Source organism: Ahaetulla prasina, chromosome 1 (genome assembly GCF_028640845.1).
Source record: "Ahaetulla prasina isolate Xishuangbanna chromosome 1, ASM2864084v1, whole genome shotgun sequence".
NCBI lineage: Eukaryota > Metazoa > Chordata > Lepidosauria > Squamata > Colubridae > Ahaetulla > Ahaetulla prasina.
The window spans coordinates 288287787-288359875 of NC_080539.1; positions in this window are offsets into that span (position 1 = coordinate 288287787).

The following is a 72089-nucleotide window of genomic DNA, read 5'->3' on the forward strand; positions in this document are numbered from 1 at the left end:
TTTTATAGCTTAGAGCAAGATATACAAAGGCACAAGTAGAATTTTCTTTCTTCTTTTTAAAAAAAAAAATCAATTATGTTAAGATTTAAAAAGGGCAAAATTAATCAAAGAGAGGAATGAATGAATGAATGAAGGAAGGAAGGAAGGAAGGAAGGAAGGAAGGAAGGAAGGAAATTACATTAATCACCCGTGGGCCATGAACTCTAGCTGCAAACTCTGAGGAGGAGAATTAAGAGGGTAACAATCTCAAAAATTAGAGAAAAGATTCAGGAGAAAAGATATAATAAATATAAAAAGAAAAAGAAAAAAAAAGAAAATAAGAGAATGGGAGAAAGGGAGAAAAATATTAAGAATAATTAAGAACTGGAATTTTGGAGAGACCAAAAGAAAATGGTTAAAAGGGAAGAATAATGGAGAGAAGGAAGGGAAATAAAGCACATACTGTATAAATTGATTTAAGGGAACTGTGTTAATAGTAGAAATTCTATGCAAGAAGCAAACAAGAAGAAACATATTATTTATTATGTATGTAAGAAGCAAAAAAGAAGAAGTATATTGTTTATTGTGAAATGGATCAGCAGATGTAATATGAAATGTAGATTGGTTTAAATGTCAAAATAACTGAAATTTAAATATAAAATTGAAATGCTAGTAAATGAGGAAAATAATTGTTGGAATAAGAAATTAGGAACTAAGGAAAGCAAGAGGTGGAAGGTTAACTTAGTTAAAAGGTTTCAATGTAAAAATGGAATAAGTTGAAATACATTGTTAATAATCAAAAAATGGGATGGGGATTTCAAGAAATATATTTAATAAAAAATCAGAGTTGCCTGGATACCATTGTGGAAAACATTGAATTGAAAATGAATACAACAATGGAGAGAGAATAGAAGGAGGAGTAGAGGGATAGAAGGAGGGGAGAAGGGAGGAAGGAGAGAGAGGAATAGAAGAAAGGGAAAAGAAGAGGAAGAAAGGGAGGGGAAACAAGAGTAGGAGAGAAGGTTAGAAGGGAGGAAGGAAGGAGGAGGGGGAAAGGAAGTGGAAGTAGAGAAGGAATAGGAGAGGAGGAAAGAAGAAAGTAGAAAAGATAGAAGAAGGGAAGGAAGAGAAAGAGAGGAGAAGGAGAAGAATTGTTGTAAAACAAGAGAGAAAGGCAACCTTAAGCATGCTTAAATTTATTAGGATGAACAATGAATTAATATGAAAGTTAAAAGAGAATATATATGATTAACAATGGATAAGATAAAATAACTAATTGAAATAATGTTAAGAAATTAGGATTTGAGGGCAGGTGGTGACACTGTTTATATAATAAGTATAGAAGTATTAAGATAAGATAAAGTAGGGAAAAAGAACATTTTGGCAGAAATTGTAACTATGTAAAGTATATTTGGATATGATAAGTTGTATGATATGGTCAATACTCTGTTCATAAAATATGTGGGTGTGTGTAAAAGAAAAAAATCAATAAAACTTGATTAAAAAAAAAAGAAAAAAGAAATCTAGTTGCAAACTATTGGCAGTAAAAAAAAGAGATGATGTTAATGTTTTAAAGAGATTTAAATTTTCCAGAACATTTAGTTTCAGGAGAATCTCTATTTTTAAACTCTCTTCCAAGATTTAACAGGGAAGTCAGAGAAATTTATTAATCTAACAGAATGAAATATTTACCGTACATCCCTGCACAAACACCCACATTTACTTCATCTCGTGGTGTTCGTTTCATATTAGATTGATATACCTAATTCCTGCACAAAGAGATATAAAAATAAGCTTGACATATAAAAAAAGCCAATGTAAATAGTGGGAAGTGTCAAGATTCCATTTCATCAATTTATCCTGGTTTTAATATAAAGGGAAAGCAATAGATCAGTGAGTGCTTCTGTTTTGCCTGAATAATACAGGAAAAAAATAAAAATAAAATTCCTTCCTGGATATGTTTATGCAGTGTCTTGCCAATAATACAGAAGTGGCTTGCCATTAATTACAGCCTAGGTAATGTTCTTCTTTCAAGTATTTGAGATCAGATTAATTTCTGGTATAGATTTGAATCAGTATAAATTTGAGTAAACTTCATTGAAATAGGTATATTCAATTAGAATTTAAAAAATTGAGCCAGCCAATTAAAATAATGTTATAATAGAAATAGAAGATAAGCTGATTTTATTATTTTATTGTCAAACTTCGAGAAGTTACATAACAGTTGAAGGAAACTAATTTTTTTTTGGTCCCAGTAATTTAATACATTTTAACAATTTGACTTTAGAAAAATCTGTGATTATTCTAAATAGTATATAAAATCGAGATGATTCATATTTTTTTGTTTTTTTCACTCGATTTTGAAAGGTCATTTTTATAATTTTATAATTTCGAAATCGTTTGAATCAGGTAGTGGCAGAACCATGTCTCATTGCCTGACACTTATTTCAGAACAAGTAAGCCACCATACAAAGCTAATTCTGTTAAACATTAGATAGAGCCATATAATAAGAACATAGAAATCATCTTCAAAAGATTTCAGAGTATAAGATTTCATCGTATTCATAAACCCAGATTTTTAGCATTTCTTAAAAACAGACAACATGGTATTAGTAAACAGATTTACATTGTTTCTATAATGAAGGCATTACAATCTTGTGCCAAACACCTCAGCTGATTTTACAAAAATAAACAAGGGGTGGAAACAGATACCAACAACAAAAGCAACTTTGCAGAAGGAAAAAAAATAATTTCAGAAGTAATACAATGCCATTCCAGCCATGGCACTTACAATAAACCATCAGCTTAATTTAATTCCACAAACTTCATTGCTACAACTAAATGTTGTTTAAATCAATTCATTCTTTCATTACGCTGCTTAGGAGCACCATGGAGTGATGAGAAATTACTGAGATGACTTCCATGTATCAAAATCCTTTCAGTTTCACTTCATTTTCTATCCTGACATAGAATTAATGAACTGCATTTACATGAAAAAACACTATATTTAATTGTAAAAGTGATGTTGTTAAATTACCTTCCAATGGGTTTATTGTAAATGGTTCATTAAAATTTTTGAAATTGCACAGTGTACAATTGTCTTTCTGCACTGTCTTACATGAACCACGGTTAGCTTGGAGATAGGAGCTATTTGAGAGGCTAGTTTATTTATTCATCTGGTTTTTCTTTTTAAGGAGCCACCACAGTTTCCTTTTATTAAGAGATAATTTGAAAAGGTTTGCACACATTTTCTTAAACTGAAGCAAATAAAACAAAATAGGGACTGTAAAGCTAGATAGATTCGCAATAATGGCAAAAACAGTCAACAGCAAAAATACATTAAGATGCAAGCAACAGAGCTAATCTAACTAAATAAAATGCATTATTGGCTGGAGACGACTTCCGGTATCCAGCGGCAACGGACGTCTGGAAGGCTTCTCCTGCCTCCAGCGCCCGAATCCGGCCGCCGCCGAGGCCCTCAGGGGCCAGGTGTTCCGAAAAGGACACCTGCCGCACGGACGGCTCGCCAGGGGTCTCCCAGCCGACATACAGGACTGTGGGGACCGATGCTGGCGCGTCCTAGGCTCGGCGGGGTTCGGAGGCCACAGGCCGCGGCCATTATTTTGGTCGTCGCCTGGGCCGCTGTGCCCGGTGACACCGGGGCATTGGATTTATAACTGCAGCAGCCTGGTGGTGAACAGGGCACGGAGAAGAATTGAGGAGGAGGAGGAAGGAATATCGTAAACGTGAGTGGAGTGCCCGAGTGCGGGGGTTTTTCTCCCCTGCGGTTGGAAGGAGCACGAGTTATTCTGGAGAGAGGAGAACTTAAAATAAGAAGATTACCGGTTTTGTGGAGCTCTGGAGAGAAGAGGTGATGGAGAAATTTAGGAGGGAAGGTTTGAGGCCCCCCCTCCTTCTGGGGAACAGTGGTGGCGTCCAGCTTCCGCCTTCACTATGAGAATTTTGATGACATCACTTCCCTTGACTTCCTGGTTGACTAACTGTACTCTGGACTCGTTGCTCCTGTGAGTGCCCCTGGTGGATCCGGAGGAAATTACAAGGATACCGTGCCTGCCTGAGGATTTTGTATTTTTTTCCTTAATGGCAAAGGTCAGAGACCAACTGCTGGAGAGATGGAGAGAATTTTGGAAAAGTTATCTAATATGGACAAGAAATTGGATGAAATAAGAGCAGAAATTGTGACTATCCAAAAGGATTTAAAGGATACTCAACAAGTTTCAGCAGAAAACAAGCAGAAAGTGGAAGGTTTGGAGGGTGAGATGCGGGCAGTGCAGAAAAGAGAGGAGACGACAGGCAATGCTGTGCTTGGACTACAGATGGATAAAATGTCTTATTTCCTTAGGTTTCAAAATTTGGAAGAAGTGGACCAAGAAGACTTGAGAGATGTTGTGACTAAATTGTTGGGAGAATTTCTTGGGAGAGGTGTTGATTTCATGAATTGGGATGTGGATCGAGTTTATAGAGTTAATTCGCAATATGCACGCACGCATGCAGTTCCCAGAGAGGTTCATGTCAAATTTGTGAGAAGAGAGACGAGAGATGAAATTCTTAGAAAACATAGGAGTGGGGCACTGATTTACAGGGGCAGGGAGATAGCCATTCTGAGGCAGATTCCCAGACAGGTACGTGAAAAAAGAAAGAAATATTATTTTTTGTCAAGCAAATTGTACCAGAAGGGAGTGGGCTTCAGATGGCTGATGCCAGAGGGATTGATGATTTTCCGGGAGGGCATTACGAAAAAAATCAGTACAATTGCGGAAGCTAGATAGATTCGCAATAATGGCAAAAACAGTCAACAGCAAAAATACATTAAGATGCAAGCAACAGAGCTAATCTAACTAAATAAAATGCATTATTGGCTGGAGGAGTTTTATGCAGGGAGCCATCAGGAGGATGGTAGTAATTTTTCTGAGGTTTTTTCCAACCTTCTAGCCAGAAAACATACTACTGGACTTTTGATTTTTGGCTGGAAAGAATGATGTGCATCTTTTTCTATCAGTATAAATAACTTTTTGCTAGTTCAAAATACAGAGAAAGAACAAGTTGTGATACTTACTGCACAAATCCATTTTGGCCAGGAATACATTGACAGAAAGTTATAGCAAGGGGATGTCAATACTTCTAATTTCCAACACAATGAATTCATGTGAGCTTCATAAACAAATGTTTTCATCCCTCCCACTCATTTACACTCATCCTAGAATAATTGCCGCCCCTATTTATATTGACTAAGGAAATGAGACAGCAAAAACTGCCCTGAACTTATGCTTTATGGCACAAGAACTTATCTTGAAGAGCTATGGTGGTACAGTGGTTAGAATGCAATACTGCAGGCTAACTCACTGTTTAGTCAGGAGTTTGATTGAGCGGCTCAAGCTTGACTCGGCCTTCCATCCTTCTGAAGTTGGTAAAACAAGGACCCATATTGTTGGGGGCCATATGCTGACTCTGTAAACCGCTTAGAGAGGGCTGTAAAACACAGTAAAGCAGTATATAAGTCTAAGTGTTAAGAGCTATTGCTATTCAAAAGTAAGGCCTATTAAATTCAGTGGATTTTCTCCTGATGCTAGAGATTACACCATATCTCCAGGATTATAGCATTTATGTATTTAGATAATTTATATAGCCACCCTCTCAAATAACTCCAGGGTGGCATATAGATAAAATAACTAATAAAATATAATTACTATAAAATGCAATAAAATTATCTAACACTCACATTAGATAGGAACCCAAATCCTCCTCACCCAAAAGTCTGGTCATTAAAGCCTCACAGAAGACAATCAGGGTGGGCCAACTGGGTCATGGAGGAAACACTAATCCAGAGCAGGGGCAATGACAGAGAAGACACATTGTTTAAGATGGCAATTTGTTTAAAAAAAATAAAAATAAAAATAAAAAAGTATTCTCAGAAAAGATATTAACTACAAGTGGATGGATAATTCCTGAAGTTATACAATTAATGCTCAGTATAACAATAATGAAATAAACCAAACAGAGGCATTGGGTCATCTTTGTGACATAGAAAAGAACTATGATTTAGTTAATCTAGTAGTTTTGCCATTTTTCAAGTTTAAGTTCCTAGTCAGATGTTGTGGTACTATGATTCCTTTCCAGCATAGCGCAACATTTATCCACACAGCTGTAAGCAAATAATTTGAGATTTTATCTTACTTTCATTGAGGTGCTTTGGAATTATGCCTAGTAAAAATAGGTTTCATTTCAGGTTTGAAAGATGGCATTATTTAAATAATGGGACCCAGAACATTCTAAATCTGTTGGATCTTATTAGACAGGCAGAGCTGATTGGTGACAGGAACTTTTGCAAATAAACCAGCCCTGAAAATCCATAGGGAATCTAATCTTCTGGGGTAAAGATTCAGTGCAACAGCAAAGAAAGGGGAGAATATCAGCCTTGCTTTAATCCTTTGCCGACTTGGATCCAGTCTGTTTCACCAGATTGAGGATGATTAAATGTTCTGGGATGGCCATTATTCTGAGCAAATCCCACAGTTTCACATGATTGAGACAAAGCCCTTTAAACTGATTAAGCACATGGTGACTCCTTGAAATATTCTTTGGCTTTCTCAATTATGCAGCACACATCAGGAGTAATGTCTCATGTCCTGGCTTTTAATAAAGCCAGCTGAAACATCTTTTCATTTTTTTCCATGTAGAGCTCATTGGTTTTTATAAAAAGGCTTTAGTTAAAATTTTAGATGCTATATCGTGGCATGCTGAACTTTTTATCGTTAATGTAATCTATGTTAAATTGGGCCATTTCTTCTTTGTACAGATAGGTTCTTAGTCACATTCCTTTGTACCTAAGGTTATCAAAAGCAGTGAAAGCTTTTGTAGCTTTTGTAGTTTATGTAGCTTTGCCATGTTTGCCTGTAAGTATTAGCTTGGCATTCATTCACACATTGTCAAGAATCCTTAACAGGCTAAATCAGAGTTTAAAAGTAAGGTTAGACCCCAGTCTATGGACAGGGGTAGTAAACCTTGTGCTGATACTCAGAGGCCTGAATGGTCAGTTATGTGAGAAAAACCATCACAGAAGTGTTACATCCCATTATCACAAAAGGAAGCAATGGTAAAGCTTGTATTTGTTCAAGACACTGAGAGCTGAAAAGGAAAATGAAGGCTGAAAGTAATGTTAGCCTTAGAACTCTAAAAGGAGCTCTTAAAGATAGAGCTTAATGAAGTGATAAGTCTTATTGGCCAGTTACTCCTGTTGGTGTCACTGCGATTATACCACTCAATCCGTTTCAAGGTTCTTTATACATGGAAGTGAAGTTGTGACATGGATTTTTGCTTCTAACAATTCCAGGAACAGAAGCAAGGCAACAAATCAGAAAAATGCTCTAAATCCACCCCTATCTGATTCGTAAGTGCACAGCTTTGAAATAAGTCAAACAGCTTCAAACAGCTAATCTACTTTGATGAGGTGATTTGATCAAAGCCTTTTCGTTGGAAGTCTTTCTTCAACATTTTGCGCAGCCCTAATTTTTCCCCCTGTTGTTTCAGGATGTGGTAGAACCTAATGAATCTTGGCTGATCTCAAAAAAACTAAGCAGGGATGGTCTTGGTTTATACTTGGAGATGAGAGACCACTAGGAAATCCCAGGGCTGTAGGCTAGACTAAGAATAAAAAAAAAGAACAATATCCATGAATAAGGTATGACATCTGTAGTGTTTCCAAGAACACAGCATGGATCAGTTCTTTCAGTTTTCAGTATGCAAGCTAACCACAAGGGATATTTTACTTTATGCTAATTTGGGTTCATTTTTGAAATGAAAATATCTGTAAAAGATTGAGTGTACAATATACATTTGCAGTACAGGGGCCTCCAATTAGGAATTCATCCACTCGTCAATATATTTCATTTCATTCTTCCTCCCATCTCCTTCTTTGTTTTTTCCTCTCTCATCGCCACAGCTAGGTTTCTATGATAGCGAAACTGACTGAAAATTCTTTCCCTGAAAACTTTTGATTCTAAGATTTTCTTTTTGTGCTGCTGCAAATCTTGGGATTTTACTTGCCTTATGGGGTTTTGTGCAGGTTTGGCATGACAAAGCTCTTCTCTGATCACTGGAAATTGAGGGATTGAAAAAATATATATATTGCAATTTCATACTGCGTTGGCACTAAAGTTATTTGTTGGCATTTCTTGAATCTTCATTTTCAAATCACTACAGTGAACCTCTACAATTATTTGTGAAAAGAGATCATGTTGAAAGTATTTTTGTAGTGTGAGACTATATCAACAATGGGTAACCGCATTAGTTAATGAAGTGTGCATTGGTGTATATTAATGCCAGCATATCCAGCCAAAAAACTGCTCCAGAAAACATGTATTCTGTTTATTCAATATATGGAGAATTATGATGTCAACACCCAATAAGAGATAAAGGAAATGGTTTTCACTACAAAAGATGGTTCTTCTAAAATGCAGATAGTTCCTATATTAACTGAAATAGTAGTATTCTACTGAAAAGCCATCAGAAGTGAGAAACGTGTAGAATGAGACTCAACAAACTTTAATGGTTAAAACTTGTTAGAAAATATAGCAAACTAAGGGAACTAAAGTCTTTTTGAGCCATCACAAAGAACATGATGTGGTGCATATTGGATATTCCCTTTTCATTCTTCTGGAACTCAACCTCTCTGGACACTTAAATGTTGACTTGACAAGGCACGCACAAATGTATGAATGCATCAAAAGAAGAAGATGTAAACCTACACGGCTGAATTTAATATTGGAGGTTCTTCTTGGTCTTCAATGTGATACTTGTTCTGTTCTCCTGATGTTCACATACATTCTTCCAATAAATGAAAATATAACTATGAGCTTAGCTTGATTTCTGAAGACTACATGGACATTGCCATGCAATTTTCTTGACGGAAGTACTTTGCCACGACCGCCAGTATTTATTTTCGTGGTAGTCTACATATCTGGTTTTTCCAAGTGGTTCCCCATCCAAAGGCTCAGTCCTGCTCTGCTTAGTTTTCAAATTCAGGCCAATTTTCTGAACTGATACTTATTAGGGCTTTGAAGGGCTGCTTTGCTTCAGGGATGCTTTGAGAGAAGCGCCTCTTCAAAGTTAATTCCAAACCACTGCAGTTCTCCTGCTGTTAAGCAGCAACAGAGATTGCTGTGCTGTTATACTTCATAGTGCTCTGGCACCCATCTCTGGCATGTTGAATGACGAGAAGAAACTTTTGTGCATATTGAATGTGACATAGAAGGAAGAGGGATGTGAAATGCCTCAGTGATACAAAAGATTGTCACCTTTGTGCCTCACTGGAGTGAACAACATGACAGCAAGAAGCACCTTATTAAGGCATATAGTAGCTTCCTCATATGAACTTAATATTTTTCCATTTATCGAATATTGAAAGACAATGTTTTTTCCCATTTAAAATGCATTAAAAGAGCTAAGTTTCAGATTCTAAGTTCAATTTGGATGAAAGACAAAAAAAAATTATGCTTGGGCATGTGTTTGTGTATGCGTGTTTGTGTATATGGAGAGAGAGATCAATAATCAAAGTGTGAAATTATACAGAGATATGGTCAATCAATGACTGCAGTATGAAATAATGACTTGTATGTGTAAATAGCCATCACATATCTGTAGATCACTGGAATTTTAATGTCCCTTCACTAACAGATATATGTTTTTCCAATGAAAATAACAGTATTTCATCCATCCATGAACCACTGAATGCACTATGGCATGATGTGTATGTATGAATCAGATGTAGGCTTCTTGCTCGTATTTTACTGCTTTTTTTATTGCCTTCTAAAAACACCATCAGCAAATTTTCTTGGCTGATTCATATACTATGGGGAAATAGGAAAAGAATGCTGTTTAATGACTTCAGCATCTTCTGTTCCCCTGCCTGTGGTAATCTGTAAAGTGAGGATGAAACCCAGAAGGTCCACTTCAAATTTTATAGATGATGTGACATAAGGAAGTGTGATTTATCTATGCATCTTTCCCAGGCAAATCCACCTGAATAATATCATTACATCATACAGTCAGAAAGATGAATGAAACCAACTCTCTGCTCGATGTAGGAATTCAAGTATTAAAGTAGCCCTAGCAAATGGCTCTTTGAATACTCTCATCAAAGTTGAGCTCAGTATTCTAGAGAAAAGGTCCTGGATCTTCTTTAGTTATCTTTTCTCAGAATTATATATATCCAGTTTGTTTAGACTCTTATCTTTCCTGTAAGACTTAATTTATCCTAGTTGTCCTTATTTGTACCTGTTATGTATACTTTTTCCTGAATCTTTAAGTTAAGATGCCCAAAACTGGCCATAGTACTAAAAGTGGGCTTAACCAATGGAGAATAAAAAGACTATTACTTAGGAGTGAAATAATTTTATATAACCCAGTTGCTTTTATGAAAACCATATCACATTCTTGATGCATACTTATGATTATCTACAGGTCCAAGCTCCTTTTAATAACTATAATATAAACCAAGTCAATGTCTCATATTTTATATCTTTTTCTTATTTGTCTCTATTTTTTATTCTGCCTGTATTTCTAACAGATGAACACCATCGTTATTTTATATCTGTCTTTGGGAATTTAATGCAATTGTCAAATTTGGTAAGCATTCATTCCAGCTGTCTTCTAAGCCATTAATGAAAAAATGTTGAAGACTATATATATATAGCCCAAAACCTGAGACACTTCATTTGATACTTCAAATGGTCTGATGATGAATTGTTGATTAGAATTATTGCAGTATGATTTGAAATCCAATGGGGTTAGTCCTTCATGTTAGCTCAGTTTAAGAAACAGACAATACAAGGACTTTACTTTCCTGTTGTAGAGTATGATAATAGAATTTGGAAAGCCTGTCAGATTACAGATTAACAGAGTTGGAAGGGACCTTGTAGGTCATCTAGTCCAACCCCCTGCTCAAGCAGGAGACTCTACACCATTTCTGACAAATGGCAGTCCAATCTCTTCCTTAAAGTCTCAAGAGATGAGGTTCTCGCTGCCTCCTCATACGACATGTGGAATTAAGGCAAAGTTATTTTGAGTCGCTTTCTCATGTTTTCTCCTTTCCCAGGGTTAAATTGTCATTTATATTCTCTTGCATTGTTTACTAACAGTTGTGTTAGCAGTTTTTGCATATCTTCATCAACTGTATCTACAACTGAGGATGCTACTTATGCCATTTTACTTATTCAACTAGGTTGCTATTCAGAATGTATATTCATTATTCATTATTTGATAGTTGTTGAATTCAAGATATATTATGCTTACTGTATTCCCACCCTAAGGCTATGCAGAACTTCAAATCTGAAAGAAAATAAACTTCATGAGGGCATTCAGATAGTATCCTTTGATAACTTGTCCATGTAGCTATATTTTTTTCCTGGATTCACAAAGCTTTTCATTTCAGTGTTCTTACTAGAAAAGGTGTGTATTTGGCTTAAGGAATACAATCAATCAATTTTAGTTTTGTCATAGACCAGCATAGGACTAATGATATAACTATTATGCTAAAATAGAAATAAAAATATAAAGTTATATTGACAGAATAAGGCAAAACTATTAATATAAAATTATTTACAAGCACTAAAGCACAAAAGAATCCTATAAAATTACAATTCAGTGCTGCACATCCCCATTCCATAATCTTTAAAATATGGTATCACTCAAAAAAATTGAAAACAGATTAATAAATCTATGCAGCCATCTGGCAATCATCATATTATTTTCAAAATGATAACAAAATGATCACGAATATTGCAAAATATTCCCAGGTATGGAGCTGTGAAAGATATTAGTCTATTCTTTTTTTTTGTTTGCTTTACTTCTGTTTATATATAGGGAAATTTATTTATTTCTCCATTTTCCTTGGTGATCTGTCCTTCTTCTTCCCACCTGCTTTATGTGCTTGTTTTGATTTTCAGATTTTCAGAAAAAAATCTTAGAGGCACATGTTTTTATCTACCTTGTTACCCAATGGTATTTTTATTTCTGATTCTGTATCTTTTTCTTTAGGAATTCCCTCCTTCCAAGATTTCATTTTCTTAGTAATTGATCTAGCTACAATACATAACATAACATAACATAACATAACATAACATAACATAACATAACATAACATAACATAACATAACATAACATAACATAACATAACATAACAACAGAGTTGGAAGGGACCTTGGAGGCCTTCTAGTCCAACCCCCTGCCTAGGCAGGAACCCTACACCATCTCAGTCAGATGGTTATCCAACATTTTCTTAAAAATTTAAAAATTAAACTTAAAAATTAAAAGTAATTTAAAAATTACTTCTTAAGATGCTGAATTTATTAACATCTTATTGAAATCTATAGTATGAATTTGACTTGATTAGTTTCAGTTTCCCTTAAAATCAAGGATTTTGGAATTAAATCGATAGTTTCCCTCAAAATTTCCAGAATGTCTACCTTATCTGATAAATCCTTGGTACTTGTTATGGTCAAGTCAAGAAAAGATTATCCCTTGGGTCTATCTCCATCTTTTGAAGGATGTCTACCAGTCTTTTTGTAAGACTGGTAAAGATTTACCTGGAAAGACTATGCTGGGCAAAATTGAAAAAATGCTTAGGATAATTCAAATTCCCATCACTACTACATGCCTCTTTGAAAAAAAATTACATCTTGCTTTTGAAAAACTTCCCTGAAGTTTTGGTTTAGTGGTTGAATACTCAATTATACACCCTAACATTAGAAGTTTCTTTAGCTTTTCTTCCTATTATTTTCAACCAACAGCATTGATTTCTCTTCCAATGAACATTTTTAAAAATATGCAAACAGAACTTTTCCTCCCTGTTGGGTTGCTTCTGTTTCTTTTGAATAAATTGTAGCTTTCAATTGCCATATTTCAATGATGAAACTCATTGCACCAGGTCTGAATTATTCCAGTGAAATTGAGTTTGTCATCCTGTAATAAGAGTTCAAAGTTGTTTTATTTATTTACCATACTCACATTACATCAACATTTGATATGATTTATTCAAAACTGTATAAGTCATTGGTGATAATAAAATAATTTTGTAGTTTGTTTGTATTCAAGCTGAACTATACACACGGCCATCTGTCAGTCGGCTCATAGTCAAAGGCATGAGAACTGGATAACTGGTTTCTCCATTTCTTTCATGTCCATTTGATTGCTATCTCAATAGTAAATATTTAACTGCTGGAAGTAGGATGACCTCTTCTGCATGGCCAGAAAGAGAGAAGAAATGCCAATGCATCTCACACACACACAAAAAAAGCGGGGGGGAAGGAGATGCTACATATCATATGTGCATATGATTATTTGTAAATGCAAAAGTAGAAATAATTACTGTCATTTAAATGGAAATGCTATATATATGGGCAACCAACTCAAGTCATGATGTAGGAATAGAAACAAGAAGACAAGTCATTACACAGGAAGAAACCCTCAATACTGAATACTGGTGCTGTGTTCTGATCCTACAAGCTCATGTCCAGTCCCTGGATCAATTAGGTTTCAGGCCCAGTTATGGGACAGATATGGCATTGGTCACTCCTGTAGATGAGCTCTGGGAGTAATGCATCCTTTCTTGCTTTTTTGATCTCCCGGCAGCTTTTAATAATATCAGCTATTGTAATCTTTTAGGCTGGCTGCAGCAGCTGGAGCTGGGTAGTATAGTCCTTTACTCCTTTCTTTAAGATCGGTTCCAATCAGTTTCAATAATGAGTGAGAGGTTGAGTTCACAGCCACTCCATTGTTGCTTGGTGCTCTCTCCACTCCTTTTTAATAAGTACATGAAATTGCTGTGTGAGATCATCCAACACCATGGGATGAAGTATCATCAATACATTGATAATAGCCAACTTTGCAACTTCATCCCAAGTGATGCTGTACTTGCCTTCTCACAGTGCCTGGAGGTTACAGAGGTTTGGATGGGGACAATAGGCTTCTGATGAACCTTGGTAAGAAAGAGTGGCTGTGGGTTCAAGGGGCCTTAGCACCTGGGGGTTCATTATCCTTAGTTCTGGATGGTGCACTACCTTAGACAGACCTGGTGCAAAGTCTGGGGTTCTCCTAATCAAAGAGCAGGTGGCAGTTGTGGTTAGGAGAACCTTTGTGCAATTTATATTGTACACCAGTTGCACCATTCCTGGATTTTGAGGCCCTTTGCAAAGTCATCAATGTCCCTGGTTATCTCCCAGTTAGTGTGATGCATTCCACATGGGGCTACTCTTCAAGAGGATTTGGAAGCTACAACTGGTACAGAACTCAGTGGCAGAGACCTTTCTGAGGCTCTTGGGTGGCATATGTGACTTTGATGTCATACAAGCTGCATTGGTTGGCATTTTGTTTCTGGATCCAATTAAATGTGATGGGCATTATCTTTAAAGCCCTATTGGTCCAGGATATCTTAGGTACTGCCTTATTCCAATAGGATTAATCCACCCCACTCCTTCCAGTGGAAAAGTCCTATTTCAGATCCCATTTGCTAAAGAATTTTGACTGGCAGGGGGCGTGGCCAATTTCGCGAACGAGATGGTTGCACACCCCAGTATCTCCGGGGTGTACGCCGAAATCCCCCCTGCTATGGGGGTCCGTCTCGGAGGGGCAGCAAAGAATGGGGGAGCCACCAGAATGAACGGGAGATTGCAAACTGCCTGCAGCTCCGGATTTACTTTCCCCCAACCCAGCGGGGAGAAATGCAGCCACCATCAGCTGCAACAAAGTTGGGACGGCCACAAGTTCGGGCAGGAGGATGAAGCACAAAAGAAACAGATTATTGAAGTGGGGTGAGTTGTCACCAACCCACAAAGAAATCTAATTTTAAAATTGGCACAAGCTTTGAAAAAACTTTAAATTAGCGGCTAAACGTACTGGAAAATGAAAGTGGAAGGAATCAATTTAAAGAATACACAAATTCTGGAAAGTGAGGGCTTGGAATGGAAGTTAAGAGCCCTGATTAAATAAGAAAAGAAAGTAAATACTTTTTAATTAAGCAATTGTTTTGAGATCCCTGGAAGTTTCAATGGACTATTTAGGATATAAAAGAAATAAGAGAAAAGAGCCAAAGGGAATACTGTACTGACTTTAATGGAATATCACAAATCCCTCTATCCTCTAATTTGGGACTAGAAGAAATTTAAAGAAATATTTAAGGGGATAAGATTTTGAATAAAGTCAAACAAGCTGAGACAAAGGGAAGGCGTGGTTTATCACTACAGAAATAAAATGGACAGAGTGTCAACTGAGATTGTAATTTAAAAAAAGATACTTAAAGAAAGAGGAAAATGAAAAAAAGAAATTGTTTCTCCAAGTTTAAGATACCTATAATGTGATTTTATGATGCATTCAAGAAAAGATTTTGGAAAATTGACCTTCACGATCTAAAACATCTAAGAATAAGAAGAAAACTAATTGTCACCTAAAATGGCTACTTGTTACTTGTGGTTTGCAATTGTATCAAAGAGTGACATCTAGAGGCAGAGGAAGAATGTAGGAGTCGAATAGCTTTCATTTTATGACTATTCCCATGAAGATGAATGTTGGTGTGATTACACAACAGCTTTAAGAAAGGATCCTGGATGGCTGCCTTTGGATTATAGAATTAAGAGAAAATTTTGTTATCTAAGCAAGAATACAAGTGACAAATATAGAACAAAAAAAAAACATTTAAAACAAGAAGAAACTTAATTGTGATTTAAAATGTCTAACTTGTTATTTGTGATTTGTAATTGTATTAAAGAATGATTTCTAGAGGCAGAGGAAGAATGTAAGAATGGAATAGTGGACCATTCCCACGAAGATGGTTATGTTGGTGTGATCGCACAACATTTTCAAGAAAGGATCTTAAATGGCTGTTCTCAGATTTATATTAAGGAATTAAGTAGAGAATTTTAACATTTATGTAAGAATACAAGTGACAATTATAGAATAATTATTAATGATGTTTTGGGGAATGGAGGGAACGATTGCAGAATAAATTGCGGTAAGAGGGAAATGACTGTTATTATGTAGAGGAAAAAGATTATTTCTTTTGCTTTTAAGAATATGTAAGGTAACAAAAATGATTAGTGATAAAAACTTCCAAGGGAACAGTTGAATACAATGAAGGAATTATTGGGGGAAATAAGCAGCAATTACCCTTTTTAATTTTAAGGTTTTTTTTTATTGAGAATTGATTAGATGGAAAAAAAATTAAATATATGTTATTTAGAGGCAGAGGAAGATGATAAGAGGGAATAGTCTTTATGAGTTCAGGACTATTCCTAAGTAAGATGGAAATTGTCTATGTGATCGCTGGGCAGTTTTAAGAAGAGTTGTTAGATGGTCTGACCTCTGATTAAGTAATACAGAAATATGTTTAGATTTGTGAAATTCAAGAGTTAACAGAAGATTTATTAAAGATGTTTTGGTAAATTAAATATGGGGACTAGACTTCATTTAAATATTTTTCAGAATGGGATGGAATAGAATTTTTTTATTAGATATGTGCAAATAACAATTAATTTCAAAAAGGAGAAGAAAATATATTGTATTAGACCATAATGGGGGGTAAAATTTGAAATATGTTTAAGGATGTACCTGACTGATAATCTGTTCACAATGATTTTTTTTATTATTATGTTTATAAAAAATATTTTTCAAAAAAAAAGAATTTTGACTGGCAGACGAGGAAAAAAGGCTTTTCTGCTGTGGCTCCCACCCTCTCGAATATTCTCCCATTGGAGATGAGGTCTATTCCCAAACTCCTGGACTTCCTGGAGAGCTTAAAAACCTGCTGCTTGGCTGGAGCCTCAACAGAAGTCTGGAACATTGGGGCAGTAGTAGAATTCAATGTTTTTTACTATCGGTTCTGTGGGTGTAGCTTGGTGGCATGGCAGGGGAAGGATACTACAAAATCCCCATTCCCTCCCCACTCCTGGGGGAAGGATATTACAAAATCTCCATTCCCACGCCACTCTGGGGCCAGCCAGAGGTGGTATTTGCCAGTTCTCTGACCTATTCAAAATTTCTGCTACCAGTTCTCCAAACTACTCAAAATTTCTGCTACCAGTTCTCCAGAATCTGTCAGAACCTGCTGAATTTCACCCCTGCATTAGAGGTGGCTGATGGGGTAAAGAAGATTTTCCTCCCAAGCCACACTTCATCATGGTTTTTAACAGGGGTGAAATGCTCCCGGTTCGGACCGGTTCGGCCGATTAGGTAGCGATGGCAGCTGCTGGTTCGGAGGACCGGTAGCAAAAATCCCTGACCCCGCCCCCTGCCTCTGCTGAGCCCCACCATCAGCAGAGGTTTTTTTTTTACTTTTAAAAGAAGGTTTTGCTTCAGCCGAAACATGCCTTTAAAAGTAAAAAAAAGCCTTTGAGGATCCCGCCCCTCAGCTGAGATTGGCAGAAACTTTAAACTTAAATATTTTTTTTTAAAGGCTACTCTGGGGATCTCACTTGAGTTCCTCATCAGCAGAACCTTAAAAAACATGTTTTCTGTAGAAAACATGTAGAAAACCTCCCTTTAAGAGATTCTAAGGCACTTACCTGATTACTGATCAAACGCATGGCTTTTTTTTCAGCCGGAAAGCCCCAGTTTCACTTTCAGCACCAGACAGAACTAATCTAAACTTAGCTAATCTATTCCATTGCTGAGTGATTAATACTGTCAGGCTCTGCTTGCTGAGGAACTCTGGGAATTGAACTCCACAATAAAATAAAATAAATAAAATAAATAAAATAAAATAAAATAAAATAAAATAAAATAAAATAAAATAAAATAAAATAAAATAAAATAAAATAATAAAATAAAATAAAATAAAAAAATAAAATAAAATAAAATAAAATAAATAAAAAAATAAAATAAAATAAAATAAAATAAAATAAAATATTTGTGCAGCTTTCTGAGATTTGGTGTGTTTCTGTAGTGTTTCACTCTAACTACACAAACACACAAAATCTCAGAAAGCTGTATGTGGTATTTTGTGTGTGTGTGTGTCTGTTGTGTTGTGTGTGTGTAAAGTGTGAAAGTTGGTTTTTGAGCTTTTTGTGGCTGTGTGAAGTGTGAAGTGCAGCTGCTTTTACATTGTGTGTGAGTCAGTTGTGTTGTGTTGTGTTGTGTTGTGTGTGTGTGTAAAGTGTGAAAGTTGGTTTTTGAGCTTTTTGTGGCTGTGTGAAGTGTGAAGTACAGCTGCTTTTACACTGTGTGTGAGTCAGTTGTGTTGTGTGTGTGTAAAGTGTGAAAGTTGGTTTTTGGTACCTCTTATTGTTTTTTATACTTTGTTTATTATTTTTATTATTTATTGTTATTGGCCATGCCCACCCAGCCATCTGACCACCAAACCACGCCCACCAATTAAGCCACGCCCACAGAACTGGTAGGGAAAATTTTTAGATTTCACCCCTGTTTTTTAACTTTTCTATTCAATTTTTAACTTTTTATTATATTGTAATCAACTAGAATCATTGTATCAGTGAGATGAGTGGCAGAGCAATTTAATAAATAAATAAGAATAAATAAATTATATCTAATTACAGCAGACTGTCATGGACCCAATATTAAAAGAAAAATATTGTTTTTATCTTCCTTTTTTGAGGTTTTTAAGTTTCACCAATACTGGATTTAAAGTAGATAGGAGCTTTTCAAAGAGAGATCACCTTAAAATAGAGGTGTCCTTGGATTGTTCTACAAGTAAATGCCTGTCTTTTATAAAGTAAGATACATGTTGATACCTGATTACAGAACCAAAAGACTAGAGTCAGCAGATGATGGTAATGATAAAGACAAATTGAACCTGTATGCCATCTGACTCTGAATATCTCTGGGCATCTCACAACAATCATAGAAAAGTGCCTTAATGCTGAAACCTCATGAGATATTGGCATTTTTTCATTAGATCTCACCACAGAATGATGAAATATTTTGTAATCTGCTGAACTCATTTAATCAAAGTGGTCATTTCACCATTTTACCACACATGACCAAAACATACCCATTGTATTCTTACCTATTTATCTATCTATCTATCTATCTATCTATCTATCTATCTATCTATCTATCTATCTATCTATCTATCTATCATCTATCTATCTAATCTAATCTACCTTTTATCTATCATCTGTCTGTCTATCATCTATCATTACAGTATATCTACTGTATATATCATCTCCCTCCGTCGCCCTTTCTCTTTCCTCTCTCTCCCCCATCTCTCTTTCCACAACATGTATCTAATTTTGGAGGTCTCTAAGAGTACCATGGTCACTCTTCTTTTACCAACCCCAAGGTTAAACTTTCAATGTTTTTAATTTCAAAACTTATCTGATAAGAGGCAACAGCAATAGCAACAGCACATAGACTTATATACTGCTTCATAGTACTTTACAGCCCTCTCTAAGCGGTTTACAGAGTCAGCATATTGCCCCCAACAATCTGGGTCCTCATTTTACTGACCTTAGAAGGATGGAAGCAGGGGTGAAATTAAAAAATTTCCCCTACTAGTTCTGTGGGTGTGGCTTATCATGTGACTGGGTGGGCGTGCCCAACTTGACATCACTCACATCGAGGGGCTCCTCACCAGCCCCTCCCCTCCTGGCCACTTCTTGTTGCGAATGGCAGTAAAATAGGGAGGGGAATATTCCTGCCTACCATCTTTCCCTAAATCTGTGCTGAGGTTGAGCAATGGATGACAGGCAGGAAAATCCCCTTCCCCATTTTCCTGCCTTTCACAAAAATGGCTCCATTCTAGCTGCTCTTCCAATCCCCCTCCCTCCTGAGGACTACCTTAAAAGGGACAGGCTGTAGCAGCTCCATTGTGGCTGCAGCAGCTCCTGTTCTGCCCCCCTCCTCAGTCTGGGAGACATGAGCGATGACTTAATTAGCCAGCAAATCAGTCCACGGCAACTATCAGCTCTGGCAGCAAATTAGTGAGCGTCTGCCAAGTATCTCTGTTATCTCTCTTGATGCCGATGAGTCAACCAGGAAACCAGGAACAAACAGTACTTCAGCTCAAGTTCTCTCCCTCTAAGCAGTTGATTTGCTCGCCACGAAGTGGTAGAGCAGCCCTTGCTGCTTTTATACCCTGTGGGGTGTGGCTCCGTGACTCAGCACTTCCTAGGCCTGCCCCACCCCTGCTTCTGTTGTTCCCGCCCCTCCTGCCTACAAAACCTAGGGTCCAGCCAGGCTTGATTGCCATCAGCCGGGTCTGGAGGCGTGGCCTGGGGGGGGAAGAGTCAGGGGACGGAGGCCTCATTATCTCCTCCACCTGGCCTGCCTCTGGCTCCTGGAGCTGAGCCAGGGAAGCCAGTCCTCCAGAGGTAAGTCCTGATGGCCCTTCCCCCTCACTTTCCAAGTCACTTTCTGGCAGGGGGCCCGGCTCAGGGGGCGCAGACACAACAGCTCTGTTCTGAATGGAGTGAGAAAAGTTAGCATTCTCTCTGCTGCATTTCACGTTGAATTCTGTGGAATATCAAGCAGCCAGAAGAGATGAGCAGTGACTAACCAGGCATGGGTGGGACCAAAGAGGGGTAATTACTACCAGTTCGGCAAACTGATGCCCATAATCCCTAGTGGTTCACCTGAACTGGTCCAAACCAGTAGGATTTCACCCCTCGATGGAAGGCTGAGTCAACCTTAAGCCTGGTGAGAGTCGATCTGCCAAACTGCTGGCAGCTGGTGATCAGCAGAAGTAGCCTGCAGTACTGCACTCTAACTACTGTGCCACTGTGCCTGCTATTATATGTACCAGATGACAGGAGATAAGAATGAACTGTCTCTTAAAATGTTCTTTTTAAACTGTGGCTAGTTTTTGGCATTCACCTGAACCACTGCTTCAATGCAGTTATTTTTGATGACACTTAGTCACCTTTTCCTATGTGGCTATTATTTATCTTTCCTAGCTGAGATGGCACAGTGGTTAGAGTGCATTACTACAGGCTACTTCAGATGACTGCTAACTGCAGTTCAGCACATCTAATCTCATGGGCTCAAGGTTGGCTCAGCCTTCCATCCTTCCGAGGTTGGTAAAATGAGGACCCAGATTGTTGGAGGCAATATGCTAACTCTGTAAACCGCTTAGAGAGGGCTGTAAAAGCACTATGAAGTGGTACATAAGTCTAAGTGCTATTGCTATTTTCCACTGGCACTCCTTGGCTCTTTAGCTTACAAATCAACTTTTGAATTTGTTAATAGGCAAATTGCCTATTACATGCATTTTATATTGTCTCAAGCACTTTGGCAGGCACTGAATGTACTCAACTCATGCAGTACATATAGATGTGCTGAGACCATTGCACATTTGATTGAATGGAAGCAAGAAAGCAACAGTGGAGGAGTATTGAAGAAGAGAGCTGTACTGTGCTGTGCAAACTCCCTGTTTAGCTCTCATCTACCTATAAAAGATGCTCCTAGTTAATAGTCTTGAAATAAACATTAATCTGATTAGTTTCTGAACATGAAATAGGAAAGGATTTTTCCCCCTCAGGCAGTAAAATATATTGGATTGACATCCTGCAATGAAATATAGGATCCATTCCTTTCCATTCCAATTTATTTAGTAATACATTTTTGTGATACCTCAATCCCAAAGGAAATTCTAGGGAGTTTATATATTAGGATTAAAACACACACATACATAATGTGATAATAACATCTAAAGTCTGTATGGTCTCAACCATGCTGAACTTTCATAAATCCTTAAAGATGTGATTGTTCCCATAGGCCCTGCCTGGAACAAGAAGAGTTGTAATGCTTTCCTTGATACTGGATAGATATTAGACTGATACTCTGCCAGTCCTCTGTAGAGGATTTTTATAAACTTTTGTCTTATAATTTAGTTGTTTTTAGACTTGCAAGTTTGTTTCCTTGAGATAGGAAAGAGCTTGAATAAGATATTTGGAGGGAAAAAAAACAGTTCTTCCTGCACTATTTAAAAAAAATACAAATGCATTCTGCATGTAGTGTAAAATGATCTGAAAGATAAAATTAAAAAAAATAAGTTTGTTTTTAAATTTCAGTTATTATTTATTATTTTATTAGAAATATACTCAGTTTCCTAAAAAAACCCCAAAAAACAACAACAACCCCCCCCCTAAAGCAAGTGGGAAAAATAGAGATGGTGAAACTGTGCAACCAAAATAATTATATAGAGCTGAAATAATATTTATGAAGATATCAATTTAGATCATTTTAACCTCTTGAATCAATGGATTTAACAAGATTCTAATTTCTGATTTATGGCCCCTGAAAACAAAATTAGCAGAAATTATTGAGAATCAAAAATACTGCAATGTTTATCTCAAAGAAAGCTCCAGTGATGTACCTGAGGAAAATATCAAACAATTCTTGCTTCAATAAAGGCACTTTCAGAGGAATATTATGAATGATCCTGAAAACAGCTCCAGGTCACTATGTTTCCATGAAGTGAGTGGTATAGAAGATTTGAACTGATTTATTTCCAGTGTGTATGCTGTGTAGCTGAAGCATGCAAGAGGCAATAGTTTTGTTTGGCTTTCTTTTAGCCCCTCTAGGAAAGCTTTGTCTTTTAAAAAGCACAAGCAAGTAGTTTACCACATAACTAAGTAGATTTTGTGTTGCTTTTTAATTTCCTCTGGAAATAAGGAGAACTTTATGTCTGTCACAGGGGTCAGCCAGTAAGTACTGTGCACATTATTCTTCAGATGTAAATGAAAAGACTTTAGAGGGAGTTCATAACTGAACTAATTGTATGTTAATCCATTTTTGATTCAACCCCTGCAAATTCAGTTCCTCACCAAAACTAATCATTGAAATTATGTCCTTCAGCATTCTTCAACCTATTGTTCAGATGATGGCTTCAATATATTCTGTGTTTGCAAAAGATTGTGGAATTGACATTCAACATTTGGAAGTCACCAAGAAGGAGAAAGCTGGTTAATATGCACTCTTTATTCATTGTCTATAGTTTGGGGCAAGAAAGTTAGAATCCTAACATAAGCCAAAACATTTCCGCTGTGTGTGTTGTCTATCAAGTGGATTCTTTTACTCCAAATATAAAAAAAAGGTTCACTTTTTTATATCACTATCAATATTTGATAAGTGCATTTCAGCAGGATTGTCAGTAATTGATGGTAATGTGAAACAGAACTACTATTTGTATGGATTTGTTGATTTGACGAGTAGTTGCAATAACTATACCCGGATGTCACCTCTGGAATGCAAACTGAATGAAAATACAGAGTGGCATCATTGTTCTGACGTAGGTTTCCTGAGTCAGTAAAACACACGAGTAGTCCCAAAAACCTGTTTTATTTTAACAGCTGTGAATTCTGTTCATTCACAGATGAGTCCCAAATAGTTGTAAAGAGTCCTTTGGGATAAGGCTGATAACCACCCATCTTTATCTCCCTTGAAACGCTGCCAAAAACCTAACTGGCAAAGCCATACAGACTTCAGAATCAAACAGATTTCAAACTGCACAGAATTAACAACGTTGCTTCCTGCAAAGGCCCATGTGCCTTTGCTCCTCTTTTAAGCCTTATGGGAGGGGCCAATCATCTCCAAGCCCTACTCCCAAGTCATCCCTTTTGTTTTAACTGTTCTTGCCTTCTGGCAGCTCTGCGCATGTGCGCACTGGGAACAGGTTCCCCCTGTTCCTCTGCCTCACTGAGGTCCGACTCTGGAGGCTCCAGAGGCAGCATATACCTCCCAGATGGCCCTTTCTCTGCTTCCAATGCAGAGCCTTCGTCTGAGCCTTTCCCAGACTCCAGGACTGGCCCTTATTCCTCCCTAGCCTCCTCACTGTCTGACTCCGACGGACTACAACAATCATTTCATATTCAGTCTTGTCTCTTTTGTGAAGACCTCACCAGCAAAAGAATAGTTGTTCCTTCTACGTCCATGTAATGTTCTCTTTACCCTTTATGCTAATTCCATCTTGGTTTAGCATGAATAAATGGATTATAAAACTACACAGTTCCAGTAGTAGCTGGATTCTAGTTGCAGACACCTTCTCAGATCTTATGCACCTTCTTTGCCAGTTTATGATACTTAATGGATTCTAAAATTCTGTAAGTGAATAATGGAGCTAATTGTCTCAGCTGGGATGGAGGACAGCTAATTTTAAAAGTGCCATTGCACCAAGACCCCGCCAAGAAATTCAGAAATCTCTTGGGTAAATTAAGTTTACATGTGGTAAAGTCTGTGTGCTTTGTTTCAAGTTAAGTGAAACAAAGCACAGAAACGTTACCATATGTAATATGCCGATCACAGCATGTTAGACAGATTTTCTGGAATAAGTGGTGCTGGCATGGGAAGATATGACAAAACTCATACAAATTTAAGTTCTTGTCTATGAACAATTGTGTCACAAAAGTCACAATGCAAGCAGATGGTAGCATTGTTTAATTTTGTGCCTGCCATGGCTGACTGTATCCTATAAAGTACCATCACAGAGTGGAGAGATCAGGATCTCACATGATGCAGCACCAATATCAATCATAGACAGTGAGGTCATTGGCAGTGATGCTGTATTTATTTCTAATTTGCTAATAAGCCTGAGTCTGTGAATATCATGGCAGTTCTTGTCCAACTTCCAAAAACAAAACAAAGCAAAAATTTTTTTTTCAAGCATTCAAAAGAAAGCTTAAAATTCTTCACTTTATTCATGGAAGGCTATTTAATGAAATTTCCAAAAGGAGAAATTTAGAAATGCAGTGGAAGAAGTACAACTGTTTTATTTTCTCCTAATCCTTTTTTCCCATTGTAAGTACCAATAGCAACAATTGTGCCAGAAGTCTAAATAGCAATTTGCATTTAATTAATTAATTAATTTATTTATTTTATTCAGAGTATTTGTATGCTGCCCACTCCCTGAACAACTTAGGACAACTTAGAGAAACTTTATAAAGACAATACAAATACTATTAAAATTATAAAGCAGAATAATAAAAAGGGGTATTTTAAAGCAATTAAAATATTAAAATTGTTGCAACAAATGGACTGGGTAAAGAAGTATATTTTGAGCCTCTTCCTAAATTGTGATATACCAATAGCACTTAGACTTTACAGTGCTTCACAGCTCTCTCTAAGCAGTTTACAGAGTCAGTGTATTGCCCCCAACAATTTGGGTCCTCATTTTATCCATCTCTGAAGGATAGAAGGATGAGTCAGCCTTGAGCCTGGTTAGATTTGAACTGCCAAATTGCAGAAAGCCAGCAGTCAGCAGAAATAGCCTGCAGTACTACACTCTAAACCACTGCACCACCACAGCTCATATGGGTGGTGGCATGTGGTAGTGCCTTGCTTCAATTTCAGAGAGTTTGTTCACCAATACATGCCCTGTCATGGAGAAAACAAAACTAAATACAGATATCAAATGTTTCTGTGGTGAGATGTGTAAAAAGGACCAAGGTTTAAGGGTGCATGTTAAATTCTTAGGACTAAGCAGTTTTATAAAGGCATGATGATAAGCCATGTAAGTCTTTTTACACAATTGGGAGACTATGTAAATGGACAAAGAAAGTAACTGGAACCAATGAAGCTAAACCAGTAAAGAATGATATGGGAGTTAAAAAGCACTGCTCCCTCTTATGGGCCACCTAGAGCTTCTGGACCATCTTCAATGGCTATCATCAAGAGCCCATTAACCTTGGATAGTGAGATGGATGCCATATACATTTAATACACAAATGAATGAATAAATGAATGAATAAATAGTACTTTGAGTTTCTGAGCTCAAACATTTTTCTCCTAGAACTTTCTTCTTCTGATAGGAACAGTATTTCATCCAAAATGCATTAAAAATCCTCTTTGCATACCTGTTACACAGATGTCCAGTTTTCTGGTTTCGTGAGGGTGTACCTGATCTTTAAGGAAGTGTGTAATCCCAACCACAAAATTCATTTCTTCTGAACTCTGAAGTCCAATCCCTAGAATCTGTAACGAGACCATCTTTTTGTTGTGGTTCAGCTTGTTTACCCACATCCAATCACTTACTGACTAGAGATGTTGAATTCTGGGTTCCCAGAAAAGGAGAGATATATCCGAAGATTATCATCATTTTATAAATGATGACAACGTTCTTATAAATCATCCTTCTAGTTTGTTTCCTAGAAGAAACAAGATGTTAAATAACAGTGGAGAAGACTGATAGCCACCATTTTGATGTCCATAGGACAGAAGATTGTAGTCCACAAGATAAATCCCAGAGGTAGTTTCACAGTACTATTTTTTGATAGTACCGGGAAAAGTACGGTAGGAATGGATAGTACTGGAAAACTGCACAATGGAACTTCAACCCCCAATTCCCTTAAGCACAAGACTAAATTTGGTGTTGCAGTAGAACACTATCCGAAAAAAGCTAAAACCATCACAAGAAGAAAAAAAAACCTTGAAAAAATGCCTTTTTCAAAAGAGGCAAAGCCTGAAAGTGAGGCAAAATGCTTGCATTGAAAATCTGAAGCAAATGAAGCTCAGATTTATTTTTTGCAAAGTGAAGAGGAAACTCCCCAACCTTCACCAAAAGGAAGACAGATGTGATCTGTCCTGTGACAAAAATATAATTGTTCGCTTCTCCCAAAAATCTTGAATAGCCCAAATGTCAACTTTTATGCCTGTTCTTGCCTTTTGTTTAACTAAAAGTAATTACGTTTGTATCCGATTAAGCATTGAATTTTATTCTTTTGCGGCAGGGTGAAACTTTTCCCTATCTCTCCTTTAAGTACCATTTGTATCACTTGTATTATGTAGTGTGCTCAGTCGGATTTCTTTTAAATATACAGTTTAAATTAGTGAAAGTTAAAAATTCCAGTTAGATAGCCTGACAATGACACCTATTTTTACCCCTAATTAAAATAAATGCTAGCCATCAACAAGACATTTGGCTTGTTTGAAAATGCTCTCATATTGTTCTTTTCATTTTTCTTATTATTTTCTTTAATCCAATTATAAAGTCTCTTTCCCTAGGTAGCCTACAAAGTAGAACACTTTTAAAAATCTTATTAAATGTTTGCAATTTCAAATAAAAGCTATTGTATCCAATATTATAACATTAAGTTAAAAGCAGGGGTGAAATGCTCCCGGTTCGCACCAGCTCTCCCGATTAGGTAGCGATGGCAGCTGTTGGTTCGGAGGACCGGTAGCAAAAATCCCTGGCCCCACCCCCCTGCCCCTGCTGAGCTGCACCATCAGCAGAGGTTGTTTTTTTTTAACTTTTAAAAGTTTTTCTTCAGCTGAAACATGCCTTGAAAAGTAAAAAAAAAAAAAACCTCTGATGATCGCGGGGCTGAGCAGAGATCATCAGAACACTTTAAAAGTTTTTTTTAAAAAACCCTCTTCAGCCGAAGGGGAAAAGAAAAAAGAAAAAAACTCGAGGTTTTAAAAGCCTCCTCTGGTGATCCCAGAGGAGTTTCCTGATCCTCACAGGTTTTTAAACTCACTTTTTAACAGCCCCCACTTACAAGAGCCCCACCCAAGCCCAGCCAATTCCCCCTCCTCACTTACCTATAATTACTGCTCCTTTCGGGCTGGCAACGGCATGTTTTCTTCAGCTGCTGAAGAAAAAAAAGAAGAAGCTTGCTTTGACTTCCTGCTTTGCTGGCTGAGGAACTCTGGGATTTGAAGTCCACAATAAAATAAAATAAAATAATAAAATATTTGTGCAGCTTTCTGAGATTTGGTGTGTTTCTGTAGTGTTTCACTCTAATTACACAAACACACAAAATCTCAGAAAGCTGTATATGGCATTTTGTGAGTGTGTGTGTGTGTGTGTGTGTGTGTGAGAGAGAGAGAGAGAGAGAGAGTTGTGTGTGTGCAAAGTGTGAAGTTGGTTTTTGAGCTTTTTGTGGCTGTGTGAAGTGTGAAGTGCAGCTGCTTTTACACTGTGTGAGTCAGTTGTGTTGTGTTGTGTTGTGTGTGTGTAAAGTGTGAAAGTTGGTTTTTGATACCTCTTATTGTTTTTTATACTTTGTTTATTATTTTTATTATTTATTGTTATTGGCCATGCCCACTCAGTCATCTGACCACCAAGCCACGCCCACCAATTATGCCATGCCCACAGAACCGGTAGGGAAAATTTTTAGATTTCACCCCTGGATAAAAGCCAAGGATATCATATTAAAAAACAGCTACTTATGGGGCAATTGTAGGCATTATGGAAAGAACAGCACAAAGTAGAAGTTATCGCAAGGAAAGTCCTTATTTCTAGGATCATGGTGGTTGCAGATGAATATGTTGACCCTTTGACATATTTGAAGTCATGAACAGATATAGATATAGATAGATAGATAGAGATAGAGATAGAAATAAAGATAGAGATAGAAATAGAGATAGACAGAGATATAAGGATGCTTCATCTAACGCAGACCCACAATCATTTAGGATTTTAATAAACACTTTGAACCATGTCCCCAGAAATGCACTAAATATTGTGCCGTTGGTACAGCTTTTGTACAATACAATCTTTAAAAAACAATTTCTGTAAGATCCAGATTACTACATTTGGAATTTTAGAGCCGTCTTCAAGAGCAACTCACACAGAATGAACTATAATGGCGTGGCTGAATTTAACCAGTTCATTCCCAACAGCTATTCTCTTTTGCATTTTAGCAAAAGTGAATGCTGAGAGCTATTCTATTTTTCAAAAATAAAGTTAATGGATTATTTATTCATTTACTTTCTGCTTTTCCATTCAAGTGTTTAAATGACCATGGCTATTAGAGAAAGTATTTCAAAAGCCATCCATATTATACTGTGCAAGCGTACTTCTCTTGATACCATTGAAATCAGGAGGACTTTGCTCTTGGTTCTTTAGGAGAAAAAATGGAATCTTGTCTAATGCCAGATTAAACCCATATCCAGACTAGTAGGTTTTTTTTTAAATGTTGTCTTGCTTGGATTAAAATATTGCTTTATTAACCATAAGAAAGCTGTCTCCTAGCATCCATTGAGAAGTTCCATCATCTTTTGAATGTGTTCTTAAAGGGAAAAAGAAAGAAAGATGGTTCGATATATTCTCTGCATACGATCATGCAACTAAACTTCCAGAGAACCCATCCCAATAGTTTTAAATAGATAAAGGTTTTTTTTTTCCTCAAAAAAAGAATACAGTGTTCTTCATAGATAAAAGATCATGGAACAGAAATCCCTTAATATCACAAGCTGACACTAACACATCAGTTGAAAACCTTTCCTTGTAAACACAATTTAGCAAAGAAATTCTAAAGAATAACATAGTTGATAGGATTGAATACTTTGCCCAAGCTTTCCTTTCCCGAAAATTGGGGTTGAAGTCAATCTGAAATGAAACGGATCCAAAATATCAGCATTCCCACCACCTGGATTTCAGGATTGATGTAAACATTATAGATATAGGGTGATATCAGCATTTTGCTTTTTCAGGAAGAACCAGGACACTGCTTCTTAAATACAGATTCCCTCTCAGATTCAAATGGTCCCAACCAGAGGTGGGTTTCAGCAGGCTCTGACCAGTTCTGGAGAACTGGTAGTGGAAATTCTGAGTAGTTCGGAGAACCGGTAGTAAAAATTCTGACTGGCCCCACCCCCATCTATTCTCTGCCTCCCAACTCCCAGCTGAGTGGGAGGAAATGGGGATTTTGCAATAATCTTCCCCTGGATTCGGGAGGGAATGGAGATTTTTCAGTATCCTTCCCCTGGAGTATGATGGGAATGGAGATTTTCCAGTATTCCCCTGCCAAGCCCACCAAGCCGCACCCACCAAGCCATGCCATACCCACCAAGCCACACCCACAGAACCAGTAGTAAATTTTTTTGAAACCCACCACTGGTCCCAACCCTTTTAGCTTTTAATTTTTTAAGGCATTGGAAATCCTGGCTGTTTCCACAGATATTTAGATTTGGTGGTTAGATGATTTCTTCTATTGTTAATGGGCTACCCCTCCCCCACCATGGGTAGGATTATTGTGTCAAGGTTGAACCCCTTTTGAAACATTTAGGTCTTATCGCTATTCAACTTGCCAAAGAACTGGGTGGGGGAGGGAAGGGTGAAAGAATGCAGATGCTCTGGAGACAAGACTATGAGAGCCCATATCTCACCAAGGACACTTATGCAGGTGTCCAACAGAGAAATGAACTGTTCTCAAAAGAAATGGACGATTCATAATTGGAGAATGTGACCAAACTGGGATGAGGAGAAGGAGAAGCCATTGTTTAACTATATAAGCATTGTGCAGGAAAAACCAGAGTTGGTTTTGATTCTTCAGTGCCGAAATGGTGTATACAATAAAGTTTTTGCTTTTGGGATTTAAAAGTTCCTGAGATTGTCTACTTTGCATGGGTTTGCTTATTGGGCCATTGACATATTGTTTATCCTTGAAGTTCTGGGATAATGTATATTTTGTGGGGTCTTAATGATGTTTTTAATCATGTAAACAAACAAGCAAAAGCAATGAGAAGTACCACGATTCAATATCAAAAGGGTATTATTTATTGTTACAATAACAATAATAGCACACTGATTATTATAACGGTTACATATAGTAACAGAATTACTACAATAGCAATAATAATGCAGTATAAATTATAATTTATTGAAATCCAGATTCTCAGCCCAAGGGGGTAAGGGACTTGTGAGAGGAGGAATATATCCTCCAAATTATACATACTTTGACCTTCAAAGAATATGATTCACAAGTCCAGGTTCCACAAGCTAAAACATACAGTAACTATAACAATAAGAGGAGATGCCAATTATAGCCTTTTCTGATTCAATTACAAATGTATCTAAGTGGTAATTTTAATCATTATGCAGTACAAATTGATCACAGCAAGATGACAGGGTGTTCTTTCTTCAAATTTACATTTAATAGGTCCTTCATTATTCAGAATTACTCTGCTGGTTGACATTATACTGATGTAATAATGGTGGATAAGCTACTTTTCCACATACTTCCTATTGTGTTCAGTCATATTAACTATAACAACATTTGCATGCCACTCTTAACAAGGTTGTGAGCAGAGTATGATTTAAAACATCTAAACCCAACAAAACCCATTAGTGTTTGTGAATACCACAACCTTGTCAAATGGGGCAACTGCCCATCCTGCTTGTCAGTATCTCCAAACCTTTATGAACAACTAAACTAAATAGAACAACTAAAAAAAATCCTCAATTCTCTACTTTAAAATAGAAATTGAGTAGAATTCTCTACTCAATTCTCTAACTATCAGAGTCCGGGCAGCAACTGAACATGACTTCCTGACTGGCTTCAGGGGCCAGGCAAGCCATTGACTTCCTGTGGGTTATTCTTTTTTAGCAATTACAACCAGCCATGTCCCAAATGGAAAGAAACATCCAAAAGACTAGTGATATAATGAACTTTACTAGTAGGGCCCTCTGGCTATTAGAAGTTCTTGGAAGAAAGTTGTTAGAGGCTCTGCATCCATAAAATAGAGTTTCCTGCTATAAGTAGCAAAACTGTGTGGTGCCAAAACCTTTTCTATAGAGATCTGATTAAGTTTGGAAATAATTAAGGTAAATGAGTTGTTTGGACATAGTCTGTGAGTTCTCCACCACTCACATTCTCATCCCAGAGCTAGTTCTTCAGAATGACAAAAGAAAGGATCCATCTCCGCAATTTGATCATAGTTCATACCAATAGTCCCAGTTATCAAATGATTCTGAGTGATGGAAAGTGCTTGGGTAGACTATTAGCTTAAAGGACAGAAACACTTCCTTGCAAATCAGTAAGCATTTGTTTTCATCATTCTCTAGGGGCAAGCCATATAAACTTGTCCTTCATTTTAGAGTAGTTACAGTTAGTTTCATGTTACAAGCTGGTCTGTTCATGACTGATTAAAGGCCCTTGTTCTAATTATGCCCCTTATTCTGTTGCAAGGGACGTGGTGGCTCAGTGGCTAAGATGCTGAGCTTGTCAATCGAAAGGTTGGCAGTTCAGCGGTTCAAATCCCTAGTGCTGCGTAACGGGGTGAGCTCCCGTTACTTGTCCCAGCTTCTGCCAATTTAGCAGTTCAAAACATAAAAATGCAAGTAGAAAAATAGGGACCACCTTTGGTGGGAAGGTAACAGCAGTCTGTGTGCCTTTGGCATTTAGTCATGCCGGCCACGTGACCACGGAGACATCTTCGGACAGCGCTGACTCTTCGGCTTTGAAATGGAGATGAGCATCTTCCCCTAGAGTCGGGAACGACTAGCACATATGTGCGAGGGGAGCCTTTACCTTTACCTTATTCTGTTGCAGAATTCCAAGCTCAAAGTAGCCCTTGCTATATACAACGGGTCTCCAACCTTGGCAACTTTAAGACTTGTGGACTTCATTTCCCAGCGCTGAAGCTATGCTCTGGGAGTTGAAGTCCACAAGTCTTAAAGTTGCCAAGGTTGGAGAACCCTGCTATATACTGTATGTTGAGATCAACATAATTTTAATAAACCTATGGTTTTCAAAAAGTTATATGAAAAACTACAGTATGAAACACAGAATTAGCCAACTAGGCAACTGTTGTGAATATTTGCATCTTCCAGGATGATCAGCCTTAAATCCTTCTGTACCACTCTAACTCTTCTTCCATTCATTTGGAAGACAGGGCACAAAATTACTATAATGTCTCCAATAAATGGAAGAGATGCAGACATTTGAGACTGGTATTTAGCAAAGGGCATGCTACGGATCAAAACTATCTGCTATCTGCATTCTTGCTCCTTAAATCAGACATAATTATTTCAAAGACATGCAATACTTTTACTTCAATAAAAGTACATCACTCCTCATATTTACAGAAACTCAGTGTGAAGTAGCCAGTCCACACAGAATATAAATAATGACCATCTTTAGTCATTTTCAGGCTTATTCTTTGCTCATAAACCTCTTGTCACTGCTGCCAGTGTTGACTGCTTTCCTGTTTTGACATTGATTGCTAAATTATTTGAAAGGTCATTACTTATTATGCATTGGCCACTAGTGTTAAATAAACTTGCTCTAGATCAGGGGTCTCCAACCTTGGTCCCTTTAAGACTTGCGGACTTCAACTCCCAGAGTTCCTCAGCCAGCTTTGCTGGCTGAGAGACTATGGGAATTGAAGTCCGCAAGTCTTAAAGGGACCAAGGTTGGAGACCCCTGATCTAGATTCATGATGGATTAGTAAAAGTAACCTTAAGGCTACATGCTGCGTATCCTATTACCCTTTTACAACCAGTCCCTCAGCTTTTAGTTTTTTAAAGAAAAGACATTTTGAAACCCAAAATGGGAGTTTGTGATCTTAACAGATATGTATCCTTGTTAGCCAGAGCACTGTAGTTAATATGAGTGCTTCTGTTAAAACTGTGTGAGGCAGCCTGGAGTAATCCTGACAAGAGTTTTATGCCAGAGAGGTGGACACAATTTTTTTCATTGATGTAAAGCAAGGGTATCAAACTCATGGCCACCCCCAGCCCCATTTTAGCAAAGGGGGAAAAAGTTGTGATACATCATGTGACAAAAATGTGACGCCGTGAATTTGATACCCCTGCTGTAAAGCAAATTTGCCATGACAAAATATTTTGTATCATCTTGTAGTATCAACCAGCACTCACAACTTTTGGAAGAGACTTTGCATATGAGTTGCATGCTCACCAAAGCCCCAGCCAGGGGTGGGATTCTACTGGTTTGGATCGGTTCAGGTGAACTGGTAGCTCCAATGGTCAGCTGGGAGTAAACTGGTTCGCTCCAACAATCAGCTGGGCCGGCTCGCACGCCCCTGCGCTTTACTTATCGTTTTTTCTTTGTTTGAAGCCCAGCTGATCAGCGCGGCAGAGTGGATTGCCGTGCCTCAGCAGTTTTACTCACCAGGGCTGCAATAGAAGGTAAATTTTGCATGCACTCAGCAAACCAGTTGTAACACTGGTTGAACCCCACCACTGGCCCCAACTAGTTATGGAGCTGCCAGAAGACAGTAGAGCAACAAACTAACACAACTGCTTTTCAGAGGGAGATGGCGATGCTACTTCTGAAGGCTGAATTTTTTTTTATTTTGTCACAAAAGTATATACAAGCATCAACATAAAATAACAACACATCATATAAGCATATATATGAGCAAAAGTATGCAATAACTATATTAATTTGATATAATGAAAGGAAACAATAGGACAGGAACAGTAGGCACTTTTGTGCTCTTATGCACGCCCCTTATAGTCCTCTTAGGAATGGGGTGAGTTCGATAGTAGACAGTTTTTGGTTAAAGCTTTTGGGATTTTGAAAAGAGACTACAGAGTCAGGTGGTCGTGTGTAGGTAGTGTGTTCCAAGCATTAACAACTCTGTTACAAAAGTCATATTTCTGCAATCAAGACTGAAGCGGTTAACATTAAGTTTAAATCTATTGGTTGCTCTTGTATTATTGTGATTGAAGCTGAAGTAGTCTTTAACAGGAAGGACATTGCAATAGATGATTCTATGTGTTAAACACAGGTCTTGTCGGAGTCGGCAGAGTTCTAAGTTTTCTAATCCCAGGATTTCAAGTCTGGTGGTATAAGGTATTTTGTTGTTTTCAGAGGAGTGGAGAACTCTTCTTGTAAAATATTTCTGGATGCGTTCAATTGTATTAATGTCAGAGATGTGGTATGGGTTCCAGACAGGTGAGCTGTATTCTAGAATAGGTCTAGGAAATGTTTTGTATGCTCCGGTTAGTAGTGTAGAGTTTTTGGAAAAGAAGCTACGCAAAATTAGGTTTACAATTCTTAGAGCTTTTTTTGCTATGTAGTTGCAGTGGGCTTTGGCACTTAGATCATTTGATATGAAAACTCGAAGGTCTTTAACAGAGTTGGGGTCATCTGTAAGGTAATGTCCATCAAGCTTGTACTTAGTGTTTGGGTTCTTTTTTCCAATATGTAAGACTGAGCATTTGCTGGTTGAGATTTGGAGTTGCCAAGTTTTAGACCAATCGCATACAAAGTCAAGGCAATGATATGGAAATATCCATATCCTAATATATCCATTTCAACTGAACAGTGAGTGCTATGCATTTCTTGTTGACTCAAATCAAGAAATTACGTTATACTCCACCCCTTTCTCTCCATAGTGATTAACCTCTTCTGCTAAGAAGCTGAAATAACATAGCTGCCTGATTGCTATACTATACAGACCTGTGCTTAAGTTTCTCATGAGCTTTGGGAACAAACAAGTTTAATCAAATATTAAGTTTATCTATATTTCACCCAAGAGCTCAAAATGTGGCACATGCATAAAATGAAATGTAATTCCTATATTCTGCTATTATGACTCCTTCAATCAGTGTTGGAAGGTATGCAAACAGGACATTTTTTAAAAAATATTTTACAGTAACACACAAGGACACAGATTTTACCTTGTAATGAGAAAAAACATTTGAGCACAGTGCAGGGAAAACCACATGTGGGAAACCAACGATCTTTAGGTGGTGAACATTTCATTTCCATAATCTACCTTTGATTGAGCCTGCCCCATAGGGAAAGCATTTTCAGTATCAATGAGCCATGAATAACTTTGCCTAATGAATAAAATAATGTGTCTGGCTTTTGCATAAACATGATGGTTATGACAGGTCATGGTTGATAAACATATTGCTAAATTCAGAGGCATAACAGGCCAATGCTCACTTTCTTCATTGTTTTAAAGGCTGCAAAAATGCCTTGAAATTCAGAGTCTTCATGTGTATGTTAAATATCCTTATTTTGAAGATGAGATCCAAACTGGATTACTAGCTCCATAAAGAGTTAATATTCATGCATTCAAGTTGAAAAGCCTGATTTTTTTCCCCATTTCGGTTATTTTTAAAGCAGAACACATTTTTTTTTTTGTTCCATGGAGGTCACCTTCTTGGATTCCCAAAAGGATTAGTTAGCAAGCAAACAACTCTGAAAGTCATTTACCACAATGGGAAAATGTATATTGTTTGTGTTCAACTCTTTTCATTAAACTTTTTTTAAAAATATAACTCTGGTTTATTTATAATTTAGAAGATTCAGTTTTTAAATTAAATTCAGTTGTTATGAGACTTACTGACATTTCTCCATATGTTTGCATGTCAATTCTAGAGGTATAATTTTGTGTGCTCAGAAACCCATTCATGTTTATTTTGAAATATGTTATGGACTTATATTTCTCAATAGGACTAGTTTTAGAGTTGAAAGAATGTGAATCCTACATAACAAGCTTAATCCATTCATGGATCCTTATTTGTGGATCGAATAACACATACTAATTATTTCAAGAGTCATCTTTTGCAGTATTATCTAATCATCATCCTATTGTCCAGTTTTTGCAAGGAGCTCACACTAGGGGTAAGATTTCATGACATCACTGACTTCTTTATTATGGTTCAGGGCAGAAATAGGGGATGTGGCTTGCCTATTGCACACATTCTGCATTTGAGAAGCATTTTCCACACTGCCAGGCCCTAAGCATTAGTTCTGGAATGGAGCATATGGTCAGCGAAGAACTGAATGGGATGCTCATTCAGTTGACTTACCATTGGGGTTTACACAAAACATCTTATTTCAGAACTATAATTTCAAATAATTCTCATATAATTCTGGCTTATAACCACCCTTCCCTTGTGGTAATATTGACTACTGCAAGAGAAGGGTTACATAGTCATACAGTACGTTGGACCCTTTGTTAACCACCTCATTGGAGTTTCTCACTTTGATAAAGAGATAGCTTTGAAGGCTGCTGGAGAAGTGGGAGAAGAAATCTGGCACTATAATTTCTTCTCTAAGATGAAGTAACTGCTACTATCCTTGATTCAGCCAGAGAAATATGACTAATTTTAAAGTCTCTGGAATGCTGCCATAAGGGTATAGGAATCCTTATTATTTCCATATCCATAAAAATCTTCCTTTTCAAAATGGCAATATCTGCACTTTGCTCTCAGTGCTAGAAACAGTGATTCAATTCATACTCTGAGACAAGTCACTGGATAATGACTGTCAATTCTAAATCTATACAATTATAAGAAAAAGAGAAGTGTGCTTTGGATAGGCCTGTTCCCCTAAGACATCAGTAAATCTCCAGGGACTGCATTGGAGATGGCTACTTGCAGGTGGTGATTGTAATATGACATATTGTTTTCATGGAGCTTTTGGAATTGTATTATTGTTTTTGTGTGTTGTTTAAATCTTTCCTACAAAAATGGAGTGTTTGCTTTTTAGAACTGGCTGAGATGTCCCGAAGGCTAAGAAATAAATAATCGGCAATTGTGTATCTGATTGGTTGAAGGTTAGTGCACATAGAGTTGAGTGTTTATGAAGCCAATTATCTCCATTGTAGTTTCACTTTGCATTACTTTACGTACTTTGCTCTATGAATTTTTCAAACATTTTTTTGTTTACATAAAAATAATTCAGAGTAATTTTGGCACTATGAAATTTAAGAAATACAAAATAAAAGGAAAAGTACTAAACACTGAATGTAACGGTAAAGGTAAAGGTTCCCTTGCACATATGTGCTAGTCATTTCCAACTCTAGGGGACAGTACTCATCTCCGTTTCAAAGCCGAAGAGCCAGCACTATTTTAAGACATCTCCATGGTCATGTGGCCGGCATGACTCAATGCCAACGGTGCACAGAACACTGTTACCTTCCCACCAAAGGTGGTCCCTACTTGCATTTTTTACGTGCTTTCGAACTGCTAGGTTGGCAGAAGCTGGGACAAGTAATGGGAGCTCACAATGTTGCTATTTACTACACCTGTAGGTGAAATTGTGAAAAAGCAGAAGCTGAATAGAATTAGTCAGCTATGGAGAAATCAAATTGCACTAGGGTTGGAAACATTTTTGATTCTTATATAGCAACTTATTTTATTGGTTATGCCAAATGTTTAATTATAACAGTACTTTGCTACTTGGATGTTTTATCGGTAATAAGCATTTTGATTTTTTGGAATCTGTCATCAAAAAAGAGTATCTCCCCCCCCCACCCAAAGCATAGAGGTCTCAAGTTATCAGTGACTATGTGCAGAACAAAGAGGGGCAAATTTATTATTATCATTATGCAAAGACCTAACTGTTTTGAGATATTTATAATGCTGAAAAAGATTGAAGGAAAGCGAAGAGGAGAAAGACCAGCAACAAGGTGGATGGGGTCCATTACAGTGGCAATGAATGCATTGTATAGAGAATTGATTGGAATCAGATCATCTAGAAATGGTCAGTTTATGTGGCTGCTGATATCTAATTGATAGCAAATCATCTTCTCCTTCTCCTCCTCCTCCTCTTTCATCCTTCTTGCCAACTTTAAGAAGATTAAAGCATGCAAAATAAAATGGAAATGGAAACTAGCTTATTTGCTCATGGGGAAGCAGAAAAGGCAGCTTGGGAAACAGAAACTGACAATGCTGGAGAAAGAATGTTATTATTCAGTCTGCCTAGCTATTACATAAAAGGACAAAAATGAGAAGCAAGTAGGGGAAGAGAAAGTGGTGTCACTGTACACACCTTCCCAATGTAATTGCTGACATTACTGAACAGCTCTTGAACCTCAGACTATTAGCAAGTTTTGAATAACTTGTATTTCATCTTTCTGTCCTCCCTTAATTTGTATTTAATTAATGTACTTATCTGTACTTAATAATTACATAATGAACCTGCAAACCGTAGTTCACTATATCTTTGTTGCACAAACATCCTCTTGACAAGTGAGCCTGTTGTTCAATAAATTATGGTGTGTCCTTTAACATACATTGGGCATGCCAAAACAAGGTGTATGTGAGCTAAATAAGAATAATGGAGTAAACAAAGATAATTTCACTTTCCTGACATGTTCCCATTACCCACTCATACAGATTGTAATTTCTTCAGTGCGTAATTGCAGTCTTTGGAAATAGGGATAATTGCAAGACAGATAACTGGGATCAAGATCCACATTTTGAAAAGTCATATCTGATTGATGCACTTGACTTGTTGGTGACAAAATTGAGTTCTTGCAAAATTTGGGGTAATTAATTTCCTTTTTACTCTAATCATAGGATAGGTTCATTCAATGTTATTGCATTTTACACTAGGAGAAAAAAAATGTGAATTGAAGTTCCATCAGGATAAGAATACATTTTGGAAGGAGCTGAAACATAATTTATTCTACTAATTTTACAAATGGTATATTTTATTATTCTGGATCTCATTTCAGTTTCATGCAATGATAATTAGCCCACCGTTTTAGCAATAGCAATAGCACTTAGATGTATATACCACCACAGTGCTTTACATCTCACTCTAAGCAGTTTACAGAGGCAGCATATTGTCCTCAACAATCTGGGTCCTTAGTTTACTGATCTCAGAAGGGTGGAAGGTTGAGTCAACCCTGAGCCAGTGAGAATTGAACTGCTGACAGTCAGCAGTCAGCAGAATTAGCCTGCAATACTGCATTCTAACCGCTGAGCCACCATGGCTCTTTTAGGATAGTTTTAGGTTAGGTTAGGTTGAAGACAGGTAGTAGATTCAACTTCTTTTCCATATCAGCAAGGGTGCAGAAGAGACTCTTCACACACAATTTCCCTTCATACATGCATTTGCATATCAGGCTGACCTTAGATGAAATGTATGGATATACGAGATAGCTGGGAAATCTATGAAGAACATGATGTGTATGAAAGCCACCACTAACAAAAGAACTGACAGCTGTGATTTCACCATGTGTATATAATAATGAAAGACCAAAATAAATAAACAAACAAACCTGATAGTGGATATTGCAATAGCATTAGCAGAATAGAAGAGAGAATCGCAGAACGTAACAAAATATAAAGATCTGCAATTAGAACTAAACGAATTGGGTAAAAAGCAGTAAAGCAGTTGTAATAATAGGTGGATTCACTTCCAAAATATCTAGAGCATCACCTGAACACCATTGTCATTGATAAAATCACAATCAGTCAGTTACAAAAGGCAGCTTTACTTGGAATAGTTTACATTCTGCAATGATACTTTTAACATCATCAAACAACATCTGACCTATTCCAGGTCCTTGGGAAGGACTTGAGTGGTTAAAAATGCCAAATCTAGATTGAACATCTGGCTGGATGTGCAATCAACCATAACACAGAAATTAGGAAAGCTTTTGCACTGTTTTTAGTTGTATAGCCAAGTAAAGCAGTTATCCGAAGCATTGGTATATAGGAATATAGATTCGGTTGCTTTATATAGCACGTGCTGCAAAAAGCCACAAGAACACTAGATAGGAGTAAAAAGTTAGATGTTTGAATTACTTCCCCATCATCTGTATTTATACAGTCCCGATTTGATAAGCATGAGACAATTATAGCTGGAGATCTAGATCACATAATGAGGGATTCCACTGCTATATTATGTATGAATAAAAGTCACTTAGGAGATGGATCTAATTAGTATTTCTGCTTTGACACTGTAAAGTAATTGTCCCCAACCTTTTGGGTGCCAGGGATGGGTTCTGTAGAGGATGTTTTTTTTCGTGGACCAGTGTATGTGTGTGTGTGTGTGTGTGTGTGTGTGTTTTGTGGTTTCGTGTACTGCCTGAATCCTGTTCATGCACGAATGGGGCTTTGCTCATTTGCGTGGCTTGGTTCCTGGCAGACCCTGGACTAGTGCTGGTTCAAGGCCTGGAAGTTGGTGACCTCTGCTGTAAAGCAATCAGGTGCTAGAAAGCCTTCCCTGGGCTTCATCTATAAATTGCTCACAACTGCTCCTATTTTTCTACTCTTTCATATTATTAGAGGGTTCTCTTTAAAGTAATTTCTATTGGTTTGAATTCATTTAGACTTTTACTATCAACCTTAATAATTCCTGAACCGAGTCACTGGTTGTCCATGAAGTCACCAGAAACAGTTGTTAATTTGGATTCCAATTTGGTTGTTTTTTTTTTAAAGATGAAAATTTTGCAAGATTCCCAAACTTACATGTTTTTTGGCTTTCTTGTCTAAAATCTCACGACATTTCAGAGGGGAATACTACAAGCTCATGAGATTTGGCAATCTTTCCTGATTTCCACCACTTTCAATATTTTTTATAAATTTTTAAAATCTGATAAAACAGCTGAGAGAGAAGAACTATCCAGATCGCAAATGCCCAAGGTTGATTTCACCTTTCATAGGTACTTTAAGGTAATAATAATTTAATACATTTATATGCCACTCAACTCCCAGCAACATTGGGCAGTTTACAAATTGTTAAAACCTTTTAAAACAACAACAACAATAACAACAAAAGAATAAAGATGGCAGAAATATCAACATTGGATGGGAACAAAAAGAGAAAAACAGCTTTAATTACCTTTGCCAATGCAAAGTGTTTGTACCTATGTCAAATGCATCTGGAACAAACAAATGTGATAATTCTGGGGAATTAGTCACAGTTAGCAACATGCTGTATATTCAAGGCTTCAAAAAACCTTGAAATCCCACCCCTTTTGTACATGCATTGAAAACATACTTATATACAAAGGTTGTTGCTTTTGGTTTGATTTTTATACTCGATGGATTCTGTCACAGGTAGTCTTTGACTTATGACCACTAGGTAAAGGTAAAGGTTCCCCTCACACATACATGCTAGTCGTTGCCGACTCTAGGGGAACGGTGCTCATCTCCGTTTCAAAGCCAAAGAGCCAGCGCTGTCCGAAGATGTCTCCGTGGTTATGTGGCCAGCATGACTCAACACCAAAGGCGCACGGAACGCTGTTACCTTCCCACCAAGGTGGCCCCTATTTTTTCTACTTGCATTTTTATGTGCTTTCAGAACTGCTAGGTTGTGTTGTGTCTCGTCCGATCTCACCACAGCCGGGGCCTTCTTATCTGCTTCCGAACACGGAGGAATGTCCTAGTATGCCTCCCGGCCCCAGCCCTGGCTCCATGCCCAGACAGGCTGAAGAGGAGGAAGTATCTCCAGCCCCCAGCTCTGGCTCCATGCCCAGGCAAATGGAGCAACTAGACCCCTCCCCCTCCTCCACAGCATGTGAGCCTGAGGGAGGTCAATTGCCAACAGCTGCAGACTGGAGTGACCCTCACGTCAGAAGACTTGATAGACGGAGGCAACAGAAAGAAAGGAGGGGCAGGCCTGGATAAGTGCTGAGTCATGGAGCCACACCCCATGGCCTATATAAAGGACCTGCTTTCTGGCATTCTCTGAGTCAGGCAAAGTCTAAACATATCTTGCTGAAGTCACTTTCTGGTCTCCTGCCTGCCCTGAGGACTTTGCTAGGACTTTGGCAGAGCTGCAGAGGCACGCCTGATTCGGATTTTCCTGACCCGGCCATCAGCGGAGGAGTGGGACACGACAGGTTGGCAGAAGCTGGTACAAGTAACGGGAGCTCACCCCATTACACGGCAGCACTAAGGATTCGAACCACCGAGCTGCCAACCTTTTGATCGACAAGCTCAACATCCTAGCCCTTTTGTATGACCACTGTTGAGCCCCAAATTTCCACTGCTAAGCAAGACAATTGTTAAATGAGTTTTGCCCCATTTTATGACCTTTCTTGACATAGTTAACTGCAGTTACGTTACACAGTTGTTAAGTGAATCTGACTTCTCCATGGACTTCACTTGTCAGAAGGTTGCAAAAGGTGGACATGTGACCCCGGGGACCCTGCAGCCATCATAAATACATGCCAAATACATGTCAATTGTCCAAATTTTGATCACGTGACTATGGGGATGCTGCAATGGTTGTGTTAAAAATGGTCATAGGTTGCTTTTTTTTTTCAGTGCCATTGTAACTTCAAACAGTCTCTAAATGAACGATTGTAAACTGAAGACTATCTGTAGGAGGAAAAGGTATTCTGTTGAATGAGAGATCCTATAACTGAATTGTGAACTTTTCCATAGCTATGAAAATAAAAATAATTACTCTTGGGCCACCCATCTCCCTGTCTTTTTATTCCACTGTAGCGTGTGGAAAAAAGATATTGGATTAGCAATTTTGTGTGCCAGCCAGTTCTGCTCGAGAAGGCTTATGATTTATTTTGTATAAACATTTGGAAAGTAATAGATGTTGTGAAGTATTGTTTTTCACAGCTAGACACCTGGTTTTGTTTCATTTAATTGAGTATCAATAAATAGCTACTTTTTAAAAACAGAACATCTTTCACCTGTCACCTACCAAACATTCATTAAGGAATATATTTATTTATTTTTTTGCCTCATTGACAGGATAAAGAATTAGTATTTTTCTTGAAAACTTAAATCAAAGAATGTGAAAGATATGTGTCATAATGCATTTTTTTTGACCCCTTTGGAAAAGTGTCTTTAAACAGTCTTTAAATTATGTACTTTTGTATTCAATCTTGGAAACGTTTAAATAAATATGCTTAGGGCTGCACCTTTAGAATCCTTTTAAATTAATATTATAGTGAATGAAGTAACAGCACTTTAATCTGCATAAGAACAATTGCTATAGTCTTGATATTATTTTAAATATTTAGAAATGGCTCATTATAGTTTTACTGGGTTTTGGCCTAAATAATTGTATCTAATTGTTTCAGATTTTCTTTATGGTTTTTTAAAAGGCCCTTTTGCTATCTTTTAAATGATTTTTTGCTTTTTAGTAATTTTTCTTCCTATTTTTCCTAAGGTTTTAATACTGCAATATGTTTCATTAACGTCACTCATTTGAATAGATATGAAAAATTCCTTAAGTACACTTTTAGTAAAGCTCTCATTGCAATTTAGGCTTCACCGTAGACTCTATTAGTTAATTCTATAGGATATAAGAAAAAAGGTAAAAGGAGTCCCTGCAGATTTTATACTGCTAGCTGTTTTCTGACTATAAGGGGTAATACTCATCTCCATTTCAAGGCCAGTGCTGCCTGAAGATATTTCCATGGTCATGACATCATGAAACACTGTTATCTTCCCATCAAAGTGGTACCTATTTATCTACTCACATTTGCATGCTTTTGAACTGCTTGGTTGGAAAGATCTAGGGTGAGGATGGGAATTCACCCCTCACATGGCACTTAGATCTCAAACCTGGGCTGCCAACTTTCTAGCCGACAAGCCCAACTTCTTAACTGCTGAGCCACCATGCTGCCCTGAATCTATAGGATATAGCTTTGAATTAAAATACTATCTTTCTGTCTTTGAGTCAGCTTAATTATCTTGGAATGAAAATGGTTTCCATCCATGCAGGTGGTTCTCAATTTATGACTGTAATGGAGCTGGGAATTTCTATCATAAGTAACAACAGTTGTATGTCAAGGTATCCATCAGACTGACCCAATTTTACAACCTTTTTTAAAACAGTTGTTAAGTAAATGTGTGGTGACTGTGACGATCATTAAAGGATCATGCATTCTTATGAGTATTTTTTTTACCAGAAACCAGTCAAATTGGATAACTGGAAAACAATTATCATAAAATGCACCACATGATTGCAGAATACTGCAACTGGCCCTCAAGGTGAGGTGCTAGACAAGCACCCAAAAGATCATTAAGTGACCACAGGTGGGATGACGTGCTGCAATCAGAAACCTGGATACCTTCTTGGAAGGTCTGTTGTAACTTTGAATGGTTGCTAAGCTTTCTTATGTTCCATATTTCCATTATAATGATTTCCTTGATGCTCTGGTTTCTCTTTTCCTGTATGGCAATTGGACATCCTGAAAGCCTTAATCTAGACACATCATAAATACCACTACTATTCTGAAACACCTTCAGCTCTTCCTAAGTAGTCTATTGAGTGCCATCCAACAAGAGGGACCCATCATCCAGAATGGATCCTAAACTGTTTCAGGTCAGGAAAACATGAAAAATTAATGGGGAGTGGGGAGAGAAGAAGCAGGTATTTCCCTGGCATTAAACATATTGTAGGTTAATAGCCAACCATCAACACCTCAAAAATATACACACACAAGAGGCACCATATAAATACTACATACAGAGTAGCTCAAAGCACACACTTTGCTAGAGAAAAATTACCTCAGGATGGGCTCCAGCAAAAGTCCGAAAGCTTAGAAGACTAAATCTCTGGTCCCAGTGACCAACCCAGATTGGATCCTGCAACATTATCCTGGGACTCGTATATTCACCTTCACCAGTATATTCATATTGGAGATTACTTAGATCTAGTTTTTTTGTTGATATATATTGATATTTCTAGGATGATTAAAATTTAGTTGTGTGATATTGTAATTTATCTCTTCCTTCTCTGCTGCTGTTTTTTTTAAAAATATAGATATATATATACTTTTCTTCTGATTTATTTCTCTTTTTGGTAGAAATGAGTCATTTTAAAACTCTTTCAATTGGTAGCTGCAGTTTTTGTCTCTATCTAATTCCCTTAAGTCAGCACAATTTCAGCTGGGATTACATCAAACATCCCATTGAAAATAACAGACTTATTTCTGTATAAATATGCACTGGATTACAGGCTTATTGGATGGCTTACTAGCCAATAAATTTAAAATATATTTTAAATCAAGTTGTGGTGCATCTTGGCCAAAACTACCTCTGAGAATCATATAAATCTCAGCATATATACAAAACAATTCAATGGATTTCTTATGCTCCCAGACAGTAGACGCTACAGTTTCTTTAGTAATTCAGACATAGCTTTTTCTACATTCTTTATTATCCTTACAGCTCTTTTTATCAACTAATCTTAAACTTCTTAGTTTCAATGAAATCAAGGACTGATTCATGAAATTTAGTTTTTCCAGTTTATAAAAACTGAAACAGAACTACTTCCTGAATGGTACTTGTGTCAGCCTTTTAAAAAGTGTAAAAGACATCTGTCTGCTATGTATAATATTTGAGTACACTGGTACATTTTTCCCAATGGAAAATTATTTATTTATGAGATATGAATGGCACTCTTGGAATCATAAATAATATTGAAGGCAGCTTATGGCAAAAAGATTACAACAGAGACAGACATAAAAATGAAGATGAACAGATAATCTCCTATATTGTATGTATTTACGGCAATTATTTATATTTTGTTTTTCATGATAACAATCCACCAAAAATAGTTTTCAACCAAAGTCATATATCAAAATCAAGCAAATATCATATACAACAATTCTTTTTAAAAAATAAAAGAATAATAATGCTATATTTCTTCCTATGGGCTAGTAGAATATAATAGGCCTGTAAGAGAATGGGAGAGCATAAAAGAAAAGTACATGGAAAGCATAAAAAAATGTGCAAATTAAATCACAAAGGAATTCAGTTTAGCCAAACCAGTTAGACAAGAAATAATATTTTAGATCTTCTAAAAAATTGTAGGAAGGGCAAGGGAGGGAGAAGATCACCATTTAATGCCATAATCCAGAAGCATCCATAATGCTCATTTTTGTTGTTCTCTTAAGGCAGGAAAGTAAACAAAGCACAATGACAAGGTAATAGACAAAGAATAAATGGGGTTATCATTTCCACTTTCATATAGAAATGGATTGCAGAAAGATTCACTGAATGGAGAAACAGGGCCACTTGGAAAATATAAATCAATAAGCAAAGCAATCAACCTGGTGGCCAAGGTGATTTAATCATATTCATTAATTTGAAGCAGATTTATTTATATTTTAGCTTCGGGGAAAAACCTGCTAAGGTGGCTTTTAAAAATTATCAGTACAGAAGACCTGGCCATCAGGTTTGCCATCTAAAGAAGTGGTTCAGAAAGCAATAAAGATGGGGACAGAGAAGTCCACAGCCAGTCACAATGGTAACCAAATAACAAAATAGGTGTCAGTGTGCAACCTGGGCCCTTTTGTGCTTGCGGCATGACATATGCAAGTGCATGAGACATGGAGTTTATGTTGCAAGATTTTGATGCAGTTTCTGTCACATTGCACCTCACCAACTACCCATTCAGCGTGTCTAAGGGATGAAGGGGGAATAAATACTCTCAAAAACAGTTCTCTGAATGATCAGTGTGGATGGAACTGTTTCAAAATGGCTGTTGTTAGGAGACAGCTATAGGGGAAGACTAATCCATATGACCTGTTTGCTCAAAGCATAGAAGGGCCGCAGGCCATTTCTAGGGGGCAAAATGCACAATATGGTCATTTACCTTCATCCAATCCAGCCCAAAGGCAAACACTACTTTTCTGTTTCTGCTATATGTAAAAAGTAGTTTTTTTAAAAAACAAACAAACTTGGTTCATCTGATCAACTTCATTTCATTCTATCCAAATATTTCTACTTGATCATCTAACCGCTTGGTAAAAAATATTTCTACTTGATCATCTAACCGCTTGGTCTAAAACTTGGCAGCTCCAAATCTCAACCGGCAAATGCTCAGTCTTACATATAGGAAAAAAGAACCCAAACACTAAGTACATACTAGATGGACATTACCTTACAGACAACCCCCATCCCATTAAAGACCTTGGAGTTTTCATGTCAAAGTGCCAAAGCCCACTGCAACTACATAGCAAAAAAAGCTCTAAGAGTTGTAAACCTAATCTTGCGTAGCTTCTTTTCCAAAAACACCACACTACTAACCAGAGTATATAAAACATTTGCTAGACCAATTCTAGAATACATCTTGCCTGTTTGGAACCCTCACCACATCTCTGACATCAATACAATTGAACGTGTCCAGAAATATTTTACAAGAAGAGTTCTCCATTCCTCTGAAAACAATAAAATACCTTATCCCACCAGACTTGAAATCCTAGGCTTAGAAAACTTGGAACTCGGTCGCCTTCAACAAGACCTAAGTTTAACTCACAGAATCATCTATTGTAATGTCCTTCCTGTTAAAGACTACTTCAGCTTTAATTGCAATAATACTAGAGCAACCAATAGATTTAAACTTAATGTCAACCGCTTTAATCTAGATTGCAGAAAATATGACTTCTGTAACAGAATCATCAGTGCTTGGAATACTTTACCTGACTCTGTGGTCTCTTCTCATAATCCTAAAAGCTTTAACAAAAAATTTTCTACTATTGACCTCACCCCATTCCTAAGAGGACCATAAGGGGCGTGCATAAGCGCACAAATGTGCCTACCGTTCCTGTCCTATTGTTTTTCTTTTCTTCTTCCTATATATATATATTTATTTATTTTTTATTTATTTATTAAATTTTTATACCGCCCTTCTCCCGAAGGACTCAGGGTGGTGTACAGCCAAAATAAAAACAGAGTATATACAATTAAGACAACATTTAAAACATAGAAAATTAGAAAGGCTGATAATTAAAAATTTAGTTTTACAATTTTAAAATATTAAAAAACCCAATTAAAATTCAACAATATTATGCCAGTCCCGCTTGAATGAATAAATATGTTTTGAGCTCACGACGGAAGGTCCGAAGATCAGGCACTTGACATAGGCCAGGGGGAAGTTCGTTCCAGAGTGTTGGTGCTCCCACAGAGAAGGCCCTACTCCTGGGGGCCGCCAGCCGACACTGTTTGGCGGACGGCACCCTGAGAAGACCCTCTCTGTGAGAGCGTACGGGTCGGTGGGAGGCAAAGGGTAACAGCAGGCGGTCTCGTAAGTACCCGGGTCCTAAGCCATGGAGCGCATATATGCTTATACCTCCTTATATTTACTCATATATGTGTTTATATACTATATAATCTTTTTGTATGTTACCTACATATATTGTTGTTACAAAATAAATAAATAAAATAAATTGGTTGTTGTGTTCTTTCACAGGAATGTCCCCTCCCCACTAGCCTCACTGATCTTTGCCGTGCATTCCTCACTGATATTTTTTTTAATAAGAGAGTTAAAAGAGCGAAATGGTGGCTTTATCTTTTTTAAAAAGTTCAAGTGCAGTTGACAAGAATTTTCCACTTTATCCTTCTAGCCCAAGTAATAGGAAAAAAATGGCCTCCCCCCCACTTCCTCCATCCTCTCTTCTTCTGCAAAGGGTTTTCTTAAGTTGCTTTCATTTCCAGCAGATTCAAGCATAGTAGACAATCAGTTTAAGACTGAGATGTGGAAAAACTTAGTCAAAGAAACCAGCCTGTATGAAGTGATGATGCTGCGTCTGGCAGATATCTACCGTATATACTCGAGTATAAGCCGAGTTTTTCAGCACGTTTTTTGTGCTGAAAAGCGCCCCCTCGGCTTATACTCGAGTCATCTTGATGTGCCGGGAACCCCGCTGGGAGGCGCCAAAGAGGCGGCGAGATCGTCGGCGGGATTTGCCCAAGGCTGAGCAGTTCGCCGCGGACCTGAGCCAAGCGGTCGCAGTCAGCGAGCGGTGAAAGCGACATGCCGGCGCCGCTCGCTTTCACCGTTCGGCTGGACTGGGACCGGCTTGCTCGGGTCACAGTAACTCCACCAGGCTGTGCGCGAAGAAACCATTTAAAAGCCCGCCAGGGCTTTCTTTCTTCTCCTCCGTGCTTCAGAAGTTGGGCTTTTAAATGGTTTCTTGGCGGCACAGCCTGGCGGAGTTACTGCGGACCCGAGCAAGCGGTCGCAGTCCAGCGAGCGGTGAAAGCGACATGCGGCGCCACTCCGCTTTCACCGTTCGGCTGGACTGCGACCGCTTGGCTCGGGTCCGCAGTAACTCCCGCCAGGCTGTGCGAAGAAACCATTTAAAAGCCCGCCAGGCTTTTCTTTCTTCTCCTCCGTGCTTCAGAAGTTGGGCTTTTAAATGGTTTCTTGGCGGCACAGCCTGGCGGGAGTTACTGCGGACCGAGCCAAGCCGGTCGCAGTCCAGCCGAACGGTGAAAGCGGGCGGCGCTCGGCATGTCGCTTTCACCGTTCGGCTGGACTGCGACCGGCTTGGCTCGGGTCCGCAGTAACTCCGCCAGGCTGTGCCGAAGAAACCATTTAAAAGCCCAACTTCTGAAGCACGGAGGGAGAAGAAAGCCCTGGCGGGCTTTTAAATGGTTTCTTCGCGGCACAGCCTGGCGGGAGTTACTGCGGACCCGAGCAAGCGGTCGCAGTCCAGCGAGCGGTGAAAGCGGAGTGGCGCCGGCATGTCGCTTTCACCGTTCGGCTGGACTGCGACCGCTTGGCTCGGTCCCAGCGGCGGGGAGCCGACTTTGGCCCTTTAGCAAGGAGGAAGGTGGGAGGAAGCGGAGCTGCCGGCTGTGGCGCTCGCTCGGAGCCGCCGCCGCCGCCGCCTGGAAGAGGAGGAGGTGACCTTCACGCGGAGAGGGTGGGGATGGGGGTTGAGGCGTGCAAGAGGAGCGGCGTGGAGGAAGAGGAGGCGGCGGCCCCGCCGACAGCGCGGCTTCTAAGATCAGCCACGCTCCGAAGAGGAAAGGGAGCGAGTGGGTGGGTGGCTGGGGCGAGACCCCACCACAAACACACACACAGCCGGTCGGACGGCGCGGTTCCTTTCTCTGCTCTCTCTCGCTCTCGTCAAGGCGCTGGAAGGGGCGGAGGCGAAACAGCAGCAGGAGCAGCCGCGCCGCCGCTTCCTCCTCCTCCTCCTCCTTTCGTGGCGGGCTGCTTCCAAGTCTGGAAATCTGTTTTGGGAAGTGGTGGTGCAGCGGCAGTTCAGCCCTGTCGGCCGGGGAAGGAGGCGGTGGATCAGTTCTCGCGCCACACAGTCGGCTGGAAAGCTTGCTGCTTCTTCTTCTTTTTTGCTCCTCTCCCCCCCCCACCCCTCTTTTCGGCTCTCTTGCAGCGTTGCTGCAGCTCCTCGGCTCCTTTTCCCGGCGCCCCAGAAGGCCCGAGCCTCTGCTGCCGATTGAATACTAAAATAAAATAAAAGCGGAGAAGAGCAGGCGCCGCTTTTGGTGTCCGCGTCCCTGTCGCCGCCCGGCAGGCAGCGTTTAAAAAGGCGGGGAGTTGAAAAGAGGCTGCCTCTTGGGTTACCTCAACATCCATTCCAGAGCCGCTAAAGGCGGCTGCTTGGCCCGCCCTGGTTGGGGAACGGGCACAAAAAGGGTCCCTGGTGACCCAGAATTCATCCTAGCCCCATTGACTGGCCTTTGACTCGATAGGATTTAGCTGACGGGATTGTTAAACAGCGCTCGCACCTTTCTTCTGGGAGAAGTCACTCTAATAAATATTGGGAGGTGTTTTCAAGGAAACATAGGGGTCCACCTTCTGCCCACAAGAAATGTGAAATGCCACCATTCCCAGCCTTCTGAGCACATCAGCTTATCCTGGCAGAGGATGAGGAAGGTCGCATTTCAAAGCCTTTGGAAATCACCAGCTTGGAAAAAGCTAAATTATGTAGGGCTATTCAGCCACAACCGTGTTTAGGTTTTGTCTTTTGAAGCGAGATAATGATAGCTAGCTAGCTAGCTAATTAGATAGATAGATAGATAGATAGATAGATAGATAGATAGATAGATAGATAGATTAGAAAGAAAACAGAACAAAAAAACAGAATAATAGAGTTGGAAGGGACCTTGGAGGTCTTCTAGTCTAACCCCTGCTTACGCAGGAAACCTTATACCACTTCAAATGCTTATCCAATATCTTCTTAAAAACTTCCAGTGTTAGAGCATTCACAACTTCTGGAGGCAAGTTGTTCCACTGGTTAATTGTTCTAACTGTCAGGAAATTTCTCCTTAGTTCTAGGTTGCTTCTCTCCTTGATTAGTTTCCACCCATGCTTCTTGTCCTGCCCTCAGGTGCTTTGGAGAATAGTTTGATTCCCCCTTCTTTGTGGCAGCCCCTGAGATATTGGAATGTTCCTATCATGTCACCCCTAAACTAGACATACCCAGTTCACATGCCCGTGAGGCGTCTTGCTTGCATGTCACACACACGCACGCTCGCTGGGAAAAAAAAAGGATGGAAGGAAGGAAGGAAGGAAGGATGGATTGATGGATGGAGGCGACCGCTTTGAGCGCAACCCTTCTCCCGCAACTAAGGGGGGTCAATGTTTTCCCCAATCCTAGGGTGTGGGAAACAGTCATTCTTTCTTCCCCTAGTCTCTCCGAGATCGCACTGCAGCGCCCATCATCCCCAGCCGGCAATCTGAGCTCGTGCCATCGATGTGGTCCTTGAACTTCCCCTCCTTGTTTCTAACCCAGCCTAGGATGGCGGCGTGGAGGGTATGGTGGTGGTAAAGCGACCAGGAGAAAGCTTTCGCTCTTTTCGAGAGGTCCTCTTGGAAGGCTGCCTTGGAAAGGGAAAGTGGGAGGGGCAGAGATTTCTCCTCAAGGTCCCCTTGGAAGGCTGGGTTGGAAAGGGAAAGTGGGAGGGGCAGAGATTTCTTCCTCTCGGGTCCCCTTGGAAGGCTGGGTTGGAAAGGGAAAGTGGGAGGGGCAGAGATTTCTTCCTCGGGTCCTTCTAGAGTCCTTGAGAAACTGATATCATACAAGGTTAATAAATTATACTCCTCCTCCTCATTGATGAGTTTTCATCCTGAAATTGATTGAAACATTGTACCATCATATGCTGCCATAGTATAGTGTTAACAACATCTGTAAAGATGATATATGAGCATGACACTAAGTTTTTCTATATTTCCCCTTTATTGAAAAACTTCCATCATGCTTCTTTCTGAAAACAAAGGTCATTATAATATACCTCATTATATATTTGATTTGATGATATTTCAGTTAATAAATACCATTTAAGGTGTTAAGCTTCCTTTCTTTTCAGCAGCAAAGTGAATTACAACTTTAAAGAACTTTATTACTTTATATTCATTTATTTTAAGTATAGATTTTAGATTTTTAAACAAATATGTTTAGAGCTTTTATATCTTTCAAGTTATTCAAATTATCCCCTCAGCAGGTATATAATGGCATCCAATTCCAATATCATGTTGGGGCTTTTGAGCAAGGGAGGAGGAACGCGAGCACCACCTTTCGCGCTGGCATTCCGGGATTTCCCTTTGTTTAGAGCTGGGAATCCTCCTTCCCCCTTTTGCACTTTTATTGTTTTTCGTTCAAATAAATATTCATGTTATTTTACTTGGCTCTATCTTTATTTTTTACATTGACCAGTAGCTGCCTCATTTCCCACCCTCGGCTTATACTCGAGTCAATAGTTTTTCCCAGTTTTTTGTGGTAAAATTAGGTGCCTCGGCTTATATTCGGGTCGGCTTATACTCGAGTATATATGGTAATTAAAGTCACCTAAATGTTTTTTCAACATTGCCTCAACAACTGGGTGATGTCAGAAGGTGCTATACATCACAAATGGTTCTGCTTCCCTTCCCTTTCTATGGTCTGCTGAAATGGCTCCCATTTGGAGATAGCCGACGCATAGCCAAAGGCAACTCTTGGACTCTGTGTAGAGATAAACCTGCCTTCTTCTTCCCACTCTTTGTTACCCTTTGCCAGAAATGATGCCAATAGGAGACTATGCAAGGCTTTAATGATCAACAGCAATTGGCTGTACCTGATCATTTAAAGATAATACTTATACATATCCCATATATTGCTGTTTCAGTTCCTTTGAAGGGATTCTGTACCTCTAAGGTCCCTTCCAACTCTCTTATTCTGTTGTTCTGTTATTTTTTTTTTAATGACAGATTGAACTATGGTTGGGTAGAGCAAAACTTGTTAGCTAAGGGAGGGGCAACGGGTTTGCAGAAATAAGAGCTGGCTAATATATGGATTGGACAGTCAGCATGATTACAACTATGACTGATAATTGTCCTTGGAAATGAAATGCTGGGATCAGTCTGACATTTTTCACCAGAATGAATATGAATGTAAAGCAAAAAAGAAAAAAGAAAAAAAAAAGCACACTGGTTGCCTTTCAAAATGTAAAGCATTATAGTATGCAATTCTCTAGTATTAGATTCTAGCAGTGCAACAGATTACAATAATAAAATGACAAAGAAAAATACGCTTTCCATTTTGCAAGCACAAAAGAAGCATCAATCAAATATAATACTGAGAGTAGAAAGAAGCAGGGCCTTTTTTAAAAAAAAAACCATAAAGGCTGGCTGAAAATATTTAAAATGCTTTACTCATAACACACACATGAAAAAACATATGCACCAGGGAGGCATTCTAAATACATATTCAATAGATAGGGACAAAACAATATAATTCTTTATTAAGGATGACTTCTTACTTTTCAGTATGGATTAAACGAACCTTAAGAAATGATCCACAAGGTAAACTTGTATAGTTCAAATCTCAAAAATGTCTCTGTTTGAGTGATCAATATTAACACCGTATAGCTCTACAAGAAGAGAAATAGCTGATTTACACATTTTTATTACTCTGCTGACATTGAAAAATGAAGATAGAATATTACAGAAGGCTGCTTTACATCAAGCCTGATCAAAAGTGTTCCATGGTACAACTGGCAAGAAATTTCAGCGGCCTTTATCTAGAAGCAGCTTTCTCCAGATGTACCTTGCTATCCCAACACATCTGGTATGCTGGGATGGCTGCTTGGATGTCCCATACAGTATTTCTTCCAGTTTGGCTATCTTGAATTATTTAAGAATGAAATGAGGACCTGCAATGGCTTAGATGTTATGTTGGTCATATCTGCTGGACCAGATGTTATAAAAAAATCTATCTATATAAACAAACTCCATGCATTTGTTTTATATCTCTACCACAAATATATGGAGATTTGTGTGTGTGTGCCTTTGATTTTTAGCTCCTGGTGACTGCCTTGACATATCGCTGCAGTTTTCTTGACAAAGTTTTGGGGAAATGATTAGTCATAGCCCCCTTCCAAGGGCTGAAAGAGATGGACGGAACAAGGTCACCCAATGACTTTGTGTGCAAGGTGGTACTAAGATTAAGTCTCCCAGTTTTTAGCCTGGTACCTTAAGTGCAATACCAAACTGGGTCTCAGCATTAAGGAGACAATCATCAGTAACTCAAGTACCACTGTGTTTTTTATCAATGATTGTCATCCAAAAGTTTTGTAACTGCTAGCACTGTAAGTTTTTTTAAGGTACTTCTTGCATTTCCAAGGAGCTTGCCTTCCATAATACCAGGTGCCACCCACAATAACATGGTCTGTAATCAGATTTTTAACTGTCAGTACTTTTAGTGAAATTTGAGATGGTAGAGAATTCAGGTAGCTGTTCCTTAGCAATACACAATCTGAAAAATTGACAGCAATAAAAGCCAGCTTTGTCAATATACTGTAAACGACATGACTTGGATGAAATACAAGCAGTAGAGGTGCACAATAACAAGGTGACAAACTTCCATTCCAATTGTACATATATTTAATTTCCAGATGATGTTAGAATCCTTAAGAGACACAGGAGCAATCATTGTTAGAATACAGATATGACCCAGAAAAAAGGCACTGTATACCTACACCATAAGAATCCTTTTTGAGAATAAAAAAATAAAATAAAAAATAAGGGTATGCATGTGAATTTTATCAATGGCTTAAATAAATATACTATAATTATTAATGAAAAGTTAGAGGAACTACAGAACACAGGTCCTTAATCTGGAGTCCAGATTGTCTGTTTTTCAAATGCTCTTCCCTCTTATTTAAAATTAATAGTGTATGAGTTTAAGTATAACTTAAAGTTTTCATGAATTCATTATTTTAGTGCACATATAAGGCATTCTTTTTGCCATTTTCCTGGTGTTATTTCTTCCTTTTATTGAGGACATAAAGTAATTTATAGCTTTGTCAAGAAAGCATACCTTAAACCTGTTTGAATTGTTTCAGTGGAATTTACATTTTTCCTCCATTCGACTTACCTAATTTCAGATTTGTTTGCATTGGTCAAGCTCCTTAAACTTAAACCAGAACCTCATCATTTAAGACATATTTTCTGACATTACACTGTACAGCAAATCAGACAACGGAACCCAAGTAGTATTCTCCTTTTATAAACTAGTCAGAGAATCAACAGAATATCATGATCTATCACAATTCCTATTCTCCTTGACTTTCTCAGTGAGGTGACAGTTGACTTTTTGATTTTACTTTGAAAAAGTTCTCACATAAAGTTATGACATATTTTTTCTGTCTGAGCACAACAAACTGTTCATTGAGGTTGTTGCCACAGCCAGGTGCATCCATTCTCATCAAAATCCATTGTTTTTATAATGGACTATAGCCCCAGAGACCATTCAGACATCTTTGGTACCAGATGGCATTTATTTATCAGGTAAACGTGTCAATTCCTTAAGAGGGAAAAATCTATAAATCTCAGTTGTTTATGCATACAACCCAGAGAGTTCACTAAAGTTTAAGAATAACCAAGGGGATTAAAGTCTAGTGCAAACTTTGCTAGGAGAAGTAAGAAAGAAGTTGTGAATGCTCCGACACTGGAAATTTTTAAGAAAATGTTGGATAACCATCTGTCTGAGATGATGTAGGGTTTCCTGCCTGGGCAGGGGGTTGGACTAGAAGGCCTCCAAGGTCCCTTCCAACTCTGTTGTTATTAGTATTATTAACTTGGGTGTAAAGGCTCTCACACACTATGTCTATAACCCAAGTCAGAATTGGAGGAAATAGGGTTGTCAGTGATGTTAATGGGGGGAAAAATAGAGATTAAGGGAAATAATAAGCAGCTGGTAGACAGTCTGGGAAGGAAGTCAGAGAGATCTCCAGCAAGGGAAAAGGTTTATTGCAAGGAACAGAGAAGCAGAAACAAACATTAGGAAAGACATAAAAAGCTGTGGGGTTGTGGATGCAAAGAAAGACTGAAATGCATACAGAGGAATGAGGGAACAGAAAGCACAAGAAGATAGCCTGATGTCATGACCAGGCAAAAGTAAATAAAAAAGAGTATCTTAGCAAGAGGCAATCTAAGAAGATAAAGAGAATAAGACACAAAACTTTAAAGCGGGCAAGAAAGCCTACACATGAATAAACAAAAGATAAAAGGGAGAAAGCATAAAGTTTTTTCCCCCCTCTGTGACTCTTTGCTCAGCAGGGATTCATATTCCCTGCAACTAACAAGAGGAGAGACTTAGTTTGGGGTTGAAGATACAAAGGATTCAGAAGCATTCTTTCCCAAGCCAGAGGGAAAAAGAGATGGGCAGTTTCACCAATGAAACCATCCAGTGGCTCAACTAAAGGAGGATTGAGATTTGAAGAACCAAGAAGAAAAATGGACTGATTGAGACAAGCCAAGATAAATGAGGTCTGACCTAGTAGAAGAGATCACGCAGCCAGACAGAGGAAAGAAAGAAAAACTGCTATTTTAATCTTTGACATCGACAAAAACTGTTCCTTTGAACATTTTTGTGAAACATGCTAACCTTTGAAGGAGATTGTCCCATCAGCTGCCAGCAAAGTGACAGGGAAATTCATCCATTGACTTCTAATAGCTATTGTCTTTAAAGTTGTTTTGTACCTGTAGAATAGTATCTATTTATATGCATGGTGATTGCAGAAAATATGACTTCAGCAACCGAGGGGTCAACGCCTGGAATGCTCTACCCGACTCCATTGTTAAAGCCTCAAACCCCCACAGCTTCAACCTCAAACTGTCTACCATGGACCTTATCCCATTCCTAAGAGGTCCATAAAGGGGGCATGCATAATCCCTGTCTTACTGTCCCCATTTATCTGTACTTACTTCCTTTGTTTATGTTTATGTTTATTTTTATACCTATACCTGCCATCTTGTACATGTTTGATAAATAAATAAATAAATAAATAAATAAATAAATAAATAAATAAATAAATAAATAAATAAATAGTAAAGTTGCCTTCATAATCAGAAAAGAATATTTAGAGGTACTGAAAGAAGTCCTTATTTAGAGGATCTTAGAGACAGCTGGTTTCTCAAATCTAAACCAGAAGACGACAAGACAAGAAAAGCAAAAATCTCAACAGTCTCAGTAAGGCCTTCCGACCAAACTGAATAAATGGTTCACGGTTCTTAACTTTGCCGGCATTATAACTCAGTTTGTCCCTTCCTACTTGCTGATTAATAGATTCCATATGCAAAGCACTTGGACATCCAGATTTGTTTTTTAAGCACATTTACAATTAGCATGATAAAAAACATCTCCAAAGGCCAAGTTTAGCGGGAGGATAGGATTTTAACAGAATCCACTACAACAACTAATTATATATAAAAAAGCATATGCTGTTTTTAAGAAACAATATGTTTAACGTTGTCATAGCCTTTTGTTCCAAAATAAAAAAGAAACTAGGTTATACAAATGCAATGTGGTGGAAACTGTGACATGTTTCATGCTGCTAATACTTAAACAGTTCCCATCCATTTTTTAAGGAATTTAATTGATTTAGAGTCACTTCTGGGAATTGCTCTGCCACAATAATCTTTGCATTCCAGCAGCCTTCTCTTGGCTTTGTTATACTAAGAGAAATAAATCACCAAAACTGCAAGGAAATGGATATCATTGTTACAAAGCGAATTGTTGGAAACTGAACAAATACTTTTAACTTTTATGAAAATAAAATTTAACTTTTTCCCCCCTACTCATTTTAAAGAATTCTAGATTTAAGGAATGAGTTAGGAAAAAGATTGAAATTACTACTGCTATAATAATGTTCTTATACAAATCTGTGGGATGTCTATGTATGAAATACTGATGGAATGCTACTATAACAGTAGATTTGTAGGTAGATATGAATATGAATATAGATATATAGATATAGATACAGATACTTTCAACTTTATACGGGAAAAGACCTGAACATACCAAAGCCTGCATAGATACAGATATAGATATATTTACCCATTTTAGACACAAAGTCATCTGGATAACGTTGTTACTCTATCTCAGTACTAACCAGCAGACAAAAGAAAACCATTTCTAAAACCTTGCCAAGAAAACTTCAGGGCTTGCCCAGATAGTTTCCAGGAGTCAACACTTGAAGGCACAAAAAAGTGTGCAGAAAATGAAAACAAAATAATCAGGGGCTCAAATATATGTCTTACTAGGAAAGGCTAGAATATTTGAGAATCTTTAGTTTAGGGAATAAATGAGTGGGGAAAGAATATGTTTGAAGTGTGTACAGTTGTGAATAATATGGAAATAATTCATGATCATGACTCATAGTGATCACTAACATGAATGGCTTTAACAGATGATTGGATCAATTTATGGAAAGCTATAATAAGTTTTATCTATAATAGGACTATAATAAGACCTGAAGACTCCATACATTATATGTGAGTTGAGGGCAGCATGCTATCAAAAATGGCATGACAAAGTTTGGGGTTTTTTTCGTTTTGTTTTGTTGCTTGTTTTTTGCTTTTACGGGTATTTGGCCTTTTTAGAAACAAAATACTGGACTGAAATGGGCCTTGGCCTGATCCAGAAGGATGATCCTATTGTGTTACATTTTTTAAAAAAATCTTTCTTCCAACATAGACAATATTTTTTTTCCTTACCTTTAGTATTTCAGTCTCATGCCCAGAAGAATTTTGATAGCTGTAAGATCTCATTAGAGTAATCAAAGATTTTTCATTTGAAGAAAATCTTTGATTGCAGTTTTGATATCAGCATATTAATGCATAAAACCTCTGCATTAGATGGTAAAAAATAAATGGATTTACATTCAGAATTGTAGCCTGGGCTTTAGTCCAAAGTAAGCTTGTGGCAGCATAAAGATAATTCTATTTCTCTCCATGACAAAGCAAGAAAGCCTCAAATAAACAATTGGAGTCATTTTTGTTTAGACTCACCAGTGAACTAATTAATAAACATCGTTATATAATAAGATATGGGAAAGAAGTTAAGAAGAAACATGGATATTGACAAGGCAAAGCAAGGCTTCTTTGTTCTACTACCAGATGGGCAATGAAAGGGCAAGATCATATTTCAATACTGACTAGCAAATGCTGCTTTATATTGCCCTCTTCTATATAAATCATGCTCTTGCAGGATCAACAAAAGTGGAAGAATTTAATTTCTTTCTCTGCTCAGTAATGTGTGTTATAATAGTTCTTTATCAGGCCCAAAGAGAAAATAGGAAGCATTTGTGAGAAACAACTTCTTGGTCTCTCCAATGTTTAAGGGATGACATAGTTTAGATAAACCCAATATTGGGCAACCACAATCTTGCTGTCACCCAACAAAACAAAACATTTGTAAATGGCAAATAAACAATCACTATTTGCCTTGTCCTCTATGGATTTTTCAAAAGTTCTGAGTTAGTGAGTGGAAGCATATTTTGGAAGCACTATTCTCTCTATTCAGTTAAAGAGTTATTCCTTGATTATCAGCAGGGAACTATTCTGGCATGAATTATACTAGTGTAGGCTTTCATGGCTGGCATCAATGAAACAGTGATGAGTGTTTGATCTTCTTTTGTCCTGATGTTTCACCAGCTGGTCTGATTGGCGTTTTCAGAGATCGAGTTCACTGTTTTGTAATGTATCTCTCAACAGCCCACAGACATCAGGGTAAAGGAAAATTAAACCATGGCCATTCAGCTCATTATTGATTCATATCCTGTATGAAATTTGTTGTCCACATTGTCACCTACGTAATCTGTTTCTATTTTGGACTTTCCACACACTAAATATTATAATGGCTAACAGAAGGATTTAAAGATTAGTGTAATGTTTAGCTTAACCTGTTGATTGTTTTTTTCTTCTTTTTTCATATATATATATATATATATTTGTTTTCTGAGGTTTTCACGGGTGTTTGTATATAGGTCTTTGGTTGTTCGGGTTTTCTCCCGTGTAAAATTGGAAGTGTCTTGGCGACGTTTCGACGAAGTCTCATTCGTCATCTTCAGGCTTCAGCTTCGTGCTTCTGGGACAACCAAAGGCCTATATATATATATATATATATATATATATATATATATATATATATATATATATATATATATATATATATATATAACGTTTCGAAGTCTCATTCGTCATCTTCAGGCTTCAGCTTACGTGCTTCTGGGAGCAATGTGTGATTGCAGCTGTTTCTCACACATCACACAATCACACATTGCTCCCAGAAGCACGAAGCTGAAGCCTGAAGATGACGAATGAGACTTCGTCGAAACGTCGCCAAGACACTTCCAATTTTACGCGGGAGAAAACCCGAATAACCAAAGACCTACATACAAACACCCGCGAAAACCTCAGAAAACATATATATATATATATATATATATATATATATATGTCAGTTTGAGTGTCCAAACTGGTCACTGTTGTTGTTCACAGAATTATTGAGAAAAATAGTATTGATTAAATGATCTTATATAATAAATGTTTGAGTGCCAATGAACAATCAGAAACTTCATGAAAGGATTAATCAGTTAAAGACTTGGGGGACCCATGGTTTAAAGGAGAGTATTCCCCTTTTTCTGATACTGTCCAAAGGCTTCCACGAGGTATATACAAACCATGATGCCAATCATTAAATAGGACAGGAAGCCAAGTGACCAGAAGTGGGTGTGAACAGAGAGCTGTTTTCTGAGTAATTCAGGCTACTGCTGCCAAATGTCTCTTTTCCACTGTTGCCCACTTTGTCTTCTGTACTAGCTTTCTGCTGTTCTTTCCCTAAGAAAGATCCTATTCTAGACATCCTATGTACTTCATTGTGCAACCAACAATTGAATTGCACTATTGTTCTGTATCGATAATGGATATTTCCCCCACCATCCAGTGTCATGCTGAAAAGGGAGGGAAATAAAACTGAAGGATCCACCCAATCACTCGTAGTATCATATAGCCATATAAAATCTGGACAGTACCATCCAGTGGTAACAATAGAAACAGAGTAAGTGACAATGTGGACAACAAATTTTATACCAGAGTATGAATAAAAAATGAGCTGAATGAACATGGTTTAATTTTCCTTTATCTTGATGTCTGTTGGCTGTTGAGAGATACATTGCAAAGCAGTAAACTCTACCTCTGAAAATACCAATCGGACCGACTGGGTAACATCAGGACAAAAAAAGATCAAACACTCATCACTGTTTCATTGATACCAGCCATGAAAGCTTACACCAGTATAATTCATGCCAAAATAGTTCCCTGCTGATAAGCAAGAAATAACTTTAATTTTTTAAAATATTATTTATTGTTTTACCATAAGAAACAAAATACAAAACAAGCAAAATGAAACCAAACAAAAGCATACATTCAACCCTAAGAACAACAACAAAGGAAAAAAAATAGTGTACAAAAATAGAGGAAAAAGTGATCAATTAAATCCATCACTGTGGATAAAACCTGTTTTAAAACAATACAGCTAGGAATGAATGAAGCCTATCTCACTCATTGGCTATGGCAAGATAATCTCATGGAGACAAAGCCAATTATTGTTCATGTCTTGATTAGGTTTCAAGAGGGGAAAACTCCCCAAAAGTACTGTGCAGATTTTGAAATGTGCCGTTTCCCATGTTTTAGTTATCATGTTCAGAGATTACAAGCTTTCAATCCAGGATCCATAATGAGTTTCCACTATATAACATTTAGTGTGTGGTAGAAGCTGATCAAAGATTTCATCAAATTCTGGTGTTAGAATCATGGATTATAAAGGAATTGGCAGCTAAAGTCAACCTTGAGCTTCACGTTTCAAACAAAATGTTGCATGTTGCTCCATAGGCCTGATTGTTAGATACAGTGGTGGGATTCAAATTTTTTTACTACCAAATCTGTGGGGTGTGGCTTGGTGGGTGTGGCTTAGTGGGCATGGCTTGGTGGGATCTCCATTCCCTCCCCACTCCAGTGGAAGATTACTGCAAAATCCTCATTTCCTCCCAATTAGCTGGGACTCGGGAGGCAGAGAATGGATGGAGGCAGGGCCAATCAGAGGTGGTATTTACTGGTTTCCAAACTACTCAAAATTTCCACTACTTATTCTCCAGAACTGGTCAGAACCTGCTGAATACCACCTCTGGTTAGATAGTGTCACTGACACAACTTTCCCAACATGAATTTGGGAAAACTCTGGGAGACAGTGGAAGACGAGAGGGCCTGATGTGCTATGTTTCATAAAGTAGCAAAGAGTTGGACACAACTTAGTGACTGAACAACAACATAGGCCTGAAGAAAGTCTTTAATGCTTTCTAGTGGAACAAGGAATTTAGGGGAATTATGGTACCAGATGAATCAAAAATGATATGAGAGCATCTGAAATAATTAAATCTTAAATTATTAAATGAAAAGAAAAAGTCACAGGAAAAGCCACTGGTTGAGAAGGCTGGCTATACAAATAGAATATATGAATAAGACAAATATTTTTCTAAGCCAAGCTCATTTTCTGATGATTTCAGCGGCCATCTTGTGTAATGGCAACTTTATGTAAGTGACTTGTCATTGCTTTTTTCCATGGTATATTTTCAACTTTCCAGCTGACCCCACCATCTGGTATTTCTAATAGTCTTCAATCAAAGGACTAACCCATATGCAAGTTGTTTTTGCAGTCCAAGAACATTGGTTAAATGTTGCTATCCACAGTAAAGGGGCAAACTAGGTACAAACAATCTTTGTTTCTTGCTTTGTCATATGAGTTCTTGCCACTTCACTTTGCATGAATGAAGTACATGTTAAATCAATAATATACATATTCTGCAAACAGAAAATGTCTCCTGTCTAGGGTTGTAAGAGTTAGCTGAGATGGGTAGAAAATTGAGTTAGATAGACATGGCTAGAAATAGGAACACTGGGAGTTCTAGCCCTGCCTTCAACGTGGAAGAGAGTTTATTACTTTGGGGCAGTTCCTTTCTCTCAATTCTAGGAAAGAGGAAAGCAATGGTAAATCACATCTGAAAACATTGATTAAAAAAACAATCTGAAATGCATTTCATTCATGTAGTCAAGAGTGAAACTATGTCTTGACTCAAAGACATAAATGAAAAATAATGCAATTGAATTAAACATACTCTGCATTTTAACAAATTGTTGTCTTACCTGAAGATTAATTGGAAAAGCCATCATTAAATTATAAATTAAAATATATTTTAATCCAATTAATTGATGAATAAATATTGCATTATATTTTACCTTTCAGATTAAGCATTTAACTTGCTTGGACACTTTTTGTTTAGCAATCAAATGATTAATGATTTGTAGATTTGTGTAAACCCCTATTTATTCTGGATATTATTTTTTAAAATTTGAAACCAAATAGTTTATTGGTGTAGAATTCTGCTCATCATGACAGATGAGCTGTTGTGCCATGCATTGCCTAAATAAAATGTATTTTGTTAAATTAGTTGTGTTGCATTTCGTGGTAATTAGAACTACATCACCTCTCAATGTTGCATCTCCCTTCAAATATGAAATCAATTAAGCTGTGTAAAATTAAATAGTCAACACTGAATTAAATAGTTCACACAATTTAATAAATGCAGGTGCTATTCCCACTGTGTTCAGTATGCTGGTAAATAACAATGGAGTTAGGACAATTGGAGACTCCCAATACATTTCAAATGTGACTTCTCCATTAAGCATGATTAGAAAATGACAATCACACTACATTCTGTGCCCTATACTTATTTATTTATTTTATTTATTAATCACATTTATATACCGCCCTATCTCCCAGGGGACTCAGGGCGGTTCACAGGCAAGTAAAAACATATAAATACAGACTAAAATAACAGTTAAAAAACTTATTCTAATGGCCGAATTATTAAAAGACAATATAAATAATAAAACCCATTTAAAACCAATATAAATTTAAAATCTAATCCAGTCCTGCGCAGATGAATAAATGTGTTTTAAGCTCGCGACGGAAGGTTCGGAGGTCTGGAAGTTGACGAAGTCCTGGGGGGAGTTCGTTCCAGAGGGTGGGAGCCCCCACAGAGAAGGCCCTTCCCCTGGGTGTCGCCAGACGACACTGCCTAGCTGATGGCACCCTGAGGAGTCCCTCTCTGTGAGAGCGCATGGGTCAGTGAGAGGTATTCGGTAGCAGTAGGCGGTCCCGTAAGTAACCCGGCCCTATGCCATGGAGTGCTTTAAAGGTGGTTACCAAAACCTTGAAGCGCACCCGGAAGGCCACAGGTAGCCAGTGCAGTCTGTGCAGGATAGGTGTCACACGGGAGCCACGAGGGGCTCCCTCTATCACCCGCGCAGCCGCATTCTGAACTAACTGCAGCCTCCGGATGCCCTTCAAGGGGAGCCCCATGTAGAGAGCATTGCAGTAATCCAGACGAGACGTCAGGAGGGCATGAGTGACCGTGCATAGGGCATCCCGGTCTAGAAAGGGGCGCAACTGGCGCACCAGGCGAACCTGGTAGAAAGCTCTCCTGGAGACGGCCGTCATATTGATATTTACTGATATTTATAGCAGTCAATAGTATTTTGCAATAAACTTTGTCCTTTTCTGACAACACTTTTGAAAGACCAAGTTCAATGGCACCAATTCTTTATGACCTACTGACCATAATGGAATATGAGAGTGCAAATATATAGTTAAGGATTTACCACTCTGTGTCCCTCTTTGTATAAGAGATTGCTGATCTTTCTGTCTTTGTTCCAGGCGTTTGGTTTCTGATTCTCCTCTTAGTAACATATAGTTAAGCTAGACAGTTTAGTTTATTTCTATTATAAATTTCCTTCTGGTTATAAAATGTCTAGAGTCCATTTCATTAATCATTGCTCAAGGCAGATCACTGTTCTCAGGAATCTTCTCCTACACATCCAAAATTTTTCCACCTCTCACTTTGCTTGCCATCCAAACAGCTGTTGAAAATTAAGCAGCCTGTAGAAGACACTTGAAAATAAGCTGGGAGAGGTTTTTTTAAAAGACTTTTAAATTTACACTGCAGGCTCCAGGTAAACATGAGGCTTGAGGTGGCATCCAACCATGAGAAAAAAGAAAGTTATCAAAGAAATTACTTGGTTTTTATAATAAACATAATTTTTCATTATTTCATATTAAAAAATGGTTCATTTCGATCAATTGATGAATAATTGTGAAACACATATTCAAATCAAAGTTTTGTGTTATAAGGCAAATGTGGTCAAGGTACTGGAAAATGTGGTATTTTTTTTAGAAGCAATGAGTAATTGTTTAATCAGTTAACACTTGTATTTTCCATTTGCTTTCTTGACTTTCAATGGAACATATTGTTAGCACACAACAATACATTGTGTGATATACAATACAATACTCCCAATTCTGTTATTCTGTTATTGATCAGCCTGCACTTTAACTGCAGTCCATCTATTGTCATGAAATCTTTAACTCTGATTGTGTTAAAGAACTACAGAATGAATTTATCAGTCAGGCAAGCAATTTGGCATTGTCTTCTTTCTGATTACATGCTTTATTTCTTGTAAAAGCTATATTTTCACATCACCCAATCTGGTCCCAGCCAATAGCAGTAAGAGAATTGAAGAGCCAGTTTGGGGTAATAGGTTAGGCAGTGGTGGGACTTGAATAACTTAACAACCAGTTCTCTGGCTGGGCAGGTGTGGCTGGTTGATCATGTTACTGGGTGGGTGACATCACTCGTAACACCCAGCCTCACCTCCCGGCCACTCGCCTCAAAGGCAGAGGTAGGATTCAGCTTGTTGGGTTTAATCCTACCATTTTCTGGCTCCATCCCAACCCATTTTTCAGCTTGTTTTTTGGCCATTTCATTGGTCATTTTCAGGCCGTCTTTTGGGCTGTTTTCAAGCCATTTTTGGCTTGAAAAATGGCCAAAAATGGGCCAAAAAAGGCCTGGAAAACAGGCCAAAAAACAAGCGGGGGCAGAGCCAGCCAGTGGTGGGATTTGTTGGTTCACCAAACTGCGCAGAATCTTAACTAGCATTTCACCCAACATGGTGTGAACTGGCAGCAGCCCATCTCTGAGGTAAGGTGTTGGCTGAGAAACCAGGAGATTGTGAGTTCTAGTTCCACTATGAAAGCCAGCTGGGTGACTTTGGACCAATCATTCTCTCTAGCCCAACTTACCTTACAGGGTTGTTGTTGTGGAGAAAATAAAAGGAGGAAGGAATATGGGTATGTTTACCACATTGAGTTGTATAAGAAAAATACAAATAAAAATGGTAAAAATCAAATAAATAAATAATAAAACTGGTTGCTTATTCAAAAATCAGAAAAATTAAAGTGATGCACATAATCTTATATATGGGAGAATGTATGGATAGAATGGGAGGTTGAAAATACTTGCAAGAAGAAGGCCATAGTGGACTATTTCAATATCATGCCAAAAAACCTGCATAGATGTTTTACTGTAAGTCACCAGGAGTTCAAAGCTTTTCTTTAATCACCGATAATTTTATAGTTGTGAGCTTTTAGCTGTCTGACTAATCTGATGTAATTAACAATTGCTTTGGGAGCAGATTGCCTTTTCAAATTGATTTTTTATTTTTTATTTTACTTCTATTTCCTTTATTGGCTTAGTTGATGCATTTGTTGATTAAATTATCAAATGGTTTTTGTTTTATTCACTTTTCTTTTTTCCCACTTTAAGTTCTTTTGAACAAAATTAATAGTAAAAAAAGAATAGACGATCAGAGCAATATAACTAACCAAATTACTGAATAATTGTATACTGCACAATACCTTGTTGAATACCTTGACAGTCCCCAGGTACATTTAAACTACTAAATGTAGTTTATCTCATCTGGTTAGTAAATGGCATGGTTGAGAAAAGTTTCCAACATAGTAAAATCTAAATTAACAAAATACATAACAGTTAGAAATCAATGTAAAAATTATATTCAAGGGTGGCACATTCAATGTTTGTTAAGAAAGGAAATATTGAACACACCAAATGTTTATTTCATTGTTATATTTCAAATAATAATATGATCTTTCCCAGAAAATGATTGTACATATATGAAATATTACTTTGATTTTTAATAGATCAGTTAAATATTGGGGAGTGGAAGAAGCTAATGAAGCTTGAAGAATATGACAAATTAATTTTAAAATATATGCATTTTTACCTAGAAATTTTTTTCCAAAGATGTTCCATAGGGTAAAACAGCAGAGAATTTCTCCTGAAAAATCTATAAAGAACAGCACAACTAGAAATGTTAGATTTCTACTGAAACATAAGTTTAACTTCTGGAGGAAATTTCCTAATAGTAATATAAAGTGCTGAAAATGCTTATGCTTATCATATATACTACTGAATTTAACAGAGCTTTTTTCTGAAAAGACATGAATAGAATTCATTGATTGAGTATGTGCCATCAAGTTGTTTTTAATTCCTAGCAACCATATATCATGTTTTCCCGAAAATACAACCTACCCCGAAAGTAAGCCCTAGCTTGATTTTTTACACTTGTGCCCAATATAAGCCCTACCCTTCAAAATAAGCCCTAGTTAAGATCATGCTTACTCCAGGGTGAACAGATAAAAATTAAATTAGGATGGGGACAGGGGGCTGGAGCTGCTCTGCTACTTACCTTTGGACAGTTACAGCCAGGCCTCACACACCCCGACATCTGCCTTGCTGGCCCATTTTTTCTGCAGCCAGCAAGGCTGGCAAGGCTTTCCTGAAGACCTCTGTAGCTGATAACAGAGGTACAGATCGATCTGGAAGTCTGTTAGTGGCTGCAAAGGCCTTCAGGAAAGCTTTGCTGGCCTCAGAAGAAGAGTTTCCTTAAGGTCTCTGACAGCAAAAAGGAGGCTGTGGGTGATGCATGCAAGTGAGGTGAGTCAGTGGACAGCGTCCCCCGAAAATAAGACCTGGTACCTTTTTTGATGGAAAAAATATAAGACAGGGTCTTATTTTGGGGAAAACACGGTACTTGGATTTTCTCCATGATGAACTGTCCCTAACCTGTTCTTTCAGGACTCCCAACAGTGCACCCATCACCACTTTAATTAAGTCCATCCACCTTACTGCTAGTTGTCTTCCTCTTCTCCTTCCTTGTATCATTCCCAGCATCGGAGTTTTCTCCAGAGAGCTAGAATTTCACATAAGTATCTGAAGTAAAATAATTTACAATGCGATTAACTATTTTTTTTCTCCAAAATGTATTTGATCCAGGAGGGAAGATGGTTGCAACCCTAAATAGACAAAATTAATGAAATCTATAATTTCCCATTGTTATTGCACTTTGTGTTGTGAAGATATATCAAAACAAGGCAAAAATCATTACAGTTATCCAGGAAAACTTCAAGTAATCCCCCTCAAGACTTGTGATTCCTATTTACCTACAGTGTATATCAAATATCTGGCACTTGAAGTTAATTTAATTTATATGTATGCACCTTTTTTTTCAGAAGAAATAACAATAAGCTGCTGTATTCTGCCACTAAGCCTGTTATTAAGAAGATATTTTACACTGTCAAGCTGCTTGAAGGTAGGGATATAATGAGAATATGTCAGAAGAGAAATGAAGCTTTATGTTTACAGACTGTGGCTCAAGAGGGAGAGGATTAATTTGGATGATATATTCTAACCAAATAGAAATCATGGGAAGAAGCACCACTGGACTTTTAGTGGATATGCAAAGTTGGAGAGTCAGTAGGTGGACAGGATACCACAAGGGCAACATCAGTCAATCAGACACATGTGAAGAGCAGGAAAAGGTCAACTTCAACCACTTAGCATCTGTCCATGGAAATAGTTTGCAGTTGCCAGAAAGTCAGCATGTGAAGGCAGAAGCTGGTGCTTAGCATCTCTTCTCTTTCTTCCAAATATTCCCTGTTTTAAAACCCTTTAAAAAGAAAAAAAAGTCACTCTTGTATAAGCTGCATAAACCTCTCTATATATGCATTCAGACATATGCATATAACACACACACGAATATATACACATTCAGAACCATCCTTGAACTTCCAAGGCATATCAATTGTAGAAGTACAGACAGCAAAATACAGATAGATAAATGGGTATAGCTAGAGATGCCACATTGATATACAACATTTTGTATATTTATTTATTTTGCATTTCACAAAGATCAGGATCCTATACCTGAAAATATGGGGCACCGGGCAATTGTTTGGTAGACTGAGAATCCACAGTTGAAGGTCAGTCATGACTGTTGAAAGCTATACTGTTAAAGAAGGAATGAGACATTCTTGCACAGCTATGACACTGACACGTGCAGGGAAATCCAATAATCTTGCAAACGGCCTTATTTTAGTGTGCTTTTGAAAAACAAGCACACATGCATAATTTCCATAAATGCACAAAGGAAAAACAATAATAACAGGAATCTGTCTGCTTCCAGAGATGCAAATATCCTTGTATTAAGGTAAGCAATCTTATTGCTTCCCAAACATTCCTCGGTAAAAGAAAATAAAGGTTTGAATAAATGTTGCTTTCCTATTTTTCTTTTCTAGAGTCGATGCACGAAAATGTCAACGTTTTTAGATAATCATACTAAAAATGAGTAGAAAGTGTTAAGTTACCATACTAAATAAGACATAGTAAGGTACAAACATGCATAAGATGTCAGCAGCAATCAAAAGCTTTGATGCCTTAAAATTAAGAAAACTGGAATAATAGAACAATAGTTCCCATGCTTGGTTTCTACTTCCGAGGTTCTTTGTTAAGTCTTCCATTTTCTGCTTAGCAGAAATTCAGATTATTCATTATTAAGAGCTTATTCTAGATCACAACCTGGATGTCAGTAGATTAGGACACAGGGGAAGATTATCCTCCACTGTAGTGATGGAAATAAGTTCTTTATCTTATCATTAGTATGGACTTTCATGGCTTTTTATTGTAATTATTAATTCTGCCAGCAGACTTTTCCACAAGGATTAAAATGTAGGTAGTTTCATTTAAATAACATAATGAAGCTGAAAGTAGGGTTTAGTGATGGGCAAATCCTATTTTATTTTAGTTAATTTGCTTTTAGGAGCTTTAAAAATACTATTTTCTTTCTCCTTTGAAACAAACAAACAAAAACTTGACTCTCAAAGGCAAACGAAAAAAATGGCATAATTCTCCACCCCATCATATCCTGATTTGTGAAAATAAAACATAACACTCTGCAAAGAATCTATCAGCTCCGTGGCACATGCTACTAAGTAAATATGCATGGAATCAAAACAAATGTAACGGTACAGTAGTTTGCTATTAGTAGAAACCAAGCATATAGGGGAAGGAATTGTGGTTGAATTCTAATTAATTGGGGTTTTTTTTTGTTCTCTCTTTTCCTTTCTATTTTCCCTGAGCTTCATCCTCTTCTTGATTTTCAATAGATTTCTGTATTTGAAAACAAAACCAGGTCCTGAAGCTTGACACATTGAAAATCCTAAATTAAATGAAATAATTTATTTCGGCTCTTCTCCCTCTTTGTAATTAATTGTGCATCACTTATGAGTTATACTGTTCTCAGAACAAATGCTTCTAGATGCTGTTTACAGATAAGAGATGAAAAACCAAGATCCATAGGAGATAAACATTTGACTTTGAACTCAAGAAAAAGGAACAACCTTTGAAAACAAAATATGTTCTCAAAGCCATGGATTGGTTGGTTTGTAGGCAAGCAAATGGTAGACAGATAGATTTTTTAAATATATATATTTGCTTTTTGCAGATATCTAAGATTTGGAAAGTCCTTCTAAAGTCAATGAATTTTCTGTAGTGTGAAATACTGTGTAAATTCTAGAAAAAAAGTAAGGATTTCTTCTTCCATTCCAAATTCGTCAGACAAGTCTCATTTTTAAAGGCAGGTAGGAAAGAATTTTTTTTTCAGTTTAAAGAAGTTTACAGTATTGGACTGCTAGATTGGAGGTCTCTTCATTCAAATTAATATCTTTTATTTTTCAGCTTTCTAGTCTATTGCTGAGAAAGACTGATCCAAAATTACACAGCTGCCTAAGTGAGGACTAGAACCTACATATCACTTCTCCTAGTTTAACAATTTGACTATTACACACACTGATTGTCAAATCTGTATCATCTGCATCTACATTTATATAGCACATACATCATACAAAGTCATTTGTGTAGGAAGCAGTCATGCCTGTGGGGTTCATTCCCAATCACAGACATTTGAATTTTATATGTGATTGGCTTTGGACTGTTATCTGGAGAACAGATAATAGCTCTGTTCAAAGAATACCTTCTCTATGGAAATAATAAAAAAACGATTCTCCCTTTCTCACGTCTTAGTTTCAGTTTGTTTTAGGCTTTGATTCCAGCTAGAATAGTCTTCCTTTCTTTCCCTCTCATTTTTCAACTGTGCCAGTGGCATTCTTTAAACATCCCAACTCTTATGACAATTTAGTACAGCTCTGAAGAGGCAGTAATGCAATATAGTTCACTGTAGAGCTTGGAACCTCTTTGTAATACTGAGCTATTTGTTTTTCATCTTGCTTTATGCCTTGCAGCTATTACACAAGAAATAATTGAAGAACTACTACTTAGTGAATATAGTATTTGTTGCCAGGAGTTGCTTTAAATTTCCTCAATGCCTGTTTAAGATATAATGGAAGAGCAAGAGGCTAAAAACAAAAGTCATTTTTTTTTTAAACAGAAGAACCTTCTTGCTGAT